This window comes from Python bivittatus, unplaced genomic scaffold (assembly GCF_059951505.1).
Source record: "Python bivittatus isolate LINGU-HERP-01145 unplaced genomic scaffold, Pbiv_v1 ctg000850_np1212, whole genome shotgun sequence".
In the NCBI taxonomy this organism is placed as follows: Eukaryota; Metazoa; Chordata; class Lepidosauria; order Squamata; family Pythonidae; genus Python; species Python bivittatus.
The window spans coordinates 16196611-16268699 of record NW_028277112.1 but is presented as its reverse complement, the minus strand read 5'-3'; the positions used below and the strand labels follow the sequence as shown (position 1 = coordinate 16268699).

The window sequence follows — 72089 nt, the reverse complement described above, 5'->3', positions numbered from 1 at the left end:
CTCTTTCCTATCCTTATCTATTCTTCTTTGAGTCATGTTCCAAAAAAACATTTTGGTGAATTTTTGAGGTGCACAATAATACACTTAATAAACCTCAAGGCACTTAATTCTTAGGGCACACTTTGGTCTTGTAAACTTGGATGGTTTCCTTCTCACTTTGGCTGTTCAACCGTGATACTGAATACTCATCTCTGTTTTTAAATAGTAATGCATTTGTATTAATCTGCATTTCTTATTTAAGTGAAGCCTTAATTTGTCCAGCCAAGCTGGCTTCATAGTTTTCCAGCAATGTAGCTTAATTTCAATTTATCATTCTGTTATTATAATTGGTCTGAGTTCACAAAATCCTATTGTCTCTCTCACTTCATATTTTAAGCTTTATTTTCTGATACCTCTCATGTTTTCATTATTGCTTGTATAATCTTACCTTATATTGCTACTGTATAATTTAATAATCATATTAATCTATATTCCATTTGAAATAAACTCTCCTCCTCCTCCTCCTCCTCCTCCTCCTCCTCCTCCTTCTCCTCCTCCTCATCTTTTTCACTACATACCTTTGATAGAGGATTTGCTTTGGAGGTGTGATATGGAGTTTATCCAGGGACATAATTGGTAGCCCTAAGCAGGTCACTATCTTTCAGCCTAGCCCCAGATCAGAGGTTTATCATTAGCATTAAACAGAACAGAACATGCCAAAATCTGTTCTAGGCCTCAGATTAGGATAGTAAAGAAAATGAGCTAAAATGGCCACCAGTGAATACAAAAAGGTCTAATATGCCATAAAGGAGTGAAAAAAACTGTGCTTAGAAATCTTGGGAAGACTTCTGGGGACATTTTAACATCTATGCTTTTCTCCCACTTTCACTTTGCCAGTTTTATTCAGCAATAATAGAATATCTTCAACTGAGTCAGTAAGATGCTACCGCTAGGCACAGATCAATGGCCCTGTAGTCTGAAAGAACCCCAAACACAGTGCCAGATACAATCTTTAAAAACAACAATAGCAGGGGTTTCCTATTATGTAGAGATTTTCTTGAGAAACAAACATGCTAAAAAGCATTTAAAAGCTTTGCTCTACAGCAGACTCAAACTTTTTAAAAAAGGCATGAAAGCAAGAAAAAGTGATGTTAAAAGGTTGGAAAGAAAGAACAGAGGGAGAAAACACAGAAAGACTAGAAAGGAATTAATAGTGAAAGGAGCAGGAGGGTGGGGTGGAATTCCCAAATGTATGTATAGGTAATCTTGAAAGACAGTAAGAAATGCATAAAATAAAATAAAAATAAAAATAAAAAAGGTTGTGGCACACACGTTAGAATTGGTAGTAGATTTTAAGATTAAGATGGAGCTCCTGAAAATACAGTGCTGCATGTTTCCCCTACAAATATATTTATTTCTATTTAAGAAAATTAAAATAATCATTAAGAAAATTGTATTTATATCTGAATAAATTAAATGTCAGTGCAATTCTACTGCTAAGGACATCAGAGTAAGTGTCTTCTCTTTAAAGATGTGAGCATGCTTCTAGTTTCCTGACTATACCTAAGATTAATCTGTAGAGGTATATAAATATTTTCTATAGGAAGACATCTGTGAAAATACATTTTGGTAAATGTCATAAATCTGTTAAACATTGACATTTGTCAGAGAGATTTGTATAGGCCTAGTGAGAAATGTCAGGAGATTCTGGCATTTGCCAATAAATGTCATTTACAAACAACTGAGTGCCCTCAGTAAATATTCCAAAATTCAGATACATTACTGTTGTTTACTAGAAAATATTTTCAGTGTTAGGCACAGACCTATTCCATTAGGCCTTCAGTACAATAAATGTCTACATTAGTTTTCTGGCATTTAACCATTGTAACAACATATAGTAGGAATGTTAAGAAATCTTTTTACTTTTTACATTCCTTTCAGATAATTCCATCACAAACCTTTGGCTCTTCATTCAATCTTCAGCATCCAGCCCTATTCCTTCTTTCAGTCTTCACTGAAATCTCTTATATGAAGAAGGCTGTAACAACAGTGAAATACCTGGAAAGTACAAACAACACAAGTTACTCTGTTTTAAATTCTCCTGGCCTTCTCCAGCCTGCCAACATTTGCCAATGCTCACCTTTCATGATCCATATCTGCTTTCTCATCTTGCTTTTTCCATACCCTCAAGAGACTATAGTACATGTTTTTGCACACATACAAAGGCCAACCTGGACTACACAATACAGTTTCCTTCTATTCTTCTGCTTGTACAGACATTTTCTATTCTATCTATTACAGGAAAAGCATTGGCCCAACAGAAAGTATTATTAATAAAACTTTTTTGGTATACCATATTGAACAAAGTTCTCTTTCCCTCTTTGTCTGTCCCCCCCCCTTTTTTTTCTCTCTCTCTCTTTCCCTGTTGTATTTCATACATCTTCAAAGCAGCACAGCAGCCCAAATAATCAGTGCGGTCATTTCCATGTGGAAATCATTCTTTTACAGAAGAGATCCCAAAGACCAATAGAGCATAAATAAAAACATTGATGGGAAATATCCACCGGTGTTTCATTTGAATGAATAAGGCAACCTGATTTAGTAAAACCAGAGAATTAAAAAAGAAAAGCAACATAGGTTATGTTGCAGCTCTACTATATACCAATATAGTGGTAAGGAAGTAAATATTGCAAATACATTACACATGGTAATTATTTTACAAATATATAAAGTGGGAGAGAAGCAATGGTACCACAGTGGGCAACAAGTCTAATTAATTGAGGAAAAATTACACAGTCCCAGTATTCCTCTGTTCCCACAGTCAGCTCTTTGATATAACCCAGTTACACTCATGTGATATAAAGATTACTTGGGAATTAGTTGAAACTAATTAGCCATTCCAAGTAAAGTATCCAAAACATGAAATTGATTGTACTTTGCCTAAAACATGCACATTTGAATTACTCACTTTCCAAACTCTGTCACATTTGGGATCTTTATCAGCAAATAAAGGAATGCAATTATAAGACTACACTGGACATAAAGAACTGGGAGGCACATCACAAAGTTGTCTGGAATGGAGTGCTCTCATTCAGTGCTCCAGACAGCCAATGTAGCCTTCATTTAGGATACTCCATTCTATTCCCCATCTCCACTGGTTTTCCAGTGTTGCTACTCTACAGATTCTCAGAACTGAGTCTCTCATTTTCCTTCCTTTAAGATACATAGATTTTCTCCTAGAATGACATTTATCAATTGCCTTCCATAAAGATCCAGGCTGGAACTATTCCAAGATGCATCAAGGTGCATAAGCCAATCCTGGGCACAGTTCCAACCTGGCATATTTTGTTCCCTGAGGAAGGGTCTAAGTCAGTGATGACAAACCTATGACATGCGAGTCAAAGGTGACACGCCACAATGTTTTGGGTGACACACCAGCATTCACCAACACTCAGCAACAACTATTCTCCCTGTTTGAGTTACCAAAGAAACTGAGTTTGTTTTACTTGCATTTCATTTTTATAATTATTAGACATTTCTTTATATAATACATAGCACCACACATGATTGGACTATACTTTTTTTAAAATAAAGAATTGTTTCTTTTTTGTTCAGGGTGGGTGGGGTGACACACCAGCAGAGTCAAGTTAGGCATTTTCCAAACTTTTGACACACCAAGCCCACAAGGTTCACCATCTAAGTGGTAATCATTGATAAGGCCAACACAGTCTTGCTGCATGTTTAAATTGCCAATTTCATTTTGTCCCTGAGACCTGAAGTAGATCATTAGACTTGGCTATATTACAGAGTTGATCCTGACTGTGCAAATAAGAGCTATGGTGTAGGCCTGCCAGCTGTTATCCACAGCTGCCTGTCAGTAAAAACAGTGTCTGTCTCAGAGGTTCACCCTAGTTTTATCTTTCAGAAATGTGTGTTAATAAAGTAGGTCAAGCAAATGTATTAAACATGCTCACCAATGCAGCCTCAAGAGGCAGGCAGCTAAACCCATAGAGCAGACTGGTTTGCACAGGCTAATAAGACATATCTCTGAACTAGAAATAACAGGAATCGAAATAAAATTCTCCAGAATAAATCTTGTGCAGATAAATGAGTACCAAAGTGCTTGGAAAGTAACTAATTTTATGGGACATCCTTCTATTATCACTCAAATTAGGAAAGAAGTAGGAATATTTGTAGTACATTGCAAATGGGGGGGGGGGGAGACACTAAAGAAACTTTAATCTTTCTAGGAAATATTTTGCCCCATCTAAGGGCTCTTCCTCATAACAGCATTTACATGTAATTTCTCCAGTCCTTCAGTTGGCAGAAAAGTATGCTGGCATAATTTGTACTGTGCCAATGGCTGAGCGATATTCTGCCTCTGTGACAAGGCTGGTGAGTACACTGTCCTTACAGTTTTGATATGGAACAATTTAAGGGCCAATATTGGTAGATTTCTCTGGCTGCATTTCCTTCCTATTCAGAATGACCTGCTGCAGGTGAAACAATCACCAAGGTCAGTCTTTAAAGTGTGGTGAGGAAGTGCTGGGCAGCTGTGGGTGGTGCTGGAATGAAATCTTTAGTCATCATTCAAGTTCTTCAAGAGGTGAGTAGCTAACATGTAACTTCTCTGTTCCACTAACTGGTCACTTGGACTATTCATCAACACAGGTCTAGTGCTCTTAGCCTTACTGCATGCATGTTCTATAGTAAGGCTAAGAGCACTAGACTTGTGTTGCCTTTCAACTAATTCCCAAATAATCTTTATATCACATGGGTGTAACTGGGTTATATCAAAGAGCTGACTGTGGGAACAGAGGAATACTGGGACTGTGTGATTTTCTATGTCAACACAGGTCAATATATTAGACCTGTATACTGGGACTGTGATGTTCTATGTATCTTCTAGAGGCATGGACTGAGGTGTGAAGGGGTGATCCTGGGAATGCTACCCCACTTTATCTTGGGCTCTTCTGTTGGGTGTATAACCTGTCCAATGTTGGACAGGGTGAAGTGGGAGAGAGTGATCAATAATTGCTGCAGGAGAATGTGAGTGGGAGGTGAAGGGCTGTAGACAGCAGCACCCCATTCAGCCAATGTCTCACAACTGCACTTGTGACTTGTCACTCAGACTGAAAGGGAAGACCGGGGAGAAGACTTAGCAATTTCTATCCAGAATCATATATCCCAAATAGGTAAGTGCTCCATGGGAATGGCAGTGCTGGAAGTGAGCAGCCCCAGTCAGCAGCACCCAAAAGAAGCCCACAGAATATGCAACATAGCATTGGAGTAGGCAAAACAATGCCACTTCCCCATCCACCCAGCTAATACAATTGATAGAAAATACTCCCATGTACAAGCCTTTGTTGGCAGAAAATCTGAAATGTACTCTTTGGGGACAGAACCAACAAGAAATAGCTGACAGAACCCAACTCTTGTTCCTAATTTAAATCAACTGGAGCATCAACCCATTTCTTTAAAGACAGGTCAGGCCCTATTTCTGCTAGATGTATACTGAAAAACAAGTCTATCGCTTTTTCAGAAGAGCACTGAACAGCTATATGAATAAAGGGAGACTGCTTAATGCCTAGTCAGGGGAGATGGATCTATAGGAGCCAAGTATCTAGTCTCTGGTACAGCTCAAGCACAATTAACATAGAGGGAAGTGCCCAGAGACTGGAGAGGGTGGAGAATATGCCTGCAGCCATCTCAAGTGGTGAATAGGAGCTGGACTTTCCTAATATCATCATCATCATCATCATCATCATGAAAACTCTGCAGATCATTCATATGATTCCATCCTGTGTCAGAAGATGGAAAATTCTGCTTTAAAACTTGAACAGCTAAAATGCAATTTCATCTTGCCTCCAGAGTAGGCTGAGAATTTCTTTGAAGTGCAGGATGACAATTAATGAAAGATAGGACACTTCCACATATGACTTGGCTAGTCTTATAATTAAAGTAAAAGACCCTAGTATCTTGATAACGAAAATTTCAACTTTTTTTTTTTTCCCCTCCTTTGGGTGGGAAGGGGGAAGAAAAATCTCTCAGCCCAATGGAAAACACATTAGTCAAAATTTGGGGTAGAGATTGTAAAACCAACTACTGCCTTTCTTTCTTTTTGGGTTTTCTATCTCAAGCTCAGGCATGGGTTATCTCCCTACAAAAGGCAGAACATTCCTGTCTTGGCATCTGTCCAAATCAGCACTTTTTCAGCATGAAAAGTTGCCCCCGGGCATGTACTAATCTTCAGGTAAGATTTCATTTAGACAGCAGAGGGAATTATTAGAAGGGAAAGGACATCTTGTAATCTTAGGACAATTGTTCTGCCCCTATCTAGTGATTCAGCCAACCCTGTTCAGACTCTTTCTTGTTTTCCTTTACTTACTTGAAATAGAAAAAGCAGCTGGAAGGAGAAAGACGGGGAGAAAAGAAAGCAATGCGTATGTATGGGAAGAGAAGGCAAGAGGGAAAACAATGGGAAAAGAGAGGGGGAGAAGAGGATAGGCAGAGTACCTTGAGAAGACTGATCCCCCCTCTTTCAGAATTCCATTGTTTTATTGGAAAATCCAGTTGACATGAAGAGAGGAATGCTAAAGAAAGGTGATATGACACATACACACACACACAGTGTATGTAGGTGTATACACACACACACACACACACACACATATATATATATACTCATACTATATACATATATATAGTGTACACACAAACATGCACAAACAAAATTTATCCCACACCTTCAACATAAAAATACCTTAAAAATACCTTCTCCAGAAGATCAGCAAAATAACAACAGCAACAAAAGTACTACAAACATAATAAATAATAAAGCTGACTCAGTCCTTTCAAAAAGATGGTAACTGTATATTACTGGGCTCCCCTAAGATCGTTTTCTTTCCGATAGCAACAAAACATCTGTATGAAACCTTGTTGTATCTTAGCTAGTAAAGAATGAAAAGATACAGTTGTTAACTATGCCAAAATCTTTGTAATTCTGAGGGAAAGTTGCCAGTACCTTCTATTTTGTGTATTTGCAAGAAAAATGAGTATTTCAAGTCGTGATTAAGTAACATTAAAGGGGAATATAAATGGCATTATTAAAAGGTAATTTAGATTAGTTCAGTTGAGTATTTCACTGAATGGTACTGCTATAACTCATTCTACAATTTAGATGCAATAATCAGATCAAAGAACATAACTGAGACTATTTGCAAAAACAATACAATTCAAGTGCTTCTCACTGCTAAACCCTGTAGTGATGGGCTAAGAGCTTGATGAAGAAGATGCATCTTTCTTCTCAGAGTTCAAGTAAAGCAGGGACTTGAATTTAAGCCCACCAGGTCAAGTCTCACACCTTAATCTCTACACCACAACGCAGTCGGTGCAGTCCCAATTCTGACTACAGACCACTCAATGGCTTGTGCTAAGTATCATCCTGAGGACCAACTTGAATTAGTTCTGTTTAGGGATGCTTCCAAAGTTACTTCGTTTCCAATATATCCAAACAATAGATGCAGTTGCAACTGAGTGCTGGCAGGAATACTGTGTTATGTTGGCTGATTTCCAAAAAAATCTAAGCAGGAACAGACCTATTCAGGACCAGGATAGGAGGCCACCAGGCAGCTCCAGGGTCAAAAAACATCCCCAGAAAAGGTGATGGCAAACCATTTCCAAATTGTTGTCATTGAAACAACATTGACATGTCTTGCCTAAAAGGCCTTGGCTAATCTGGAAATATTAAACAAAATTAGACATATTTAATAATTAAGTAGAAGACTCATTTGGTCTCCATAGGGAAAGACCAAAAACAAAACAAAACAAACCCTCAAAACACTGGAAGAAAGCAATGGCAAATTACTTTTATGCTGTCACCAAGAAAACTACATGGAGGTATCTGTGTAGTCAAAGGAGCTGAGCTAAAGGGAGTTTTTTTGGAAGTGGCATGTTGAACTTGAAATGCTCAGCTGTTTTCTAATAAAGTAAGACTGGGCAACATTAACTTCAGCATTCACCTTCTGTTCCATCTGATTTTTTTTTCTTTTTAATGAACTTCTTAGGATCTTAGCTAAACAGCTCTTTGTGAATCTATTAATACTGCATTACCCCAGGTGCTTTTGGGGGGTGGGGTGGGGAGAGGGGGAATCATAACATGATCCTATAATGAATGCTGAAATGTTTCCAAGAGCAATAAATTAGTAATCATTAATTTAAAAAATAGATTTGTTTCAAGGAAGTCACAGGGAAGCTCTATTTTTAATTTTATGACTCCAAAATCTGTTTTGAAAGATGAATGTATATGCACAATTTGATAAAATCCTAAATATCCAGATAGAGATCTCTGGTTCTGGGTACATATCATATTTCCTATGTGTCTCTTCTTCTCAAATAATTTTATTAAGAATTATAAATGAAAAGAATAAAAGCCAATACAGAAAATGCAAACAGGAAAACACGAAGAAAAGAAAAATGTGTGGAAAAGAAAAAAATAGAAAAGAAAAAAGAAACAACTTCCCCCTTCATCCCAGCAAGTAAAGACAATCTTAATAGCTTATCATGATCTCTAAATACAATATAATCTCTCTTCACCCCATATCTCATCTATTGAATAAAAAAAAATTGGACTCCAAATGCTTCATCAGCTGTTCTTTGTCAGCAAAAGTCCAGTAAGGGCAACCAGATGCAACTATTTGTCTCCTTTAGCCCTGGTCAAATAAGCCAACCTTGTATTCCTTCCCTGAGTTTTTAAAAATACTTTTTAACCCCTTCAAAAAGAGTCCCAGAGATAGTTTTCTGTTCATCTGTGTTTCAAACCAAAAATCTTTCACAACTTTAACGGATTTGTTTTGTATATCCAATAAGTAAAGTTTGTCCTTTTGTTTGTCACTTCTAATAAAGTCCTTCAAAACCTTACCAGAGCTCTTTTATATATCCAATTAAAAAATATATATATCCAAGTTTCTTGGTTTAATATTTGTACATCTCCTTTTGGGGGTAAGTCATCCATCAGTTCCATTTGTGTGGCCATATCTTTCTCCATATCTTTGTCATTGTTACATTTAAGTCCCCCTTCAAAGTAATTTCAAAATCATCTGTTGCAACTTGTTCATTACACCATGTTCTGTCAATTTTTTCAAGAAGTTTATCGATTCTGTCAAAAAAACTTGGCAGACAGATATTCCCAAGTTTGTATTATGGATTTCTGAACCATTTTCTTTATCCTCTTGCTCCCTCTAGTGTCCAACCTTCAAAGTTCCCTTATCATAAAAGAACTCAAAACACTTGCCATTTTCCCAAGGGAAAATTTCTTCTAGTTAATTCAAAGGTCTTTGTGGGCATTTAAAATTATAATTCCCAGTCCATCTGAGCCCTTAATCTATTGTTAAACTTTCTGAAGTCCATATTCTAAGCACGCTTTTGCTGTTTAATCCAAGAAGTAATATTTTTCAAAAGCTTTTAAAAATCGCATTTAATCGTTCGTTCTCTAAGGAAAAGGTAACTCACCTAGTGAATACAATATAACTTGCCATTCTGAAGGGTCTTAATCCTTTTAAGGGAGCAGAAAAAACAAATCCAAAGTGATTAAGAAGTGAGGCTCGATTGAGCTTATTGTCCTTTAAAATGACTGTGAGCAAAGATGGTTCCTCCCTTGACTCCCAGCTACTCCACTCATAGGCAAACCGCGAAACAAGAATTCCTGCAGTTTACTCATGGGGAGCAGCTGTGCAGAGTCACATGGGCTATCTCAAAGATCTCTTCTTAATCCAGAGAGCATTTCAGTGACCAGGATCCTGCACCAATGTCCATCATATTGCTGTCCCTCTACAAAGGGACATTTAGCTCATCATGACTCTCAACCGGAAGTCTTTCCTATGTGTCTCTTCTCAGTGGTAAGTCCCACTGAATTGGTTAGGATTTATTTCTGGATAAAAAGGTATATGACTGTACTCTACGCCCATGGTTCATAAAGTGTGTGCTGTGGTGCCAACATTGACCCATTTGTAAAAACGAGAAGCTGAGAGACACTGAAATGGGGAAACCTCCATATCCCTAGTGAAGACCAAAACAGAGAGAAGTAGGTCTATACTTTTATGAGTATCTCTGAAATTGCAGGCTCGGGGATAACCCTTGCTATTAAAATGGGAGGACTGGATTGCCTGTAGTTAGATTTATAGATGTAACCCAAATATAACATGATTGCAACTTTTACCTGAAACTCCTAAAATCAGAACATATGAGAAAAAAAAAAAGGTTACAGGGAACCTTATCAGGGTGGTAATAAGAATGACACAAAGTATTCCAGGTATTAGGCTGAATAATGAAGGAAGAGGAGAGACTTCCAAAATACATTGCTTTGTCCTTCAGGGAAGAAAACTCTAAGCTAGTGATCAACACTGCTTTGACAGAAGTCCTCCCCTTAGAGATACAGATTAAGGAAAGATTACTGAAGGATGAAGCAAATGGAGGAATAATATGTATTTTTAAAGTTTGAAAATGCCAAAATGGGCACCAACAGAGAAGAAGGGCCCTCTTAAGTTCAAGAGGTATTGGCATAATCAAAAATCAGAAGGTTCCAGACAAATTAGATGATCCCCGGTAACTCTTCTCAATCAAATTCACATTATGAAAGAATTCTGCAGCAATGATAATCATGGTTAATCATTTTGTACCACTTATAGCACATAAATTGCTTTACAATGCTGCTCATTCATCTTCAGGCAGCGAAGTGGGTCATTAATTTTCCTGATGTTACACATGCAGAGCAGAGAGTGAGATACGTCAAAGAGAGGAAAGGTAGCAAAATAGCAAATATAATTAACCCAACCAAATCTGAAGAAGCAATATTTAGGCCGGGGTGGGGGGGTGGGGAGAAAGGATCAGACTCAAAGTATATTGTCTTTACCTGGGATTAAATTCCTATTAACTAGAGGAAATACACAGAAATACTTGTGATTCTGTGGGAAAATGTGTGCCTTGAATGATGTGTTGGCACCGGTGGCCAGCTGGTAGCCCATTAGTTCTTAGGATTCAAGAAAATAGGTCCAAACCAGGTTGAAATGCCAAAAAGGGCTTTACTGAATAAATATTATAGAGAAAAAGAAAAGAAAGAATGCCCCCAAATGATAGCAACTGAACTCCCTGGAGCTTGTGCTTCTGTAGCACTTTTCCCAGGTCTATGCCAAGATTCAAAGTTCTGGGGGCTTTGGCTTCTTTTATATTTTTCTTAAGGGACATGGAGGATAAACAATAACACCTAAGATGGCTTGGTCACACATCTTGTCAGTGACTTAGTCACAAATGCGGACAGCTGATTCTCTGCCACAGATACTTTAAATAAGGCATCGTCTGTAGCAGACAGTACCTGAAGATGGTCTCATGACATATCTTGTCACTAGCTTGGGAGCCCTTTGCTAGTGAGCCAGCAGGCAGCCTCTCAGCTTCCTCCTTAGCTGGTGTCAGATCAGAGAACTCATGTGGTTCTTTTAGCATAATTGTTACAAGTAGGCTTGCAAAAGGCTGAGAGCTAAGATGAGCCCATCCCAACATTATGCAATCTAGAGCAGTGTTTCTCAACTTTGGTTGCTTTAAGCTGTGTGGACCTCAACTCCCAGAATTCCCCAGCCAGCATGGCTGGCTGGGGAATTCTGGAAGTTGAAGTCCACACAGCTTAAAGTGGCCAAGATTGAGAAACACTGATCTAGAGAGTTTGCTAAGTAACTCTTTCTAAGCCAGTGTGTGCAGGAATTTTAATATAAAGCTTCAGTTGATTGAAGTTTTTCAGTTCAGCAACTTGTTAGAGTACCCCTTTCTACCAATGGGTATAGATTATCCATTTTTATCCAGAAGGAAAAAGCGAACGACAGTACTAACTCCATACCAATCGTCTGCAGCACCACTACAAATGGCAAAGGTTTTAGGTTCAATCCCTGGGATCTTCAGGTGATTTGGAAAAAAAAAAGTGGAGAGCCACTGCCAGTCAGCATAGATGGCACAAAGCTGGACAATCACTTCCTATTTTCCTAAAACGTTGGGACTTTCCTTTGAACAAATTAATATAACCATGTAGCACAGAATATTTTTCTAATCATGGTATGTGATCAATCTGTTCCTTTATATTTTTTGGATGCTTAAAAGCAGAACTTGCTCCTAAAATATATATTTCAAGGACTGCAGGCCTACTCAATAACTTGTAGAAAGCTATTGGAAGATCCTTTTTAATTAATTAAAAATATAAAATACACAACGATAATCACATGTATATAATTATACTTATGCTTATAAATTATGAATTATTTATAATTATATCATAGAGTATAAAGTGATAAACTATAACTATAATTCTGGAACTTGGGTAATTGGGTGAATTTGTCCTGTCATACTCTGTTGTGATAGTTATGTCAATTCCAAAGGGAATCCGCTGAAATACGGTTAAATGGCTTGGTTAATTCTAATGATTTAGTTAAAAGACTTTAGCTTGCAGTGAACTGAGAGCAATGTGTTTCATTCAGAGATGGAACATTTCTTTTAACTGAGAATGATATTTATTGCAACAAATGTTGTGAACTGTCAAAATATAAACTGTAGTAAAATGTTCCTGTAAATATTGGGGAGAGAAGTGCATTATTTTTTTCTGTGCGTATATCGGTATGCAATGATGCAGAAGAATAATCGAGTTGATTAAGCAATATATTTAATTGACAAAAATAACTTGTAGAATGAAAGGTATTAAGGGAGGGTCTCTCTCTGCACTGTTTACATTTCACTGAAGCAAAAGCAAGAATATAAATGGATTAGATGAGAAATGGATACAACCAAATGCAATCATTTTGTTAATGTAGAGCAGAGTTTTTGATCCATTTTGGGTTTTTTTTTTACTTTGCTTAAAATATTTTTAGAGGATTCTATCAAAAAGCTTGATAAAGCTACCTGTCTTTTCCCCAACTAATGAGGTATGAAAAGAATCGTACTCAACAGCACTATAAATCAATATTTGTTGCTTCTTTCTGGAACATCATGAATGTTTTCTTTCTCCATCTGTGCCATACATTTTAGGTTTTTAGAATACATTTTCTGACAGTAGATGATACTGTAATGTAGTCAATCTCTAATAGATACAAGTCAGACTTGTCTATCTTTCTTTTCAATCCACTGGATAGGTTTTTATTGGTTTAAATATTTTTATATCTCCTTTTTACCATAAATAAGGATTATTTAGATGGTTCACAATGATAACACTGAAATACAGTAAGAACAGGAGGTCATTAAAAGGCAGACTAAAACAAATACAATAGCACAGTAACGCTTGGCAACCTGGGAAGACAAAACTTAAATGTCTACATAAAAGACAGGTGGCCGTCTAACCTCTGTGTTCTGCATTTTCCCCACCATTTCAATTCAGTTTGCTGGAGAAAAAAATGCTTTTAAACCTCTTGTCCAAGAAGAACAACATTTTTGAAGAGTGAGATTTTTGTTCTTACTTTAATGAAGACCTGATATATTCATGTCTCCAGTGTCTGTAGCCTCCCTGCCTTCATACTCAGCTAAACTCCAGTAGCCTCATGGGCTTTTTTTCAGTTAAACAGGAGAAACCAGAGAAGCTACAGAATGGTTAGAAGTTTGTAATATGAGAAACAGCAGCATCACTTGCCACTGCACCAGAATAAGCAGTGCTCTAAAAGAATGCACCATCACCCACCAACAGATGAAATTACAAAGAGTTTTTAAAGCCACATGAGATAGAAAAACAGAATCCTCTTTCTCAGGGAAAGCAGTTCAGAAAATTAGAAGGCCAGTGGAATTTACAGAACATTGATTTGCACAAAGCATTTTATGTCTGCTGTAAGTTTCTAAATACTTCTTCAAGGGCAACTCCAAATAGCATGTTGCAGTAATAAAATCTGCATGTCAGTGAGGCATGTGTAACTGTTCCTAGCATCAGCTTTTTCAAGGAAGGATTGCAGAAGGTTTAGGAGACAAAGCTGCAAGAAGACTGTCTTATCATGAGCCATAATTGCTCAGGAGAACTTCTACATTTTTAATCCAGTCTACTAGAAGAGTACAACCTCATCCAGAACAGTTGGACTTTGAATCTCTAATCAGTATTTGCTCTGATGTCATAGCCAATACATATATGCACCACAATAACTGCATTTTGAACCAGGTATCAGTTCAGGTCTCTAGAGCCTCTTTTGCATCAGTTCAAAAGAACAAGTTGTCAGCAAAATCTTAGAGTTTGATGTGACCTTTTCAGATATTTCTTGTAGATTTCTTTTGGCTAATAGAGAGAAATATGCCCTTGAAGAAAGTCTCTCCTCCTCCTTCCATTATTTCCCTGTCCAGGGAAAAACAGGAGATCAAAATGGATTATACAGATCGTATGCAAATATCCAATCATGTTCATTGTTTTGAGGAAAAGCTAAGGAGATAAGAAAGCTGATGGCAGAATACTGATCCCTACTAATATCCTCTATTTAGCATTTGTTTGTCATTAATATTTCTTTTCTTCATAGTTTCCCAAAGCATCCAACTGCCCAACTGATCATTGATAGCCCCATGCAAGTTATCAAAGACATGAGATTGTAAGACAAACACAGTATGGCATTACCTCTTTCTAGATGTTTGTGGTGGGGTTCATTTGTTCTGGTTTGGTTTTAAAGGATGAAATCTCTCAATATTAGAGGAGTTGGCATCGTATCCAGAGCCTGGGCCAGAGAAAGTTCCCTTTGGGGAATAAAGTTTGCAATGTATAGGTCATTCTCTGGAGGCAAGCAGCCTGCTTATACTATTGATTTTTATTGTGTTTTAGTAAGCAGATCAGGGAAAGGAATATTATGTTTACCTTGAGGAATTCAGCTTTTGTTAGATGGAAAAAAGCCACAATCCATTATGCATAAGTTCTTACAGTTCACTTCCAAGCTGCTTTGCTATATGTACTTTTGGGAACATTCTGTTAAACAAAGCAACCTTTTTTATGTTCCACAGTCACACAGATTTTGATAATATTTCAAACCTAAGGGGGAATAGCAGAGTGTTTAATAAAAGAGAGAGGGAAAGGGAGGGAAATCATGTTAGCAATTTTGTATTCCTTTGTACTCCAGTGTTGTTGTCTTGAGTTTCATCAAACTAGATAGTATGTTTATCTTTCAATTCTATAAAACCAGAAATAAAGAAGAAAAAAAAGACAGATTGAAACCCATGTTCCTCTTTGCTGTGGCCACAGTTCAGATCTTTCTATTAAAGATGTTTGGTTTAGCTTTCTTGGTATATGACTAGGGAGAAATGATTTTAAAAACAGCTGAGTCTTCTGTAGAAAGTTTCCATGGTGGAATTCTTGAGCAAAATTCTCACAGACAGGTGAATTTCCAGCAGAGACATTACAACTTTTTCTCAAGTTCAACGTGAAATTGCTTAGGAATTGATAACATGAAATAATGTTGTTTGTTACCCAAGGAATATTTGAATTTATTCTACTAAAATATTTGCTAGGATTATAAAAATTCCAGGAAGATTTTATAACAGACACTGGAGGAATTACATTCCTGAACGTGTTCTTTGAAATAAAGTTACATGAGCAAGAAAGACCCAGTCCAAGTCTCTATTAAGCAGAAGGAACTCAGCTCAGTATCTGACTCAAAGGCTTGCCTCCAAAACAGACACCATTATATTACCTGAGTTTTAGAATCAATGCCATAGGAATTTAGTTTTTTAAATCTCTTATAAAACTCTTAAAGAATATAAAATGCAATACCCATACCCTTGGAGTAGTCTTATTATTCTTGGCCACCTGAGAAAAATCAAAGGTCATTACCTTTTTTGAGCCAAGAGTCACATTTGGCCTTGGAGTGGCAAACCTGGAGTTGTACTCCAAAAAGTAGGGAGAGTCAAGTCTAAAAAGTGGAAAGGGCCAGGATTAATTGGCTTGGTTTAAATTAATAAAAATGAAAATATTATCTTGATGTAATAGAATTAATATATTCTTCCTGATATATTCAATCACTTTCTTCTTTCATCATACTAAAAATAACAATTTAGCAGTAACTTTCAAAGGCGCACAGGGAACTATGCTCAAAGCTTCAGAGTTAAGATTGTGCCCCTGTGGGAGGGTGGAGCTGGCGTCGCGGCGATACGGCGGGCGATCCTGGGCTCCCAGGATGGCAGCCGATATCTCCTCGCCCGGACGGTCCCGATGGACCTAAGCCGTCCCGTAGAGATGGCGAACGCAAAGGGCGCGTCCCGCGGATCTCAGGGACGCCGCAAGTCCCAGATCGATCCGGGGAGAAGCTCTTGAAGCCGGTGGAGGAGAGGCAGCCAAAAATGGCTGCGAAAGCCGGGACAGCTCCAAAGGAAGATGGAAGAGAAGGGTGTCAACTGGGTGAGATGGACTTTTACTATTCAACTATTCTTAGAGAACACCTTAAGTAACTTAAAGAGATTTTTAAAAGTGAAGAAAAGTGGATTAAGCGGCGAGATTGAACCCTATTAAAAAAAAGAAGGGGGAGAAAATTTTTCTTTTCAACTTTCCCTTTTTAGTGGAATTGACAAGATGTTTTTCTTTTAAAAAAATATATTTTTAACTGGACTGGCTTTCTCTTTTTAATACTCAATAACTTTATATTTTAAGCCTTTTTTTTACTAAGATTTTTTTATTGTTATAAGAAATTTATATCTTTTTGACTTTGAAATGGGGAAAGTGGAGTTAAGAGAAAGTAAATGAAAGAAAGTTGCACTGCCATTTAGAGGCGCGAATTAGTGCTTTTTTTTTCATTGTGACGCACGCTCAAAGACCCTGTGCTTTCTAAAAAGATAGTGGGATGTGCATGTTTATACAGGTGCCATCCGTAACTATAAACAAGAAAGTGGAGTTGAAAGCGACTTTGAAAACATTAAGATGGAAAGTTTGAGCCAGTCACAAGAGCCTTGATTAGTGGCAGTAGCTCTTTTTTCTGCTAGAAGCTCTGCTTTGCTTTCTATTCCCCCCCAGATGGATTTTTTTTTTAAAGAGGCTTAGCCTTTTCCTTCTTTTCCTTTTCTTTTTATTTTTCCTTCTTTTTTTTCTCTCCTTTTGCTTCTTTTTTCACTTATTTTTGGCAAGAACAAAGATAAAGAATCCTTTGACTCAATGAAGGTTTATCAAGATAATAGACTATACGAGAAACACAATGCAGAAAAAGATCTTTAAACTATTGAGGATGACTATAAAAAATTGGAAGAAGAGCTGCAGAAACTCTCAAAAAAAAAAAAAAGATATTAAAGCTAAAATGGACTTAATTAAACATAAAACGGGATCATTGGAAAAGGAAGAAATAGTACAAGAAATCAGAAACATTAAACGGAATTATTGTGAGGCCTATAAACTGAGAATTAAAAGGGTTAATCAACTGATAAATGAAGAGAGACAGATTTGTTCTTGGCACTGAGGGTGAGAAAAGATTATACAAGATTATAATGGAAAATCGTACTAAGAGAATGTACAAAAAGAAGAAGTAAAACAATATTGAAAGAAACTATTGCAGATGTTTAAAGAGAAAATCAGGGGAATACAACAATGATGGAACTGACAGAAGCTTCCAAAAGCAGAATGTTCAAAAGGACACTTATTATTGCTTTCTCTTATCCAATAATATAGAAAAAAGGAATGAACAGCCAGATATTTTGGGACATTGAATGAAAAGGGTGAACTCAAAATTATGCAAGCGCTGGAATAAAGTATAAATCTGAGATATATAGTTAAAAATTGTATAACATGTAGTGAAATCTGGTTAGAACTGTAACTTGGTTAGAATTGTAATTGATACTGTAACTGATATTGGTTAGAATTGTAACTCTTAAGAATTGGAAAAATTAAAAAGTACTTATGCAGGAGGAAGTTATTCAAAATTATGGAATGTGCAGAGATGAGTTAAATTGAGATTTGAAATTAGAGTAAGAAGATAAGCAATTTTATATGACACGGGATTTGTTTTTATTAATGATTAGATGAGAAAATATAGTAATGTAATAGATTAGGAAATTTTATAATAGAAATTTGATATTAATTATTATATATATACACATATAATAGATAGATGGAGATGTATTACTAATCCTATTGAAAGTTAAAATTTTTTGTAATATATGATTTTATAGATTAGCTATGAATGATTAATAATTGTTAATTGATAAGTATACAAGTATGTTTTTGAATAGATGACATGAGAATTTAAGATTATGAAAGGGGCACCAACGAGTTTAACTGGTTGACACATGGTATAAAATGGAAGATGCTTTTTTATGCCTTTTTATGTTTTTGTTTGTTCATGTTTGTTTTGTGTTTGTTGTAAAAATAAAAAAAACATTATAAAAAAAAAAAAAAAGATTGTGCCCCTGTGGACAAGGGGCTATTGAAACTACAGCTCATGTCCTGCTATACTGTGCCTTCTATAAGGACTCATGGACCCATTTTATAATCCCCTATTTGATAAAATACCTGGGAAATTCTGATCTTTTTTTTATGTACAGTTGTTGCTATCTGACCAGTATGACTCAGTTTCTTTGAACGTAGCTAAATTTTGTTACCCTGTCTGTAAAATGAAAATATTGATTGAAAGCTTCAGAGCAGGGGCATCCGTGGGAGGGGGTCAAAAAATGAAGAAAGCAGCTACAACTGTGTGATTGAAACTTCATTAAAAAGGGGTGTGGCTTTGAAGACATAGTCATAGCCATCACTCTTAATTTTTTGACAACCAATCCCAACATACCTCCTTCAAAGACTCATGGATTCCTAGGGTCACAGGTGGGACAACACCGATAGGAGTGATTTTTTTTTTTTCTTTAGGAACCTCAAAACACCATTTTTGAGGCTTCAAATGTACCATGATATGTAAATTCAATCACATTATTACTTGATTAAAATTCACTTTTGTTTTTTTAGCACTTAGTTGGCATTCCTCCAAAGATGAAAAAGAGTTTTATAGCCTAATATTATCTGGCATGAATATTTTAAAATGCTTGGGAAAATGATGTTTTCTTCAGGATAACACAATTCAATTAAAGTAAACCAATGTCCACATACGTGTGAGATTTTGGATGAAGTAAGCAGATGAATAGATAATAAAGACCTGACAATCAAGCGAGTGAGTGCTAAATAGAAGGAAAAAATGTAGAAGAGGTACTTCCTGAGAAAAGAGTTTGCAAATGCTGAGAGAATTATGAACATGTTCTTCAAGTACTGCAAACTTTTATTGTACAGATAACTGTGGAGGCACTTTTTAATTCTTCTTTTCTAGAACAAATTAGTATTAGAGTATTCTCTTACGCAAGTTAACCTCAGCAGAGCCAGCTGATGTAGTGCTTAAACCAGTGTTGTCCAAACTTGGCCACTTTAAGATGAGTGGACTTCAACTCCCAGAATTCCCCAGCCAGCATGAAGTCCACTCATCTTAAAGTGGCCAAGTTTGGACAACACTGGCTTAAACCATTGGGCTAGGACAGAGGAGGCTCAGGGATGGAAACCCAGTGGAGAGTTTGGCTTTCCCTTTGAAAGAATTGTACTTTCAGACTTGCAAGATGATGTTAATGTAGCTTTACAATAAAGTAGAATTAGTTTATCTGGTTGTGCTTCCTGTCTGGTCTACCTGGTAAGGCTGACATCAATCTTGCAAGTCTGAAGTACATTTCTCCTGCCTTCACCTTTATAGCCAGAGAACTTAGGGAGGGTCCCTTTTGAGCCTCTTGCTCCTCCCACTAAGCAGCTAATCTGACCATTCCCTAGGCAGCATCTCTTCCTCCCATCTCCCAAGGTCTTTCCCACATACCATTACATGCACTTTAAGAATATCCATAATGGGTGGTGATTGGCCTGCAAAGGGGAAAACATAGTTTGATGTGTATATGGAATTAAGAATCTACTTTTGATCATTGTTCCAAGAGAAGCTAAGAGGATAGAAAACAAATGCAGGCAGGCAGTTGGGCAATGCAATACATCAGGTGCACATTTGGAAGCTAAAACATACTTAACTTCAAAATTATGATGAATGTAGTTTGCTGTGATGTCTGAATTGTGCTATTAGCAACTGTCTTTTTTTCCTATGGACAGATACTGACAAAAAGGTGAGTAGCTATTTGAGTACCCATTAAAACGTTTCTTGTTTAATCCTAATCAGTAGTCAGAAGTGGTTTATGTGCTTGTAATTTTAGAATTATTTGAGAGAGGTAAAATCATTTCCAATGTTTAGAACAGAATATGCAAATATTTGAGCAACTTTGATGTGAACAGGTGTTGTTTTGGTGGAGGAATGCTGTCCACACACAAATATTTGCAGTTGTCTAATTTGAGCATTTGAAGGATGCTTCTATTCTGAAATGGGACAGCCTAAGTGTCTGTCTTTCAATATACTTCCCAAGCAAACATGGTTTGTTTACATATTTTATTTTATTGTCTAAGCAACCCCCAAACAGAAGACTAAATATCAAATCTCCAAGTTTCAGTTGCACATTTAACTCTTTTAAAGCAGCAACGGTGTTAGGTGGCAAGAAGTATCAGCAGTATTTCTGTGGTGAAAAGAATGAAAGAAGAGTTTTAATTATTCCAGAGCCTGAAGTATTTCATCAGTGATTATAAGTGAAGTGATCAGCTATTTCTTCTGACCCTTTGTGCTCCTTCAAATTATCAACTGATTCCTCCCACCATTCTTTGGTAATGTGGTAACCAGAACTGAAAGTATTCCAGCAAAAGACAGAATATATATCCACTGCTAGATTAGACAATTCTGGTTAGATGGACATAATGAATTGCCAATGTCCAATTTAATGAATATCATATCAGGACTGAGGTATGCAGCCTTTTTCAAGCCAAGGGCCACTTTGGGGCTACATGCCCCAAAGCAAAAGGACAAAGAAGTTGGCAGAGCCAAAACAAAAACTAACTTTATTTTAATTCAATTTCCTTTACATTTTATTATACTAAAATTGAAGAAGTTGAGATAACTGTGACTGGAATCTTCCATACAGTATTTAGCAAAGCAAATGTGTGTGAGTAGAACCAAATTCATTAAGGTTACCTAAAGTCTGATGTTTCAGGGCCAGTAAGGACAAATAAGGTTTATGAGAAAGTTACATGATATGATAGAAAGCCTGCATCTCCCTTCTTTTTGTCCTAGTGATGGGAGAAAGAAGGAGAAAAAAGAGGTGGAGGAGAAGGAAAAGGAAGAAGAGAAGAAGTATTCTTCCCATAGGAGTTAGTGTGAAGGGGACAGTGTAAGAGACTTTGAATCCGGGGAAACCTAGGCAAAGACAAAGAGAATTTTCTTGTCCTGAATATCAGTACTCAGTACTCAGATACCTTCTGGATGTTTTCTTTATGAAGACAATACACCGACAATGAATCCTTTAAGCCCCAGACCTTTTCTTCTATTACATACTAAACAGATATATCCAAAATATAACTTGTTCTTATGAAATTGGAGACTTAACACTTACCCTTATGAAATTCCACCTCATTCATTGTGTCCCATTACCCCAAATTGTTGAGATAGTTTCAGATTGCAGTCTTGTCATCCAGGGTGCTTGCAATCCCTTCCAGTTTCATAGCACCAAATTTAGAAGTGTGCTTTCTATTCCATTTGCCACATAATGAATGAATACCTTAAGCTGCACTGGACCTGTTATGGAGACTTATTGTACTGTATTCCACTTGTTATGTTTCTCTGGACAGATGATACATGATTGTTTCATGTATGATTTTTTTGGCCAGTGATAGATTGATAGACATGTAGATCAACAATTAAACTTTAAAGAACCAAGAGTACAGTGAAATCATGATTTAACAGACCCACATTTAGGGGATGTTAGATGAAATGGGCCATTTGCATCCATCTCCCTGAATTGACAAGTTTGTTGCATTTGAAGTAGTACAGAGAAGGCTGCTAAATTTATTTCAACATTACCTCAATTTTATAACAACCATGGTGATTTATGTCATTTCTGTACTGAAATCATGATGCAAATGACACAAATACATAATGATGTCATTAAGCAAATGATTTAATTGCTGCAATAATAAACTTTGATAATTATGGTCCATGAAAAAAAGGTTTAACTGTGTAAGGAGATCTGAATGTTTAAGGGGAGTGACTTTCTTACATGATGCTGACAGCTGGGACTTTCTCCAATGCTACAATAACATGAGCAACATGAATATGGCAACATCACATAGAAATAAATTAAAATCTCTGGCCAAGAATGGCTCTCATTAGCTAGCAATTTTGAAGGAATGGTAGTGCAATATCCTTTATAACACAGCAGTTCCCACACTACAACAAGAAAGGATTAAGACTGATCTTATTTAACTTGATTAATAGCCATTACTGTGCTCTAACAGTGGGAATAACATATGCAAGTAAAAACTGGAACTTCATAATTTCTGCTCTGTCACACCATGGCTCTATTTCTCTCTCTCTCTCTTTTTTTCTTTTAATGTTGCTATGAGATTAAAAGGGCTTTTTACTTGGAGACTAGAGAGAGAAAGGGAGGGAGGGGAAGTAAAGGGGGAAGAAAAAAGAGATAGGATTTAAACAATGTATCGCACAAGTTGTTGTGGGTCCTGGAAGGGTAGATTTAAAGTGAATGAACCATATAAGTCATCCAACAAATCAGAAACATGTAAAAAATTAAAGAGAAACAGTAAAGCTTCTGCTTTCCACACCTGAATGTATAGCTTTAAAATATTATCATTTTGATTTTGTTAGACATTTCTATCTATCTATCTATCTATCTATCTATCTATCTATCTATCTATCTATCTATCTATCCATCCATCCATCCATCCATCCATCCATCCATCTATCTATCTGTCAGCTTAAGCACAGACACTGTTAGTCACTCTAAGCAGACAGAATAATACATGGAATCTGAAATCCAAACAGGAAGGGAAATACAAAGGGGAAACTTCAAAATAATGACTTGTGCCTAGCTCAAGAATGACTGTAGAAAAAATGTTTCTACTGCAATACCTGATATATGCCTAAGCAAGATGGCACCATTTATTCTGGTGTGCTTTTTGCTTCTCCAAGACCTTGGCACAAATGATTTCTGCATGAATTGAGCCACCATCTGTATTCCAGTTTTCTGCCCTTCTACTTCATCTCTGCCAGAACTACTATCAAGTCAACCAAGGACTCTTGTGCTGATGAAGAATTAGGATGTTGGTAATGAGAACCCTGATTATAGCAATCCAAGGTCAAACTGCAATTCCACACTTTGACATGTCTACTGACAGAGCAGCTGCCAAGATCAGTGGATATGTTTCTCACTAAAAGCGTGATTTATCCAGTCTGAAAATTTCTAACTGATGGATTGTCTATTTAGATAGAGTGGACTAGGAACTATATGTTGAATTTATGGGAAGTTCATGTAGTAATCACATTTCACATAAAATAACAGTCTAAGGGAGGCTGAAGTTAGTTTCCTACTTAGGCAAAGCATTAAACAAATTCTCAAAAATGTTTAAAAAGTTGTGATAAGATTAACTATCTTTCATGCAGGTCAAAGACACAGTGAGCATGAAACTGAGCAAACTCAGGGAGGCAGTGAAGGACAGGAAGGCCTGGCACAATATGGTTCATGGGGTCACGAAGAGTCGGACACGACTTAACGACTGAACAACAACAAAGACACAGATGTATATCTTTCCTATAACAGTTTAAGTATAATCATTCTTGCTTGGTGGATTTATTTATATTTAGGTGGCCTTGACTGATCTTGACCTTAACTGATCCTGAAAGAAGCTAGTAGGTTAGACACAGTTATCATTTTAATGGAAGATCACCAGGAAATCCAATTAGGAACTCCAAGAAAGAGATAGTGGCAAATCAATAAAATAAAACATTAAATGATATGGATGAGTCCATATAGTCACCAAGAATTGAACTTGATTTCAATGAATCTTTTACCTTTTTTTCCTACCAGGTATTTCCTTCACACAGAACTGAAGTTTCCTAAGGAAGAAATGTAACAATGAAACCACTTTAAGTATATACTATTGCAAATTCCTTAAAAGGCAGGGCATTTTTAGGAGGATGATTGTCTCAGAAGTCACGAGGTGGATGAGTATTTGAAATGATTGGATGGCTCCATCATTTTCACTCAAGGCAATAGAACCAATCACTTGAAATATAATTCCAAATGTTATTTTAATTCTTGGAGTTTCCCTGCACACTCCAGTTTAGTGGGCAGTGATTTAAAGGATCAAACAAATTATACAAAATATAATAAGTTGCAGTGAAATCTAGTTGTGGGGGAGAGCTCCAATGAATACACTGCTTTGAATCTCTTGAAACTTTAAAACAGCAACATGAAGACAGAAATGAGGTTGCAGTTGAAGGCCCCAGTGTGCTTTTCCCACTGAAGACCTTTTACACATTCAGTATAAAATCTGAAGAAAAAGTTAAGTGTCTTCAGCTGAATCCACTTAGAAATTTCCACAACACTGAGAACCCTCTGAATGCAAGTCTGCTCATCTTGAGCATGGGAAAGCTGTTAAGGGCTGAATGTTGTTAGAATGAATTTTAAGTCCTGAATGCATGTTCAGAAGATGTTGGGGAATGAGTGCTGTGCAGGTCGAGGCTTTATGATTTTCATCCAAATGCCAGAAAAGATGTACTCTTAAGTGCTTATGTGTACCTAAAGGTAGAAAATTTCTACCTTTATAGAAATTGTCTACTTTTAAGTATTTAGGCATTAGAGCTGTACATTTGGAAAATTATTCAGAAGATGTGCTTCAGACTTTTTACAAACATGCACACATTATCTGTCTCCTATTGTGATGGAATGGAATTATGAAGGCCAAACTCAGGGAGACAAACATTTTCTTAGCTCGCCAGAACCACGTGGGAGGAACAAGAGGATGAGACTGGCACCTCCCTGAGGAATTCACACTGTTGTGGCTGGAGGACTTTGGGATCTGGGATTTGAGTCTGGGAAGATTGATGTCAGGCCTAGCCCAAGGAATTCCAAGAGACAATGCCAATTCAGTCCAGCTATGTTTATTAGCTACAACCTCTAGCAAGAATCTTCCCAGACTAAAACCCCAGTTCCCAAAGTCCTCCAGCCACAACACTGTGAATTCCTCAGGGAGGTGCCAGTCTCATCCTCTTGTTCCTCCCACACGGTTCTGGCGAGCTAAGAAACTGTTTGTCTCCCTGAGCTTGGCCTTCATAATTCCATTCCATCACACCTATTCATTTTTCTGCATGAGCACCTGTAAAATGGATACTAGTGTTTTGAAGAGCCACTCATTAACAATAATGGGAGTCTTAAATCAGTGGGATCTTTTATTTCAGGCTGTGCAAAAGCCTGAAAAAGTTAGGCTGCTTTAATGAGTAGCAGAGAGGTACAAGGTCTGAAACACTTCTTCTAAATCACCCAGCCTTGTTACAGGAACCAAACAATCAGAAGAGGTCTATTCATGGATTTAGGCCTCAAGGTAACAGCTTCTAAGTTCTAGTTTTCAAGAAATTAAAATAACTAGCTTTAATAAGTTGGGAAGGACAAATTGCAAGTCTTGGACTAATTTTATCCAGTCTGTATAAGAGATATCAAACCACAATGGGCTAAAAACTTTGGACATAACATATTTATGGAACGGTGGGAAAACGTGTGGTTAAAAGGATTAAAATTTATATTATGTTATAACTTAAAAGATTTTTTTTATAAAATGATGTACTGTTGTATATGACTCCAGAAAAATTGTCTAGAACGTATAAAGGTACTTCAAAATTATGTTGGAAATGTGGACAACATGAAGGGTCATTTTATCATGCCTCGTGGACTTGTAAAACAGCCAGAAATTTTTGGGTTCAAATAAATATAACGATACAAAGAATTCTAAAGATCAACATTCAACTGAAGCCAGAACTTTTCTTGCTGGGATTAATGGACAGTCGATTAGAAAAAAGCCATGGAAGATTATTTTTATTTATGCTTACTACTGTCAGACTATTATATGCACAAAAATGAAAATACCCGCAATGAAGGATTGGTTGGTGAGAATGACAGAACTAGCAGAGATGGCAAAATTAACTTATTTGATTAGAGGATGACCAACAATTATATTTATTAGTGACTGAAAACCGTTTATGGACTTTTTGCTGAAAAAAGAAAAAAATGAACTTGTGTTTGATGGGTCTGAAGATAAGAAATGGTAGCTTATGGAAATAAGGAAATTATGATGTAACTTTAGAGAGAGGGCAAAATATAAATGTATCTATAACCGCTGTCAAGAAGATCAGAAACCACTTCTTTATAATCTTCCTTTTCCTTTTCCTTTTCTTTTCTGTTTCTATTTTCTTTTTTCACTATTTACTATTTTTCTTTATTACAGTGGTACCTTGGGTCATGAACTTAATTTGTTTCGTGACTCTGGTTGCGACCTGAATTGGTCGCAACCCGAATCAAATTTTCCCATAAGGTTCAATGTAAATACAGTTAATCCGTTCTGAACCATATGTATTTTTTTTTTAAACCACAAAAATATGAAACAAAGTACAGTACATTACAGTATGAAGAGAGAGAACGCTAACCTTGCTTGAGGTGACTTCTGGTGTGGAGGACAGGAAGGTGGGTGGGGAGGCGGTTATTGTTTGAATGGAGAGTCCCCCTCCCTACAGGAAGCCATGACCACGTGGCACAGCAGGGAAAATGGCTGCGGGTCGTGCTTGTCACCCGATGCGGAGTTCGCGAATTGAAGCAAAATTTTGCAAATGATGCTGTTCGTGAACCGAATTGTTCGTGAACAGAAGCGTTTGTGACCCAAGGTACCACTGTATCTTTATTTTCTCTTATGGTTTTTACTTTGCTAAAAATTTCTTCAATAAAAAGTATGTGTATGTGTGTGTGTGTGTGTGTGTGTATGTATGTGTATGTGTGTGTGTATGTGTGTGTGTGTGTGTATGTGTGTGTGTGTGTGTGTGTGTGTGTGTGTGTGTGTGTATGTATGTATGTATGTATGTATATATATATATATATATATATATATATATATATAAGGAGTTCTGATGGCAGAGAGCTGTGCATACCTTCCTTGCATTCTGCTGCTTAAAGGAGAGAGATGAGAGAATTCCAGAGACAGAATGGGAGAATGAGAGTTAGTGAGAGTACCCACCCATTTAATTTCTTGCTCTGTCTGTGCTTCCTTCAGCTCCACTCAACATGCAACCCTCTTAACTTGAAGGAAGCAATCTTTGTGGAAAAAAGACAGCATATCTCAGTACTGTGTGTTTGATATTTGCCCTCTAGCTTAGTTTCAAGATTACTAACATCAATATTTATATTTCCCACACCAATATTTCCTCTAGTCTAGAAAAGGAGGAGGAGTGCCTCAGAGTGCCCATGGCCCTAAATCACATTTATTGTGTGTTTAATACTTTATCACAATCTTCTTTAATTCTTCACGTTCAGAGATCAGTCTCATTCATGGGCTTTTATAATACTTAATTTTCATTGTACACTCCGATGATGATGATGATGATGATGATGATGATAATGATAATGATACAGTTAACTAATGCATCTCAATTACACATGTTGGACGACAATCCCCCAGTTTCCAGCTTGACAGTATATGTTCTAAGAATTATGGAAGTCAGTCTGCCATACAACTTGACGGTACCAGCTGTAATCTACTTTCTACTCTACTTTCTGTTTGGCTGACTGTACTTTGAAGTAATAATTTCAGATGTCAGTTTCATCCATCCATCGATTCATTCATTTCATTTCATCTCCTTTATGATATTCAATTTTCATTGTGCACCATGATTATAATAATAAAGAAAGAAAGAACAGTTGAACAATTGCATCTCAATTACACATGTTTATTGAGCATCTTGGGAATCATAACTCGCCACTTCCTCCTCAGTCAGATCAGTTATTAATGGAAACTACTGCAAGAGGAATTCCATCTGCATGTTAAACAAGAGATCTTTTTCCCCCGTGAAAATCAAACCCTAGAGATCCATAATCCCTCTCCCCAAATTGGTGATTTCATCTAGCAAATGTAGTTAAATAACAAATAAAAATAAATTTTCCTTTCAGTCAAGGCAGTTACTTCTTCCTTTTTCTTACAGCTGATCACAAGCCAAAAGAAAAAAGAATTAACATTTTGGCTGGCAATTGCCTTTGGCTGGAAGAGATAAGGTTGCAGTTCTGTAGCTATTTCTTTTTCCTTGGTTGTGACGACAACTGTGTATAACAAAACTTAGCCTTCATGTGTATTTTGCACAGAAAACAGGAAGGCATGAGTAGTGTTTGGTAGATAGTTGATTAAAATTTAAAAGAATCTGAAAAGAACAAAAGGAATAGTTGAAAAGCTTATAGAAATGTTTGGCAGGAGTCCCACATCCCACTATATGTACCATATAGCTAGGTGTGGGTCCTGACACAGCAGGACCAAAGAAACAGAGTCATTTGAGGCCAAGTGGGATGTATATGTGTGTAAATTCACAAATGACCACTTGAAGAATATGGCCACAAATAAGTAACCAGTCCTCCTTCATCATGGTCTCTGTGATTCACATGGATCATTAGCACCCTACTTACCTAAAGTAAGGGTGACTGTCATAAGGTGACCAAAAGAGGACAGTCCCTTCAAAGATTGCCTCCTCCTAGAAAAGAAGGTCTAGATCAGTGTTTCTCAACTTTAGCAACTTTAAGATTCTGGACTTCAGCTCTCATAATTCCCATAATGGTTGGCTGGGGAATTATGGGAGTTGAAGCCCAGATATCTGAAAATTGCCAAGGTTGAGAAAGACTGGTCTAGATTACAGTGAAGGTGGAGGACTGAAGCCATGCAGTCTAAAGATTGAAGGTGGAAGACTGAAGCCATGCAATCTCCCCTCATTGGTCCAGTAAGAGAGTGTCTCAGTGGTAAGTTGTCTATGCTATTGTTGCTCTTGTGAAGACAGTATAAATTAGAAAAGGGGTGGCTGTATGGACAGCTTCTAACACAGTTTGATCATCATGATTACCAATTGGAAAAATGTTCACAGGATGACCACAGACTTTAGATGGACCATGGATAAGCACTGGTCCTGGTGGAATGGAGCCATATAGTCTAGGTAGAAGGCAAGAATGTGATGGACATCCAAAGAATGAACCATTGTTTCCATATAGAATTGACAGGTTAGGAAAAAAGGTAGACCATGTTATGTCCTGATTCAAGTGAAATTCATGAACTGAGTTTGGATGAAGGACTATCTTATTCCTATGGAAAACAAGGAAGGGAAAATTTCTTTGAAGAGGAGTACAGAGTACAGAAATGGCCATGAAGAAGACATTCAATGACTGTAATGTAAGCATCAGCTTACCCTGGATAGACAGGAGGAGATGAGGAAAAAACTCATCTTAATTCTGCTTTGATTGTCTTTGGTATAATATGGTGAGAGAAAAACTCTGTCAGACTTGCAAGATTCTGTTATTATACCCTAACACAATAGTGTGCAAGTAGTTCTTGTGGTACCTGAAGGATTTGGTTGAGGAGAGATCCTCCTGGAGAAAATCTATGTATGTGGTTGCTAGGAGTTGAGATCAAATGGTTGGCACATAATCAATCAGGTCTGAGGGAATGTCGTGGCTAAAAAACTGAATTGGGGAAGTAGCTGTGGGTTGAAAGAATTGTCAGAGAATGAGGGGTCAGCTCCATGCTGAGAGTGGAGAGGAAGCTGGAACATAGAGGTTTTCTAGACCTTTCATAAAATGCTTGGTCAGTGGATTGGAAAAAGGAAAAGTACCTCCCAAGAGGAAAGAAGGAGGAGATGGCAGCAAGGTATACTTTTATTGAAAAAAGAACTGAGTGTTACTGTTCTATGTGAAGAAGAAAGGCCAAAACTGATGGAAATAATATAAAAACTGAACTCATGATTGTCAGAGCCACTATATTGTGAGAAAAAATTAAGGTTATATGGATCTGGATGGAAAGGAACAAGCTGAAGCTGAACCAAAGCAAGTTGGAGTTTCTGTTTGTTCATCAGGCTTCCCTGCTGGTCCCATTGCTATCTCTGGATGGGCAAATACTACCTATGAAGGAGCAGGTTTGCAATTTGGGAGTCCTTTTGGACTCATGGCCCCTGCATGAACAGCAGGTGGAAGCTGTGGCTAGAGGGACCTCTGCCTATCTTTGGCTGGGGCACCAATTGTGCCCTTATCTTATACAAGACCTACAATAAATCATGTCTATGTTGTCACCCATTTGACTACTGCAATATGCTTTATATCGGGCTGCTTTTAAAGACCACTCAGAAACTGCAACTGGACTAGTGGCTGATGTGTTAACTGGCAGCTATGCTAGAAGCTGATTTACTTTGGAAAGCTGCACCAATGATGTTTAATGTAATGTACCATCTTTTATATTTTTAGTTTAACAATAGACAAAGACATATAGACAGGCGTACACATAGACCCTTCAGATCAATGTTGACTTCTGGAGATTGCCTGGACTAGTCGCTGTAGTTTTCTTGGCAAGATTTTCAGAAGTGATTTGCCCTTGCCTGCTTCCCAGGGCTGAGAGAGTGACTGGCCCAGGGTCACCCAGGTGGCTTCATGCCTAGGCAGGACTAGAACTCACAGTATCCTGGTTTCTAGCCTAGTGACTTGACCACTACACTAAATTGACTCTTACATAGTATATGAGTTTTCTGATTTTCTGATGTAGCTATTTAAATTGTAATTGTAAACCTTTTGTGGATATTTTAACATTTTTCTTATATCATGTGAGGGTTACCAGATTGTGCCAGGATATAAATTCATCTATCATCCACCCACCCACCCACTCACCTATGCATCCATGCATCCATCTTAAATTGATCAATTAGTTTAAGTTGAAGCTTCCCAGCTTCAGGCATCTGCAGTTACAAAATCTAATTTGGGGCTTTTAATAATTTAGCAAGCTTCTACAAGGGGATGGTTATAGTACATTTGCTCATACTACAAAATTGTAGCTGTCTAGAGGTGATGTCCTTTGGTTTTAATTGACTTTTGAGGCAACATTTTCATTTTGTTTCAGCTGGAGAGAGATTTTTGATCTACAAAATTACTTGGAGCTATCCATGGTCCTGATTTCAGCTGCCCTTCACATAAGATTGCTTTTATTTTAACTTAGTTTATTGTATTTCCTGGAATGGATTCTATCTGCACAGTCTTGCCAGTTTGCATATTCTACCTGGACTGGATGCTTATTAGAATTGGTCTTATTAAATGTCATTGATTTTCCTCATAAACTTGAGTAACTTTAAAATATGATACATATTGGGCAGGTATTTATTTCCATTAATTATTGGGATAGTCTCAACTTTTTGGGACTACACTTTTCCAGAACCAATACAAACAGGTTACATTCTGGCATAACTGAAATAAAATTTCAGTTCCAAAATTAAAAAGACCTTAAGAGAGACCCAAACTTCAGATGCGGCTGTGTGCAGAATTATAGTACATAAATAATTTCCAAATAAAATGAAAATCTGATAGCACCTTTCTGTCATACTTAAGAATTGCTTTGAGCTCTGCTTTTCTTTTACTTTTATTCCTTCATGTTATTGAAGAACATGAAAGGAACTTAAGGTCTTCTTCTCCACACATACAAAGTCAAGTTATCCAGATTAGTGAACCCCAGGCAAAGAGTAAGAGTGATCATGTTGCAAAGAGTGAAAAACACATGTAAAGGTAATGCAAATTTTACTTTTATTCCATTTAAATTTCCCTAATAGATAATAAGCTGAAAACTGCACTTTCCAGAATGTTGTGATGTAGCTGCAGTTGCGGTGTGTGTGTGTGTGTGTGATGGTATTCAAAAAGGAGTATATTATGGAAAGTGCACATAAAACTGCATAGATTAAAGGAAAGTGCTCAGAAAAACACATTATATTCAGAAAAAAATCACTTGCAAAATGCATATATTAAGGGGAAAAACAGAAAAAGCATACTAACATGTGTATATTAAAAGAAATATACATAAAAGCATATACATTTTTGGACTAATAATGGTGAAAGAAAGTGCAAACTTATTATGAAATGAGTTGGAATGAATTTAGTCTTGTAAAAATAAGGAGTCTGACAAACTGAAATGTGATGGAGTCATTCATTCCTTTACCTGAAATTATAACTTTAGGGTTAGTGTTGCTCTTTCCATTGAGTAACTTCAGTTATTAAGTAAGCACAGCTTTTAATTCAACATTTGCTATTCTTAACATTAGAGAAACCTAGAAAACTAGAGCAACACATTTCACACATTTGAGGTACACAGTCTAAGCAAAACAGGAACAAATACAAAGAAGGAAGTAACTGCTTGAAGTTTTTCTTGATAAAGAATATCAATTTGCTTGAACAGGAATGTTTTGAAGGACAGCACAACACAGCACAGACAAAGGTCTCAGTGGAACACCTGATGGTATTTGTTTGAATTTACCATTTGTAGGAGAAGAGTTGGCTTCACTGAACAGCTTTATGACTCTAAAATAGATAAATAGCTTTGCTTATCTCTGCTAAAAGCTATTATCTCATTTTACCATTGCTAGATGTATGTTAAGCATTAAAGATAAAAGCTTTTGCAATTTGTTATCTTTAAAGTAAATAAAATCAAGTCTCCTTCCAGTGGAATTTTGTTCCTAGTGATTTCACGGATGCATCTGTGCTGTCTCCTTGATAACAATATGGAAATGTTTTGTTTTCAGGATGTCGTTTCAACTTCCCAGGCTACCCTACAGCTCTGAAATTCCTGGTCATTTCCATTCCACTACTAAGAAGGGAAGCACTGCTAAACTTCTGCTCCCAGAAAAAGTCAGCCAGGTGTGGGTATCTTTTCCTCCTCTATTTCAGAAGCATTGTGCTGAAATTGTCCTCCATCTTTCCCCAACACCATTCTTATTCAGCTTGATGGAAATGAAATATTTTTTTTTCCCAAAAGAAAAACATTTGGTGAATTTCTGATGGGCAGGATATAGGATTTATATTCTTAACTTAGTCACAATGCAGCGAAGGGTTGTGCCCACTGTTGGACAACCATGTTTTCAGCAGCCTGCAGCCTCTCCATCATCTCACATTAAATCTCCCCCTCCTACCTGAAAAAAGTTGTCATACAGAAGTTCTTCTTATGAAGCTTTACCAGATCAAGAAACAGAAACAGAGATGTTCAGAAAAAGAAAAACAAGAGCAGCTGTGCCATCATATAAAAATAAAGTACCCTCAAAGGCACCACCAAAATAAATTCTAAAGAAACTCTAAAACACTCTGAGAATGAGACTGAAATATATATATATATATATATATATATATATATATATATATACACATACATACACACACACACACACATACAGTAGTATATATATATTTGTGGAAGAAATAATATTTTGGGAAACTGGAAGGCGGATTACAGCATAATATTAATGTCAAGCTCCTTCTACATGATCAGCTGAATCCTTTCTTGTTTTATCTCTACCCTGACATGACAAAGTTCCTCTCTGTATATTTGACATTATGGAAAAATGATATTAAATTCATACTTCCATTCTTCCACCCCCCAAATGCCAATATCTGGATTATTTTTAAATGTACACCTTTTCACTACGTTACGCAAGCCCCTTCGCCACGACAAGGACAGGTCATGACAGAGAGTTCTGACAAAATGTGGTCCACTGGAGAAGGAAATGGCAACCCACTCCAGTATCCTTGCCAAGAAAACCCCATGGACAATGTTAAAAGGCTAAAAGATATGACGCCGGAAGATGAGCCCCTCAGGTCGGAAGGTGTCCAATATGCTACTGGGGAAGAGCGGAGGGCAATTCCAAGTAGCTCCAGAAAGAGTGAAGCGGCTGGGCCAAAGCCGAAAGGACGTTCAGCTGTGGATGTATCTGGAAGCGAAAAGAAGGTCCGATGCTGTAAAGAACAATATTGTATAGGTACCTGGAATGTAAGATCTATGAACCAAGGCAAGCTGGATGTGGTCAAACATGAGATGACAAGATTGAACATCGACATCTTGGGAATCAGCGAACTGAAATGGATGGGAATGGGTGAATTTAATTCGGGTGACTATTATATCTACTACTGTGGGCAAGAAACCCTTAGAAGAAATGGAGTTGCACTCATAGTCAATAAGAGAGTGGGAAAGGCAGTAATGGGGTACAACCTCAAAAACGACAGAATGATCTCAGTGCGTATCCAAGGCAAACCATTCAATATCACAGTCATCCAAGTCTATGCCCCAACCACTGATGCTGAAGAAGCTGAAGTTGACCGCTTCTATGAAGACCTACAACACCTTCTAGAACTAGCACCAAAAAAAGATGTCCTTTTCATCATAGGGGATTGGAATGCTAAAGTAGGAACTCAAGGAGTAATCGGAATAACAGGCAAGTTTGGCCTTGGAGTACAAAATGAAGCAGGGCAAAGGCTAATAGAGTTCTGTCAAGAGAACAAGCTAGTCATAGCAAACACTCTTTTCCAACAACACAAGAGACGACTCTACACATGGACATCACCAGATGGTCAATACCGAAACCAGATTGATTATATACTTTGCAGCCAAAGATGGAGAAGCTCTATACAGACAGCAAAAACAAGACCAGGAGCTGACTGTGGCTCAGATCATGAGCTTCTTACTGCAAAATTTAGGCTTAAATTGAAGAATGTAGGGAAAACCACTAGACCACTCAGGTATGACTTAGATCATATTCCTTGTGAGTACACAGTGAAGGTGATGAATAGATTTAGAGGATTAGATTTGGTAGACAGAGTGCCTGAAGAACTATGGACGGAGGTCTGTAACATTGTACAGGAGGCAGCAACTAAAACCATCCCAAAGAAAAAGAAATGCAAGAAAGCAAAATGGCTGTCTGATGAGGCTTTACAAATAGCTGTGGAAAGAAGGAATGCGAAAAGCAAGGGTGAAAGGGAAAGATATAAGCAACTGAATGCAGATTTCCAGAGAATAGCCAGGAGAGATAAGAAGGCCTTCTTAAACGAACAATGCAAAGAAATTGAGGAAAACAATAGAATGGGGAAGACTAGAGATCTCTACAAGAAAATTGGAGATATGAAAGGAACGTTTAGTGCAAAGATGGGCATGATAAAGGACAAAAAAGGCAGGGACCTAACAGAAGCAGAAGAGATTAAGAAGCGGTGGCAAGAATACACAGAAGAACTATACAAGAAAGATCTTAATGTCCCTGATGTCCACGCTGGTGTGATCACTGACCTTGAGCCAGACATCCTAGAGAGTGAAGTCAAGTGGGCCTTAGGAAGCATTGCTAACAACAAAGCTAGTGGAGATGACAGTATTCCAGCTGAGTTATTTAAAACACTAAAAGATGATGGTGTTAAAGTGCTGTGCTCAATATGCCAGCAAGTTTGGAAAATGCAACAGTGGCCACGGGATTGGAAAAGGTCAGTTTATGTTCCAGTTCCAAAGAAGGGCAACACCAAAGAATGCTCAAACTATCGCACAATTGCACTCATTTCACATGCTAGCAAGGTTATGCTCAAAATCCTACAAGTTAGGCTTCAGCAATACATGAACCGAGAACTACCGGATGTACAAGCTGGGTTTCGAAGAGGCAGAGGAACTAGAGATCAAATCGCCAACATTCGCTGGATCATGGAGAAAGCACGAGAGTTCCAGAAAAATATCTACTTCTGCTTCATTGACTATGCAAAAGCCTTTGATTGTGTGGATCACAACAAACTGTGGCAAATTCTTAAAGAGATGGGAGTACCAGACCACCTTACCTGTCTCCTGGGAAATCTGTATGCGGGCCAAGAAGCAACAGTTAGAACCGGTCATGGAACAACCGATTGGTTCAAAATAGGGAAAGGTGTACGACAAGGCTGTATACTGTCACCCTGCTTATTTAACCTATATGCAGAGTACATCATGAGAAATGCCAGGCTGGAAGAATCACAAGCCGGAATCAAGATTGCAGGGAGAATCATCAACAACCTCAGATATGCGGACGATACCACCCTAATGGCAGAAAGTGAAGAAGAACTAAAGAGCCTCTTGATGAGGGTGAAAGAGGAGAGTGCAAAAGCTGGCTTGAAACTCAACATTAAAAAAACTAAGATCATGGCATCTGGACCCATCAATTCCTGCCAAATAGAAGGGGTAGAAATGGAAGCAGTAACAGACTTCATTTATTTGGGCTCCAAGATCACCGCAGATGGAGACTGCAGCCATGAAATTAAAAGACGCTTGCTTCTTGGGAGGAAAGCTATAGCAAGCCTAGATAGCATATTAAAAAGCAGAGACGTCACCTTGCCGACAAAGATCCGCATAGTCAAAGCTATGGTTTTTCCAGTAGTAATGTATGGCTGTGAGAGCTGGACCATAAAAAAGGCCGAGCGCCGAAGAATTGATGCCTTTGAACTGTGGTGCTGGAGAAGACTCTTGAGAGTCCCCTGGACTGCTAGGAGGTCAAACCAGTCAATCTTAAAGGAAATCAACCCTGATTGCTCATTGGAAGGATCGATAATGAAGCTCAAGCTCAGATATTTTGGTCACCTAATGCGAAGAGAGATCTCTTTGGAGAAGACCCTGATGCTGGGAAAGATTGAAGGCAAAAGGAGAAGAGGACGGCAGAGGATGAGATGGTTAGATAGCATCACTGAAGCAATGAGCATGAAACTGAGCAAACTGAGGGAGGCAGTGAAGGACAGGAAGGCCTGGCGCAATATGGTTCATGGGGTCACGAAGAGTCGGACACGACTTAACGACTAAACATCAAAAATTTCACTACGTTGTTCACTTTTATGTTATCCTCTCTTCCTTATGATTAAATATATTAAAGTGTTAAGGATGTCAATCTCCTGAGAGTCCTGGCAAGCTAGACAGAAATCCCATTGCTTCTAGAAGAATGAGGTAACTTAATGTGATTGTACGCTTTCCCATCTTCAATGTACTAAAACCCTATCTTTGGAAGGAAAGGCTTTCATTTCTTCAAAAGACAACTCACACAATAAGGCTGATTTGGCATTAAATTAAACTCTCATACTCTCATGTCATGATTTCAGAGGTTTCACAGTGTCAAGGCTCAATAAAAATGAGAATCAACTTCAATTGTTTCCAGATATAATTATTCATTTTAAAACACCATTGTAGAAGTGTGCAATTAAGGAAATGGGCCCAAGCTTTCATATTTATTTTAATTTGTTGGTAAAAGACTTGACCACAGCTGCACATTGGGGACTATGTTTTATACTCTTACACAATTCCATGAATGTGAGTTCAATGTTACATATATGTCTGCAGTGTTTTATCATCTGAGTGCTGCTAATTGTAAGAGGATATCTAAAGGAAAAAAAATGTGAAAAAAAGAATATCAGAATCACTGGGAATTATGCCTTACCTTTCTTTTAAAACTAGCTTATTTTACTGTGCCAAATAATTACTCACCTACCTCTCTGTGCTGCAGCTTCAAGAAAAAGATGAGTTCCTTTGTTAAACTTTATCTGCAGCCCAGCTGCATTTTCCCCATTGTTCAGCTGCTTCCCCTGATCATTTCCAGAGCATGAGGGTGGGATGGAATGGGATGGGACGGTAGGCTCTGAATCCTCAGAGCATTCTTTTCTTCATGCGAAGTAGGGAAGACTTGCATTAAACTTGCTGGAAGCACAGTAATGCGATTATGGCTTCTGAAATGTTTACTTCTTATATGTGACATAAGCCTTTGAACACATCACCAGCATTCAGACTTTCCTTGTGTAAATGATACTTCAGGCACAAAGAGCAAGACTAGATTTAAAAAACAAAACAAAGCAAAACAAAAAAAAAGCTTTTGGAGAGTCTTCACAAGCATGCAAGCACGCACACTCCCACACTGTTTAGAAACAAGTGTTTTAAAATGCTACCATGACGTGGATGTGCACGGATTCCATATGAAAAATGCTTGGATTATATAAAAAGTACCACTTATACATCTAAAACTGTAACTACTAAAGAGGTCAGCCAACATAACAAAATAATTATAATAATAATACTGATATTATTCTCTAAGTAATATTGGTTTGCATTGTCAGAGGAACTATTTTTCCTGTTCCTATGCTACGTTATGAATAAATGGGAAATATTTTCTTTCAAGCAGAGCTTTTAATGCTCATTTGATCTCTTGCTGGAGCATCACTGCAAATAGGGCCAGCCTAGCCATTGTGTTGCCTTAGGCAAAGGATGAGAGTCCCTCCTACCATTCTATGTACAGAAGGCAATTTCATTTCAATAGTAGCAACCAGACTGTTCAAAGCTTCAAAAGGGTACTTCATTCTGATGAAGCTTAACGCAAATCACACTTTCAAAGCTGCCTTGCAAAACAACATGGTCTTCTGTTTGTAAAGGATGAAGCAAAGATGCCAGATTACTTTATGCATGCTCATATCCTCTTCAACTACTGGATGTGCTGGAGGAGGCCCCAGAAGAGACATGAAGCACCTTGATGAGGCAGAGGACATTATTCCTGGGCCTTCACTAGGCAAATAACATCACATTCATGGCAGGAAGCACTTTATTAAGCCAACACGTAACCCTCACACACAGACATGTTAGGATAAGGTCTTCTGCCACCCTTGAGGGCAGCAGACTAGTTTAGTAGGCATGGGGCAGTCTATGCACTACACAAAACTCTGTTCCCTAAGAGAGGGAACTAGTCTAGGAAATGAAAAGGAACAATTGAAGAGCTGTCGCTGCCATCCCTCAGCTCTGACACCTAAGACATTTGTTTCACCCTGCCTAAAGGTAGGATCAGCCCTGATTAAGACGATGCTGTTAAAGTGCTGCACTCAATATGCCAGCAAGTTTGGAAAACGCAACAGTGGCCACGGGATTGGAAAGGTCAGTTTACGTTCCAATTCCAAAGAAGGGCAATGCCAAAGAATGCTCAAACTATTGCACAATTGCACTCATTTCACATGCTAGCAAGGTTATGCTCAAAATCCTACAAGCTAGGCTTCAGCAGTACGTGAACCGAGAACTACCGGATGTACAAGCTGGGTTTCGAAGAGGCAGAGGAACTAGAGATCAAATTGCCAACATTTGCTGGATCATGGAGAAAGCACGAGAGTTCCAGAAAAACATCTACTTCTGCTTCATTGACTATGCAAAAGCCTTTGATTGTGTGGATCACAACAAACTGTGGCAAATTCTTAAAGAGATGGGAGTACCAGACCATCTTACCTGTCTCCTGAGAAATCTGTATGTGGGCCAAGAAGCAACAGTTAGAACCGGTCACGGAACAACCGATTGGTTCAAAGTAGGGAAAGGAGTACGACAAGGCTGTATACTGTCACCCTGCTTATTTAACCTATATGCAGAGTACATCATGAGAAATGCCAGGCTGGAAGAATCACAAGCCGGAATTAAGATTGCAGGGAGAATCATCAACAACCTCAGATATGCGGATGATACCACCCTAATGGCAGAAAGTGAAGAAGAACTAAAGAGCCTCTTGATGAGGGTGAAAGAGGAGAGTGCAAAAGCTGGCTTGAAACTCAACATTAAAAAAACTAAGATCATGGCATCTGGACCCATCAATTCCTGCCAAATAGAAGGGGTAGAAATGGAAGCGGTAACAGACTTCATTTATTTGGGCTCCAAGATCACCACAGACAGAGACTGCAGCCATGAAATTAAAAGGCGCTTGCTCCTTGGGAGGAAAGCTATGGCAAACCTAGATAGCATATTAAAAAGCAGAGACGTCACTTTGCCGACAAAGATCCGCATAGTCAAAGCTATGGTTTTCCCAGTAATAATGTATGGCTGTGAGAGCTGGACCATAAAGAAGGCTGAGCACCGAAGAATTGATGCCTTTGAACTGTGGTGCTGGAGAAGACTCTTAAGAGTCCCCTGGACTGCTAGGAGGTCAAACCAGTCAATCTTAAAGGAAATCAACCCTGATTGCTCATTGGAAGAATTGATAATTAAGCTCAAGCTCAGATACTTTGGTCACCTAATGCGAAGAGAGGACTCTTTGGAAAAGACCCTGATGCTGGGAAAGATTGAAGGCAAAAGGAGAAGAGGACGGCAGAGGATGAGATGGTTACATAGCATCACTGAAGCAATGAGCATGAAACTGAGCAAAATGAGGGAGGCAGTGAAGGACAGGAAGGCCTGGCGCAATATGGTTCATGGGGTCACGAAGAGTCGGACACGACTTAATGACTGAACAACAACAACAAGATAGCATACAATGGGCTAAAGTAATTCTAGATATCTGCTTTTCCCTTTTAGTGGATATTTGCATTTTGTTAGTGTTAATTGCAGATACGTATCTTTGAATGTGTGTGTTCATATTCACCTGTCTTTCTATCCATTTATCTATCTATCCATTCACCCACCTATCTTCAGAAACAGAAAGTCAAAAGCCTGAAGCTTTCATATTTAAAAGAATCATGAAGCAAACTGATTTGATCTGGCCATTAAAATCAAAATGGCACTGTTAAATCTACTTGAAAATAAAACAGAGAGACTTTAAGTTACAATGATTACACTGAGGAAATTTAGAAGGCAAACAAATGCACTGGGGGACAAATTTCTGAAGGGCGGGGGGAAATCTTTCAGAAATATGTGAATTCTTCTGTGGTAACTTCAGCACTCAACATTTTAATACAGGCTTTGAGAAGAAATGTTTATTGCATACCATTACGAAATTGAAATTTGGGTCTTGTTTGCTTTTACAGATATTTCCCCATTACTCTGAGTCATGAAACCATGGATCTAGCAACCAGAGAGTTGATATAAACTTCTAAGTTGACACAAGTTTTCCGAATTCCATAGCCCATGCAATTTTGTTCCCAAATTATTCAGGTGGCCTTTGCTATCAAAGTCTTAGGTGTTAATTTTGCTTCCACTATAGTAAACCTTAATAAATCAAAGCAAATCCTCACATTGCTGTGCCAGTATAAACAACAGACATGCAGATGGGCTGTATTTGCTTGAATTGCAGTAATTTGAGGTAACGTAATTAAAAGTCTGACAAACACTTCAGTCAGAAGCACATGTGTTTGGGTAGAAGCAGGTTCGCTTTAAAGCAAGTGGTCCCCCCCTCCCCCAAAATGTATTGTGCTTGAGATCAAATTGTGTTTCATGCTCTTCTATGAACAGAAGGCAAAACACACTTTAAAAATGATCTGGAAAATCATTTGGATCTCACACTAATACGATTATCTCTCTGGTATTTGTTAAAACAGCCCTTCTTTTTCTGGCTTCTGCATGAGCTCGAATAAAAGATGGCAGTATTTTCAGAGCCACATTAACTTTCAAGAATCAGTTCCTAAAAACAAGCACACCTTTTTTCAAGCTCACTTAGAAGTCTGAAAAAAGAGGAGCTACCTCAGTGACCATGCTGGATGTCAAGTACTTCTGGATCATTCCCAAAGGGTGTACCCCCAAAATGTATTGGCTTACTGTGGTTCTAAAAGTAATCATATATGTGAATTAGGACTTATTCATTTTATTCAGAATAAAATGAAATAAGATAGTGATTTGAAGCAAAGGCAAAGATAGACTTTAACAGCCATGCCAATCAGATCAGGCTGTATTTGTTTAGGTCATGAATTATCAAGTTGAGAGCCAGACTTTACTTTTCATGACTGCTGTTTTGGAGCCTTCCTAAACAATTTAGGGCATGTGTGTGCAGGACTAGTGTGTGCACTTCCATTTCCACTTCAAGCTGGATAGATGGCAATATTCCACTGGTGACAGCTGGGATGGAATGATTGCTTCCAAGGAACAGATCTGAGGGCACTTTGCAAATGAATGAAGCACCTCACTGAATGATTTGTACAGCCTTTGTCTAAAAACAGCATTATTTTTTGTTAAGGAAAGGGAGTCCCTCATTTAATGTATGTGGAATGCAGCATAAAGAGCACACTAATGGGGAAGATAGATAGACTACCAGGATCTAGGTATCAAACAGGAAATCATTAGTAACTAGTGCATGGCTCTTAATTACTGAAATCAGGAAATATAATCTATACTTTAGGTGCCTAAGGCATAAGACAGCTGGAGGCCAAGTCTATCTTTATACGTTGTCTTCTTTGCTAATTAAGTTCCCTATTCCTATATTGTACCAGGTTTTCATTTCTGATCCAGATTTAGATGATCAAATTTAGCTTCCTTATTCAAACTGATTATCTTTGGGCCACTTACTGTTTCTCAGTTTAACATGTTACACAGGTAGTTATGAAGATAAAATGTAGGTGGGAGAGAATATTCATATTCATCTACTTAAATTTCTTAATGGAAAGGCAGAGATAAATATAATTTGTTCTCAAGTGAACTGATTGCCAGTTTATCTTACAATACTCTATCAACATTTGATTAAACAAGCATCTTGTTATCCCAGTAATACAATTTGGATTTCTTTCCATATTTACTATTATATTATGCCATGAAAAAATATTTTTGCTAAGTCTTAAGTTCAGGCACAGTTTGTCCTTAAATTAAATGTAAATTAAATTAAATTTAAGTTAAATTCTTCTGATCATTCAGGTGTTCAAAGCAGTAGATCATCTCAGTACACTTTAAAGTAAATGGCTCCTTTGAAATTCCATGATTTTATGATTCCATAACCTGCAAGCTAGTTTGGTGTATTGGTGAAGGTGCTGACCTAGAAAGCAGAATACTGCGTTTTAGGCCTTCCTAAGGAATGAAAGCTGGCTGGGTGACTTTGGGCCAGTCGCTCTCTCTCAGCCCAACCCACCTCACAGGGTTGTTGCTGTGGGGAAAATAGGAGGCAGGAGACTTAGGTATGTTCCTTGAATTATATATAAAAAAGGTGGAATAACACCACCACCACCTATTTAACAGTTGTCCTATCCTACTCAGTTCTAATGCCATGTTTCATATAGACCTGGAAAAGAGATTCAAGGAGGACTAGTCTCTAGCAGCTATGCAATCCACCAACAGGTTATGAATCTAAAAAGTTGAAGGACTCTCTAAAGCCTACACCTGTGTCATTCTGTGATCAACTGTTGATAGAGAGGATATATGCTTATGCTTTTCTCCTATGTCAGAAATGTAAGGGAGTTCATTAGGAGCACTTGTTTTGAAAGACCAGGCATGCCAAGCTGGCGGATTCCTAGATATTCAATTCATTACTGGAAAAGACAATTCATTCTCAAGGGAAGTCTATTCATGGTACCATAATACAGACATTTAGACATTGGAGACAGTTATTTGTACTAATTTAAGATTCATTATAACCTGTTGTGTAGTACAGCTCAGTATTGTTAATGGTTTTCAGCCTTTAGATTTGTGAGGAAAGAGATCAGTGTAAATGAAAGGACTGAAGGATCCAAAATCAAGAGGCTCTTGGTTGATCAGAGCTCTTGGTTTCTGACCTTTATCTAATTTAAAGTGAAAACACATTGTTACCAATTAGGCTAGAACATTAAGGTATTAGTATCGTGTGGAGAACTACTAACAAGGTTTATTTGATATGTTGAAGAAACATTGATATTTCTATATAAAAAGGTGCTTCTCTGAGACTCTGTAGGTGTGATTGCTCCAAAACCCCTTCCAGGCTAACAAAATAAGGTTTAAATCACAAAATAAGTATCAAACAAACTGTAAAGCACTTCCAATCGCCAGGTTACTAAACCTAAAAGCAGCTGAAAACTAAACAGAATAAAAAATAAATAAATAAAACAAAGCAGAGGCTAACAGGTATGTTGAGATGTGCAAAATGGTTCATGAACAAATTGATCCATGCATAGAACAGGTATTTCAGGTGGTTCATACATATTTAAACATGCATAGTTTGCTCTGGATTTTTGCTGCAACAGAGTTGTTTTATTCAAGATATGGAGAGTTATTCCAGGTAGTTTTGAATGTTCTGTTCTATTTTAGCTGGTGTGATTGAAAGTTGTTCTATCTCTTGCAATTGGAATATTACCTTTGGAATTCTCCTGTTTCCTGTGTGGGCTAAAACAGCAAAAAGGATTGGTCATGTCCCTCCCTGCTTTTGGTTTAGGCTGAATGGAAGATGATATAGGTGAAGTTTTAAATGGAAGCTGCAGGCATTTAAGGATCAAATAGCACAGAGGGACCCATTCTGATGTAACTGCTGTTGGTTTAGGTTCATCTCAGGTGCCTGAGATTGCCACTAGTTATGGACAAGTATTATGGACAAATGCCATAAGATGGTTAATCATTTCCATGAGAGTTGGGGCTTCACAACATGTTCAATTCTACATCTCAGCTATCCAAACATTTAACACTGTATTCAGGAATTAGCTTGCTTGGCAGAAGGCTTCAGATGCAATTTGACTTGATTACTTTTTATTGCAGGAAAGAATGAAGACATATAACAGAGATTTACTTCTTTTCTTTGAAAAGACATTGTGTAAATTCCAGGAGAAGCTAGGTTCTGACAATTGCATGATCATAGTTGCTATTTTGATTTTTTTTTTTTTTTACTTCTCCCTCAGCCTCAAACTGGGGTAAGACGAGTTAGTCCATATTCCTGACTTTCTGCAACTTGATTAGGTCAGTGTAGACAGCAGATCTGGAAGAGGAGGTTTATTTTATTTTATTTTATTTAAGAAGCCCCTTAATGGTAGGACTGGAATTAATTTAATATTTTTGGTCAGGATGTCTTCCTGCCTTTATGTAGGTAATTGATTGAAAGGTTTGTGTCTTGTGCCAGAGATCAAAGACAAAGAGCCTGTCAGACTCTATTTACATTCCTTTCAATTAGAATATCTATATATCCCCAAGGTAAATGGCTGTACTTTAATGTTCAAGAAAGACTAGATCTAAAGGTACCAGAGTTGAGCTGCAAAAATCTGGATAATCTCTATATTCCTATTTATTTCATTTTTTATTTTTATTTATTTTATTAAATTGTATGCCACCTGATTCCCAAGGATTAGGTGGCAGCAAAGAGTTTGTTTTCTAAATCTGTTTACTGCCATGTGGTGGCCATCCAGATTTTTGCAGCCCAAGAGGTTTGTCTGGAATCACACTGTTTCTCATAGTCAAAATACCCAATACTGTTTCAAGTTTCATTACATAAAATATACCAAATCATTTTGGTGTTGGTCTCTGCTGGACCATGGTTAGTCCAAAACAGTTCACAGAACTTCTGCAATGAAATGTTTTATGTCAAGTCTAAAACAACATGCATTTCCATTTAATACACACCCAGAATAAATAGCATAAAAGAATGTTCAAAACAACTTATACACTAACAGTCTAGAATGAAACCCACCAACCATGTCCATGTTATTATGATCATGTGTTGGCCTTCCTTACCTCTACATCTGTTTGAAGTTTCAGCTCAGAATTAAATAAAAACCTTGATATAAATGTTGCTTTAAAGAAACTAAGTGCATTTCCTGGTTCCCAAAAGCACATTGACCAATTAGCTGTTTTAGCAACATATAAGACTGAAATGTTAAGCATCTCTTCTTGTTGAATATTTAGCAGTATAGAGAGAATTAAACCTTCTCTGAAAAAGTACTAGTAGTAATTAGCCTGACCTAAAAGGATGTCCTCAACTGATGGTTGAAATATTGTAAAGAATGAATATTATAATACTTGGCAGATCTAATAATATTCATGTTAATGATAAAATATGTTACATAAGGTTCCTGTTTCAAAACTCTGCTAACATAATAGATAGCTCCTATTCCCTTTGTTTCCCTAGTAATCCTAGACTGACAATCTACTAACAAGGTAGTCAATCTTTTACACTTCGTTGTGTTCAGGTTTGACTGCAATCATAGCAGGCAGATGCTTTGTTAAGTTTGAGATTGTCCTAGATTTTTGCAGGAATCGGTGGCAGGTTTTTCTCACTCCTACCCTTGCTATCAAATGATATCATAATGAAAAATAAAAAGGAAGTAATAACCAATTGGAAATTTTTAACATTATATTAGTATGCCAGCCATTCTATTATTAAAGGTGTATTTTGAACCTCAACATTATTATGACATTCGTATGGATTATTGTACAAGATTTTTATTTTTTTTTTCTTTTACTGTAACAGCTGCCTTTCAAAAATGCCTATTAATCCAACTAAAGATAACTTTTACTTAAACTACAGTGGAACCTCGGGTTACGAACTTAATCCGTTCCGTGACTCTGGTCGCACCCCGAATTGGTCGCAACCCGAAGGAAATTTCCCCATAAGGTTCAATGTAATTACCGTTAATCCATTCTGGTGTGGAGGACAGGGAGGCGGGTATTGCTTGGAGGGAGAGTCCCCCTCCCTACGACCATGTGTCAGGAACGGAAAATGGCCGCGGACCACGTGTCAGGGGCGGAAAATGGCCGCAGACCACGTGTCAGGGGCGTAAAATGGCCATGGACCACGTGTCAGGGGCGTAAAATGGCCGCGGACCACGTGTCAGGGGCCAGAAGATGGCCGCGGACCATGTGTCAGGGGCAGAAAAATGGCCGCGGACCATGTGTCAGGGGCAGAAAAATGGCCACGGACCATGTGTTGGGCAGAAAATGGCCACGGACCACATGTCAGGGGCGGAAAATGGCCACGGACCACGTGTCAGGGGCAGAAAATGGCCGCGGACCATGTGTCAGGGGCGGAAAAATGGCTGCGGACCATGTCACGGGAGGGAAAATGGCCGCATATCCTGTTCGTACCCCGAGGCGGAGTTCGCAAACCGAGGTAATTTTTGCAGCTGAAGCTGGTCGTAACCCGAAAAATTCGTTAACAGAGGCGTTCGTAACCCGAGGTACCACTGTATTTGTCTAATAGTGTACTATTTCTTTATGGTTATTTTTATCATTTTGTAAGGTTATGCCACCAAACCAGCGTGGGGGGTAAGACCTGCTTAGACGATCTGATAGCAAGTAAACTTTTGGATGCTGAGATGGGAAAATATATTAAAATAATCTGATGTATGGATTCCCAAACTGGTGCCTAGCCTCACTGTCCCTCTATACAATTTAAATTAAAAATATATAATTAAACAAAAAGCTGCCACTATGCAGAGCATCATCTTTATGTACAAAAGATTTTTAAGCCTGATAGAAGCATTCTTAGGGCAGTGAAAAGGATTGAAAAGGGGTGCTTTCTAAAGCACTTCAGCATGAATGACAGACTTGTTCTCAAAGTATTAAAGAAGCCACATCTGGAAATCATGGCACAGCTCCCCAGATGTCTCTGCACATATTGAAGTACACTTGCTTCACTGATGGTCCCAACATGCTTTGCAAATCATTATTTAATACTTTGAAGGGAACTTCACTTGCACAATGTATCTTGTGAAATGCTCCCTTTAAATACAAGTTCCTTTCGTTGCCCAATGAAGTAGCTCAGTGCTTTTAGATGTTTGCCCATCTGCCCAGAAAAAGATAACACTCAAAACTCACTGAGTGAACAATCAAGGACAGCAAACAGGAGTTTGGTCAGTGAAGTCAAGAAGATATGCTCTCCCACCCCCCATCTCTTCTATTTAGCTGTGAAACATGCAGATGGAGGAACTGCTATCTTGACCTGCAGAAGATGTGCCATGTTTGTGTTCTTTCCTGAAGACAAAAGAATACAGGAAACAAATGTTGGAAGTGCAGGCTGCTTACCCTCTTGGGGTAAGGGGTTAAGTGTGGGGGACTATGGTGTCCACATTCCAGGTAAACAGAGATGAGGATTTCTTGGATCTTTCGGAAGAAGCACTTGTGGAAGGACAACATACCAAGAAGCCATTCTGAAGATAAAAGAAAGCCAGGTGGAAGAGAACAGAGAGATGGATGAATGTGACACAAAGGACCATACTTGTTAAGAACACTTTTTCTTTGGATCTTCAGAATATGTTCCAGAGCCACCCCATATATGATGTTTCCTAGGCAGACAGCAGCTACCCAAGCCTCAAGGATTGAAGAAGAGGATTCTACAGGCTCTGCAAGAGAAGGATGCCTCGCCTCTGCCTTGGAGAGTGTAAGCAAACAGGCAGTTGTGATGAGAGACAGGTTATTGAAAAGGACCAAAGCAGCATTTTGTGGACATGATAGTCTATTAAGAGAAATATGCTACCTTCCAAGGATTCACATTTGGGATGTGACAGAACAGCTCCCAAGACTCTTTAACCCCATTGATAAACATCCCTTTCTACTGGTCCACATGGAAATAAACGACATAGACATTGTGCTGAAAACATTACAAGTGACAATGAAGCATTGAGCAAAAGGGGGGAGGAGCTGAGAGCACAAGTGACATTTTCTTTACTCCCTGTAGCTCATGAACAGAGAGGAATACTGGAAGCAAACAATGGATACCCAGATGGTGCCAATGGGAAGAATTTGGATCCTTTGTTCAAAGGACATATTTGTGATGAGAAATTCCTGGCAAAAAATGAGCTGCACTTCTTGAGAGCTGGGAATAATACATTTGGAAGAGACCTTGCAAACCTAATGCAGAGGCCTTTAAACAGAATTCTAAGGGGAAAAGAGACTCCAGAAAATAGGGTGAACCAAGTACTACAAACATGACTGCGAGTGATACACAGGATATGGAGATATCCAATAATGAGCATGTCAGTAACAGAAAGGAATACATCAAATTATATGACCTGAGGTTTTCAGCATCTGTATACATACATATACATCTGCACATCATGCATAGATGATGGGGGAACAAATAGGAAGAACTAGATTTCTTAATGCAGGAAGCTGGAAATGATTTAGTAGGCATTACTGAAACCTGGCAAGATGAGTGGTATACAAGAACCGAAAGGTACAACTTGAAAGAAATAGACCAGACAAAAAGTGGATGTGGAGTGGTACTGTATGGGAAGGAAGTGCACGCATGACAAGATCCAAGAATTTGAGCACAAGGATCCAGTTAAAAACATTTAGATAAGAATACAAAGAGGAGGAAACAACAAAGATAAGACCAAGACAGGCAGATCTGAATAATGCCCTACTGGACAAAATTGCAGAAACTTTAGGATCAGTATGGTAATAATGTGAGACTTTATTGAGGTAGGCTATTGTAACAGAATTTTGCAAGCCTGTGTTTTCCTTTCCCTCCCTTTTATACCCCAGTGAATCAGGGAAGAGCCAGTCTGAATATCTTCCTAATACTTTCCCTGTTTCCCAGGTTCAACTCATGTTTTTGTACCTGTTGTTGTAAAGGCTTCTGAATAGTTTCTCCAAGGTCATCTCCAGTGCTCCTTATTTAATACTGAATGTCAAAGCCCCTTATCCCAAACTTCAAAGTAGCAAAGATGACTGAGGCTGCATTCCCTTTACTTGTTGATATATGCCAGTCAGCAATCTTACTCCATGTGAAAAGAGATTAAAAATGGGCTTTTATCTACTCACTTTAAAGAATCATCCAAATGTTTTAAACATGTAAAAAGTTTGCTTTGATATCAGCCTGTATGCTTTCTGCTGGTTTAATACTCATTTCCAAGAACAGGGAAACTTTGATTTAGTAGATCTCAGTGAAACGTGTGAAATTATTCTTGTGCGTGTCATTTTACATAATTGCCATATTTACACAAATATAATTTCTGTCATTTGTGTAATGAAGTTGCTATGGATGATGCATTCTCTAATTTAATAGGCATTTGGGAATAACAGACACCACCTTTCCCTAACTGAATTGAGATTTCACTTGCATTTACTTCTAAATTATTACAGACTTTGATGGATCTGTATTAATCATGTACATACATGTTTTGGATAAATTGAATTTTAGTTATAGACACTATCTGGATCCTTTTCTGAATGAGAACAAAAATCCCTATATTCTAGATGTCATTGATAATGTGATGAAATACAAACTAAAAGACCTCAAACATTATATTTAGTTTATTATAAAAGTTTGGTGTTGTGCTCTCCTGCAGTTGAAGAAAGCCAAAAACATTAATGAACATCTGAGTAACTGGTGTTAACATGCAGGTAGTCCTCGCTTAACAACCGCTTGTTTAATGACAGTTCAAAGTTACAACTGCTTTGGAAAAAGTGCTTTATGATCTGTACTGGCACTTACAACCATTGCAAACCATCACACTACCTGCGGTCACGTGATCACGACTGCAACCTTTTTTATGATGGTTGTTAAGCAAATCACCATGGTTAAGCAAATCACGTGGTCATTAAGTGAATTCTGGCAAAAAAAAGTCCATTGAGGAAGCCTGGATTTGCTTAACGATGTATTTTGCTTAATGACTGCATGATTCGTTTAACAACCATTGTAATTTGCTTAACAACCATAGTAAAAATGGATGTAAAATCAGGTACAGTCACATGGTTACTTGCTTAATGCCATCCTCCGTAATGACCAATTTTCTGGCCCCTATTGTGGTCATTAAGCGAGGACTACCTGTACTGCAAATTTTCCATCTTTTAAAAACAGTATTACAATCCAACAGAATTATATGAATTACTGCAGTATAGAATAATAGTTTCATTGTAGACAATGTTAATAAACTAGCAAATCTGGATATTTCATAAAGTTTTTGACTCAAAGAATATCTAGCAAATCTGGATATTTCATAAAGTTTTTGACTCAAGAACTGTTTAAGGTTACAGAACTGTTCAATGTTACAGAATAACATTGAAACTCCCATACTTTGAACAGAGTAATTTAGGAGAGTTTTGTCCAGATAGTGAATCTTTTCAGATTCACTATCTGGACAAAACTCTCCTAAATTACTCTGTTCAAAGTATGGGAGTTTCAATGTTATTATGAATCATGGACAAAATAAATTTAAATCTTTTTTCTAAATCAAAAGTAGTGTAATATTATTTACAAATTCTCCCAAGCACCAAGAACCCCCAATTTATCAATCCTATTTTCAAAGCAGTTTAATTTTACTGTTAATCAAAGTGGGAAAGGAGGAGTATGTTGTACCACACTTTTAAGAATGAATTAAAAATGATAAAAATTATATATACATCCTCTCCTCATTTAGCAATCGCTATTCATTTCCTGAATCAGAAGCAAAATGGTTGCCAGGCAAACCATGTGACTGAGAGATGCTGTGAAAATCATTGGTAGCTTCCATTTCATTTAGATAAAGTTCTCTTGTGAAGCAATGCCAGCTTTACTCTCACTCTGGTGCATATTGTTGTCAGGCACAGAAATTTGGTCAAAAGTCTGCACATTGATCGGAAAATGATTTTTTACAGATTTATTACTGTTGTATTTGTGAATGGTCACTAAATGAGGTAGTTGTTAAATGAGAAATGACTGTGTGTGTGTGTGTGTGTGCATGTGAAAAATCTTGAATATTCTATTCCATTTCTGAATAATTAGATTCCCATACATTTTTATGCAACAAGCTGAGCCATTAGTACATGAGAAATTCAGAAGTACCGTATGGACCTATTATATAAAATTGTTTGATACACCTCAAAAATTATTATAATGGAAGGATTTTCTTTAACAGTTTCCATGAAAGCTTGCACACAAAAAATTGTTGATAGATGCCTTAGCAATTACACGTATCTTACATTAAAAGAATATCAAGAACTCCTTCTCTAACTAGCTTATGGCATTTGAAACTAGGCATTGTATAAACACTGCCTATTATAGTATTATACAACACTAATTTATAGTTGCTGAAAAAGTGGTTCCAAATTCAACTAATGGAAGAAGACCAAGTCAATTATTGCAAGCATTTTTTTTTTCCCTATTTGAATCATAACAACTAACATCAACATCGACAGATACAGAAAACAAGTGATGAATGTTAGGAATACTGTGAACATTTATTTGCATCATTCACACAGTTCTTCAGTATACATCTAATTTACTAAGAACATACATTCCTCAGACACATGGTTAAATTTGGCTAGCTGCAGGGAGTTCACACAAATAAATTACCACAGTTTACATAAAAAAAGTTGGCCCACAAATGAATTTCAAAAAGAAGACCACAAATTAATACAAGCAGAAAATACCCTGTTGAAAATAGATTAGAAATTTAGTGCACTATTTCCATAGGCTTTGAACTTACAATATTTCTGTATATACAAAAGGTACAGTAAAATGTTAGTATTTATTGCAACAAATTAAGGATGTCATAATACATTTCATATCCCCAACCCTGATATTGGCTTCTTATTCCTTCCAAACAGCCTTCTTTTGTTGCTCCACAATTGAAATATTTTCCCACAAGGCACATACTTATCTATAAAGAAAAGGAAAAAAAAAATTAAGTAGAACCTGCTCACCCAAAATGTATTACCACCATTACATATTTTCAAATTAAATATTCACAAAAATAGGATTTTGTATTATCCCTTGTATCATAATATATTGTCATAGCACCTACCCTTTGGAACATTGTACCCCCTGAGATTTGTTTGGCTCTGACCCTGCTTGGTGTTTCATAAATCCTTGAAGACCTGGATTCACCCAGACATGGGGCCTGTAGGTTGGATGAGGCCATCATTGCAGTTTCCTTTGACATGACTATGGTTATATGGTTTGAGTATGATTGCTTTCAGGTACCATTGTTGTTTATTGTTGTTATGATTCATTCTTTGTGTACTATTGGTTTTAATCCTGTGTATACCACACAGAGTTATGACTGTGAGATGGGTGGCTATATAAGTTTATCAAACAATAAATATGTAAATAATATACCTGGCATTTATATACTTGATTCATGTGCTATCCCACATTGTCTCTCTTTAAATAATGTATTTAATTTTAAGCATTATTTCCATATCTCAGAAGTAAGAGCTTCAACAGAGTGAAGTATAGCAAAGGGAAGGGTTTCAAATTTCAACACTGCAATTCTTTTCTCTAATGCAGATTCTGATCAGAAATAGTGCCTCTGTCATTAACAGGTTTAGGGACAGATTCCATGTGATATACATGGCACCAACCACCAAATGTAAAGCTTTTACTTCAAAATACAAATGTTCTGCCTTAACTGATTTGAGTCATCTGACCACATTTTACTAAGATGCAAAACTCAAAATCCTTTGTTTTGGTCATTATTAGCCTTAAGCAACAAGATTAGTAAATTAGGACATAATTTGTTTTCTTCTGATAGACTGAATTACAAAAATTACAAAAAGTCCTTAGACTGCATTCTAAAACTTTCTCTCTTGCAGGTAGTCCTTGTTTGGCAACCACAACTGGAACTGGCAACTCCGTTGCTAAGTGAAGCAGCTAAGTGGGAAATCACGTTTTCCTTTTCCCCACTCCTCCACCCTTTGGAATGCTTGCCCTGGCTCTGGGATAGCCTGCTTGAAACTGACAAGATAAATCAGTTTCACATCTTCAGCTTTTGTTTGCCTCCTAACCACTCCTCTGCCCTTTGGAATGCTCACCCAGTACTGGGATAATTAACAAGGGAATTAATATTTGTAGTTACATCACTGGAGAGGAAGAAAATACAAGAGAGTAAGCAGGCACACAATGAGCTGTTTGTGCGGAATGCTTACGACTGCTGGAGCCACCACATTGTTTTTGATGTGCATTCCCCATTGTGTGCCTGCTTACTCTTTTGTAATCCCTTCATCTCCAATCTCTCCGCTCTGCAAGGGGGGTGGGAGAAGAAAGGTCAGGGACAGGACAATGCATACTGACTATAATAGTGATCACGTGATTGAGGGATACTGTGAAGGTCATAAATGCAGGCATTGGTCATAAAGTTATTTTTTCAGCACCTTCATAACTTTGAACCATCACTAAATGAGGCAGTTGGTAAGCGAGGACTGCCTGTATTTTCCTCTCTTGCCACCAAACCAAACCAGGATTTTTCAAATTGTTCTGTAGAATCCTAGACTTCCATGAGAACTTGATATGGTTTTATGAGAGACTAAAGATTTAAAAAATCTTCATCACTAGTTTTGCCTTTTGATTTTTTTAACAGGTTCTGCAGCCTGAAAAAAAAATTGGAAACCCATTTTAAATCAATTTCTTTTCTACTCCTTACAGCAAGAATCCAAGGACTATGATCTATTCTTTTTGAAAATCAAAACTACCAGAACAATATTCAGACTAGACAGTGGTTTACTTTGGGTACAGTATAGTTTTGAGCTTACTTTATTCATGTTACTCAGAGCTAAATGAAGGGATACAAACTGTCCAATAAAAATAGCTTATTAGAAATTGCTTTAATTGCTTTTATAGGTACTTGACAACAGCATTCAAGAGGACAAGTATATTCCTACATATTTTAACATTTATTTCATTTGTGACCTTCCAAAGTTATTTTTGTAGGTATTCTTTTTCTTGTTTACACCAAATATCTATGCTGCTTTATAAAGGTCTGCTTCTAGCACATCTCAAAGTAGTCCCAACCATTTTATATTACATCTCCTTACATAAAGGAAGGGTGCAATTTGAGATGTGCTAGAAGCAGACCTTTATTCTAGATTATTTTATTAGGATTACCTTGAGAAAAATTTTTCAGTACAATGCAGGCCTTGTTCTTAAAGTTGGTCTCTAAGGACAAGATGGGACTGCTAATGTTATACTATTCCCTCTCCTACACAGCAGCATCCCCACCCAAGCTTTTGGACTTCATCTCTGGATAGGCAGGAGAATTCTCCAGCATTATGGTGCTAGGGATTTTAACTTCCCTGGGGGAGGAGATCAGAGGAAGCATGGGAACTCATGGCCATCATGACAAGCATAGGCTTGTTCCTGGTCATCAGGGTCTTGACTACATGGGAGGTTACATAGTAAGACTTGCTTTTTATCTCAGAGCAGATACAAAGTGATCTGAGAATCAGGGATATTAACATATATCTTTGTCATGGTCAAGCTGCCCCCCACCAAAAAAAAAAAAAAAAGCAAAAACAAAGAAAGGTAAATCTGCAGTGAACCTTTAAATACTGGGATGCAAGGAGACAATCCACATCCCTGATTTATCAGATTATGTTTAGGTATATATACATTACATTAAAAAGAGTTACTTTTAAACATTTTTGAAAGAGTCCTCCATCTGTATTAATGGACTGACTCAAATTCAGGATGCCAGGATGTTCTTATGTCCTGGAGGAAGTCATTTGAAAAATGAGAGATTAAGGTTCCTTTATGAAACAAATGCTTCCAGAATAGAACTTTTCAAACTTTTTTCCACTGCCATTTATTTATTTTTTTAGAAACCTGACTCAGTGGTTGTTTTGTCATAATTTTCATGACACACTAATACTGGTTTGAATTTTCTTCTGCTGAAAATGTAGCCAACATATATGCTGTGGACAGGATATTTTCTTTCAAGTTTGGGGGAAAAACTAACAATTTTGTTCACATCCTTACCACATATTTATACCAATTTTTACTCTGCAGGATTTCAAAACCATGTCTACAAAGTAAAGCAGTTGACAGATGGGAAGTTCAGGGGAAAAGTGACCATACTATCACACAAGGATCCTTTGCAAACAGATTCAGTTATCAGAAAAATTCTACTCATGGCTGTGATATTATCTGTCCAGATATGAAGATTAGAAAACAATATGAGTAAAATATAGTAATAATGCAATTTTGAATCCATATAAAAGTGTTACACAAATTAAACACTCAAAACTTAACAGTAAATATTAGATTTAAAAAGATAATAACTCTGCTAATATTGGGACCATTTCTAAACTTGAAACAGTAAAATATTATCAATGTTTACACAAGGAGAGGGACCCATAAATGGTAATTAAGATTATACAATTCTGAGCAAAATTAGGAAATGAAATAGCACATGCTAGAGATAATGGGGAAAGCGAGTATTCAAGCACATTAGCTATATTCTGGAGAGATATGGAAAAGATTGTCCAATTTTGTTGAAAAAACAAAAGCCAAAATGGAGTCATAAGACTTAGCTCTCACATGAAAAATGAGCATTCTTAACAATACATTAATAAGTCTTCATTTTTACAGAATTGCATCGCCAGTAATTATTTATCAGAAATGCATTCCTCCCCAATGCAAAACCTTCTTTGAAAGGTTTTTTTTTTTTCCTTACCAGACTCACACATGTGGAAAGCATTAGACTGGAGAAAAAGCATTAGACTAGAGAAAAATTCTCTATAATTTTTCCCATACTGTACAATTATGGTAGAAATTGGTTAAAAGGATCTGCAGGCTAAGAGCCCAGTTGGCTAAAAAGATTTGTAGGTGAAAAAACCATTCCATCATAAATAAAATCATAAAGCAGTCTAATTTGATATATCCCTTACATCTCTTTAATAAGAAAACTCAATCACAGGATAAATTTGCCATGAAATTTTTTAGAGTAACATCTACTGAACATCACTTGCAACTCCTACCCTGCTTCAGATATTTCATGTCAGCTTTGACTAAAAAATACTGTATCTGCAAAGCACATATTGGCTTTTAAGAAACATAGATTTTTGTTCTACTGATCAAAAATGCCTTGCCTTTTATAAAAAGCATTAATATTTTATAGTATTGACTTTTATGTACAAGACACAAGAAAGCCACTGAAACATGAATAAAAAAGCCAGAGTACCATGACAGATATTATCTATATTTCAAAACCAGACTGTTGCAAGTGAAAACCCAAGCTACAATAAACAAAATTTATCTACAGTACAAAGACAGCCTATGCTACCTGGGAGACTGCTACACTTAATATTTTGGAAATAAATTACTACCAAGAATAGAACATAAGACAGAAGGCTTATTTAATTAGACATCATTATCATTTCTGGAACACAACAGTATTAAGAAAACACAATGTGCAATATAGCACTGATAGCAAAAAGAAAAACAGCAAATACAAATATTAAAAAATAATGAAATGCCTACAATATTAAAGTGTAATAAAGTGCAATGATCAATTTGGAGTTTTTTTTATAAAGAGTGAACATTGTTATCTAATTAAAAAGCTATGGATTTTGTATTCTCATTCACATGATAGCATACATTCATTTGCTTCATTTACAATGAAGATTATGCCACACATCTTCCTTGAGAAGCTACAAAGCATGACACTGGCTCCAATCACCACAATCTTCAAAGAGGAATATTTGAAACTACGTATCAATGTACGCTTGTATAAAATATCTACTTTATCAATACAGATTTAAGATACATTCTGCTTGGTTTCTAAATGTAGCTCTACACTCTACCTTTAAAATCCCTTCTGTCCTATTATTCTACCTCCTAGAATATGAATACTAACCTTCGAGGATGATTGGCATCAAACAATGTGTTATCATCATCATCATCATCTTGTTCTAAAGGTGTCAACTCTGTATTTTCTATGTTTGTATCCAGAACACCATATTTACGCGTCTTCCTGTTTCTTCGTCTAAGTCTAAAAATACAAGTGTTACAATGTGTTAATCAGAGATTGAGGAAGACTAATAAGAGTGGAATTAGATTTGAACTTTCAGAGTCCAAAATAAAAATGAAGCATTTGAACCACACAAATCTGTCTCCATATAAATTTAAAATGCAACTAACAAAGTATGTGAGCAACAATTCTAATTTAGCTAACAATGAAATACATTAACCCCCCCTTTTAGCATTTATCCCATACAAATAAAAAAATATTAATTAAACTAATTAAAAGTTAAAGGTATTTCTATAGTGTAGAACACATAAAAATTGTATAGAGATCAAAGATATACAGATAAGTCTGAAGTTTCAAGTGCTCTACAAAGTGAGTTTTAATAGTCCTCTCTTACCATCTCCAATTATATTCCCTTAAATGTTAATCTTTTAACTTTTTTCCTCTTATCTTTATTTCAAAAGTATTAAATATGGAGGGGAAAAAGCCTACAAGCAAATTAATACCTATACAACCCATTTATATGTATTGCTCTTTGTAGTTTATACAGGCAACCAGAATGTCAAACTCAACAGTCAAGCCCTGAAGTTGAAGGGTATATAAAGATGAGAAATACTTTTTTGTGGAATGCTCAATTCTGAACTTTATCTTTGGACTGATTTGGTCACTGCAGCTGTGAATTTTGTTCTGAAGCAATTAAGCAAACAGTACTAATAATCCTGCCTTCTAAAATACCAGATATTTATCCCTTTCCCATGAAACCTACGATATACAAAGGAAACAAGGATATCTTACTTAAGGCCTGCTTCTTTTCTTTCATCCACCAGCTCTAGAAACTTTATTCTCATTGTCTACAAATGGATTTTTGCAGGTAATGCAGTATTGTATAAAAATAATATTTTACATTTAGCTGTAACCAGTGCAAAAATGATAATTCAACTGTATGTGTTCTGTGGAGGCCATGCTATTACTTTATATCACTGTTTTTCAGTGATCACAGTAGGCAATGAGTTAGTTCCGATTGTTCTTTCATTAAGAGGCCATTTCCTGCTATGTCAAATAATTCTTTTTAAAAACTCTAGTAGTAATGTGTAAAATGAAAGCAATATGTAAAATGGGAATTATACATGGAACTATCCATGAAGTTGCTTGGAGACTATACGCAACAAGCCCTAAGTATAGTGCAATAAGATCATAGTATACTCTGGTTTTGAGCATGATCCTATTTGTTTTCATGTAAAAATAAGCATGTATACTTATTGCAACCCTAACTTTAATATCTTAAAATGTTTAATCTCTTGTGTTTCTTGCATTGACTATAATGTACTTGTGACATGATTTTCACAACTGGTATGTGTTGCAGTTATTCATATAAGTATTAAAGTATTATTTATGTCTCTCATGACAATTGTATTCCTCAAGAAAGTAAGGTGTATTTGAATAACTTATAAATATTGTAGAGTCACAAAACACTTCAGCAGCTAAGGTAATATTACCAGGTAAACAGTGAGCCAATAGCAGTTCTACAGCATGAACTTTGGGTTAAAGCAATAGCTGTACCCCCTGAATGTTTCATTGGTGCTGCACTTTATTTGTCCAAAATCAGTCGCAGTAGATGTGGTTTATACTGGATTGTCAGCCCCTAATTAGAGTGTTGTCAGTGATTCTGAGAAGGGGCTGCAATGATGTTGAACAAGAAAATGAAATCCCACTGCACAAGCTGGCATCTGCCTGTGTAATGATAGATTCAACTCTTAATGCTTAAAAGGATATGGATATATCTTGGGTATTTCTGATACTGTTCAACACTTCAGAAAATAGTTATTCATATGTGCTTTTATAAATAGAATGAATTGTGAAAAATATCTGCAATTCAAGTGTACCATTTAGAAGTTTGAAAGAACCAGAACAGTAGCTTAAGCACTTATGAAACTTATGAGTTGCATCTGATGAAGTGAACTGTAGCTTACAAAAGCTTATGCTTCTGTTAGTTGGAAAAGGTGCTATCAGACTTCTTCTGATTTTCTGATAAATCTGTGCTTCATATAAACAAATACCGCAGGAGCATATTTGCCACAGTTATATGAAGAAAATTTAAACTAAGGATTTTTTTCCCTTGTGCTGCATAGCTCATTATACAGAAAATACCAAAATATAGTATAACAATTTAAAACAAATATTCACAAATTTCCCTTAAAAGCATGCCTCAATAATTTTACAGAAATGTAACTTAAATTCTACTAAGGATAGAGACTTTCTTTAACAAAATACATTCCGCTTATTTGGTATAAGATTCAATTAAACATCTATGGGTATATCTCTAGTGAAAGTTGATCTTCCCACCTCCTAATCTCTAGGGCACACCATGAAAAGGTTCCTTTGAGGATCAAGGAATTCAAAAGAATCTCCAAAATCTGAGTTAGCATCTACACTTCACTGACCCCTGAAAAAGTCTACTGGGGGTCTATGCAGAAGGAATAAGGAAACATGCTCCATGTGGATTTTATCAGGATCCATCCTTCCATTTATTTACCTACGTTTTTAGCTTCCAGTTAACACCAGGTGAGATTCACATGACTTACTGAACTTTCTACTGTTTCCCCTTTGAGAATTTTTAAGCTTTCAAAAGTCTTGCTCTATGCAGCTGGCAACCACTTGAAACTAGGCCTTTTAGTAGCCAACCAGACTTACCCAAAAGTATTATACCAACCATTTTGTTTGTATTCTTCCTTTAAAATCTCCAAGGTAAGAGCTATATTTTATTATTTTTCATTATGTTCCTAGAACTATTAATTCCACAAACTTTTTCCAAGATTGCAATAAGCATTTCAGACTTCATCTGTCAGTCAGGATTCCCTAACACCCTGAATCTCTTTTGGCATTTTATGACCCTTTCAACTAGTTTGTAGCCTCAGGTCTCAGCTGCTAAGGAATGGACAAGATATGATGCCCTTTACACCCATAAGTACATGTTTGTATCACTATTTTTCTGCCTGTGTTTATCATGTGTGTGAAGAATTCCCAGTCCATGCAGATTTCTAGCTCAATGTATCACAAGATATATAAGGTAGAAAGAGCCTGTCTTTTTTTATATCTTGTCAGGAATTCTAACCATGACTTTGGTCACTCTACACATTTATGACCTGCCAGTTTGAAGCCTTTTGGTTGCCTGAACTTTGTTTAAATGCAATCAATCTTTAGCAGGGTGAGAATAGGAGGCATTAGACATCCACTGGTCTATTAACTATATTCAGCTGGCCTTTTTTAGGTGGTGGAGGAATGTAAAACCCATACGAGGTCTTCAAATTAATCGAATGTGAGCCACAAAAATAATCTTCCACACGCACATACGGTACTCCCAGAGTACCGACCCAACTAAAAACAGGTTAAGAGAGTGAAAAAAAACAGAGGATTCTAAAATGATTCTCGAAGGTTACCGGAGCGAAAGAAAGGCCAGCCGTGGGACAAGTCACAGGGCCGAAGCAAACTACTCTGCCCTCCCCCCGCGCCCCGAAAGATTCAGGCTTAGTTACGTTCAGGTCCACCGCACACGCCGCGGTCAGAGGACAAAACGCGGGGAAGGGAGGCGTCTGCAGCCCTTCCCGGGACGGAGGAGGAAAGGCTGCGGCGCCGCTCACCGCACGGTCCGGATGACGAAGTAAACGATGAGGGCCGCGCTAGCCAGGACCAGCACCGAAAGGGCGCGCTGGGTCACGAGCTGGTTGGCCTCCGAGAGGGGGGGCGCGGCAGCCATGCTGCTGCTCCCGTTCACGCCGCCGCCGCCCCCCCGCGCTCCCTCGCCGACAGAAGAGCCGCTGCCGCCCGGCATGTCCGAGGGCGCATCGTCGGGGCCCGCTCGCACGACGGGCAGAGGAAGCGCCGGCGTGGAGCGGGGCTTCGCGGTGGGACGCGAAGGAGACGCCGCTCCTCCTCCTCCGCACAGCGCGGCCGCCGAAAGCAGCGCCAGCAAAAGCGACAGGGGTAGCGGCGGCCAAGGCCGCCGCATGGCACCCAGTCTAAGCCTGGCTCGGCGGAGCGCGGCCTAAGCCCAGCGGTATCCTTGAGGGAAGGGAGAAGGGAAGGCGGAAGTGCTCATCTTTCCGGCGACTGAAAACGCTGCTATGGAGGCCGAGCAACGCTACGAAGTTCAGTCCCGCCCCTCCAGCCCGGTTCCTGCCACGTGATCCGAGGGGTGTCGGGCGCCTGCGCAGTAGTTGGTGCCGCGCGTCCGCTTCGCTTGGACTTGGTGGGAAGGGGAAGAGCGGCCAGAACGAAGAAGCGTCTTGGAGCGCCAGATGGAGAAGACCAGGATTGTATTTTCTTCCCTGTTAATAACTGTTGTCTCAACGTTTCTGTTCCTTCCTTCCTTGTAATTGGAGAGGTTTGGGTGGTTTGTTTTTTGCATCATTACGAAGCACATAGACCCGCCCTTTCGGATTGAATGGAGCTCTTCAGCATTTCCTGTGCCTCCAAAAATAAGGGGTAGCAAGCGAAGAACCTTATTGGTAGCAGTTACATAATGAACCACCCAGAAGGGACTTTTTCTTACCAGTCATGGCATCTGTTTTACCTATCCTCTAGTTGAGGAAGAGACTTCTATAACAGATAGGAACATCAGAAGTTGCCTCAGACCAGATCAGTGAAAGCATGAAGCTATAATGTAGATTGCTTGGTTTGGCTTGATGTTTTCCCTGAATTCAGACATTCTGCTTTGTAAATCAAGGTTAATGGCTTAGTGTGTGCTGTGTGAATTAACTGTATTAATTAAACCATACTGAAACTGTAATAACTTCACTTACCTCAGTTACTTGTTTGAGATGGGCAGCTATACAAATTGAATGAATGAATGAACAAACAAACAAACCTGCATGCCACCAGACTTTCAGCATTTCTGGGTGGCTCACAATAATCAAATTAAAATAAAATCAATAAAACAAAAAATAAGATAAAAGATGACAAGTGTGATGAAGTGAGGGGTCTCACCCTCACCAATGGCAATAATAGCACAGTGGGTGACTCCAGCAAATTTGTCTGTCTAGCCCAATATCAGTTGTCCCTAGTCTGTTGCATTGTGGTATAAATTTCATTGCATTATAGTAAACACATATTGGAGGACATTAAGATATGGAAATTGGTTATTACAATGCTTTCCAAGGTCTCGGATGGATGATATCAGTCTAATTAGGCTAAGTCTGAACTTTCTGTGAATGTATAAATTGTTGTGTTCTGGCTAAGATGGTTAGTAATTATCTGGAGATCAGTTTCACTAGCTGGACTTCATAAAACCTCTTTTACAGCATAGTATTTGGTTCTGGGTGCAAGGACTGATCCAGAATAAGCCCAGGCATTCTTGATTTATCAGTCCTCAACTTTATCCAGTTGTACTTCATGATGCTGATGCTGGCCATCAATGTACAATAGAAGTTATACCAGCCAGAAGTGTCTTATTGCCGATGAAAGTATACTAGTTATTGCCACATTTTTGCCATTTTGCTGCTGATCATCAGCCCTGTCAAAATATATTGAAGTTTGAATTCTGTCATTTTATTGTTTTTAATTTATATTGCTCTCCAACTTATCTTTCAGTACAAATATCCCAAAGTGGGGCAATCAGGATTCTCCAAAGTTTTTATGCCATTGGTTTAGTTTGAAAGTTCTGATTGAGCTAGAATGAATCTGCAGCAGTCCTCTAACTTCTAACAGTCTTTTTTACTATAATAACATGATAAGATGTAGAATTTTTAGTGCTCTACAGATATGCAGAATTGGATTGTAAATAACTGACAACTCTACCAAGTTGCTTCCAATATTTGTATTACATTACCTGTCATCAATAATAATGTTTTATTATTGCAGTCTAGTGCACTATAAATTTGATTGTAAAAATATGCTTTTTCATTTTTTACATTACTGCTTGAAGTTAACATTATATAATGCCAACTTGCCAGATTTTAATTTTATTAGGAATAATTTAAAAAGTGATTATGCTATATTTTACTGAGTAAACTGCAAATTATTAATTAAATTGGTGTCCAATCTAATGTTAGATTCAGTTGATCAATTTTTATCATACCAGTGTCAGATGCAACTTAGTTTTTATAGAAATTATAATGTTGTATTTAAGTTCCTATAATTTTCTGCTATTAGTGGAATGTTTAAGGTGAAGGTTCTTGAGATTTAAATCAAGGTATTGTTCCTTTTTCTCATTAGAAACTGATTTAAAATTAAATTTTAAAACAAGCCAAATGGAACATGTCATTAGTCATGAATTTACTATGTATTAAGGGATTGTTTTCTTTATTAAAGGAAAAGTTGTACTTTGCTAATTTTTCATTTAAAATATTTTACATGACAAAATAGGGGCAGACCTTGGGATTCAGTAAAAAGCACAGGTGCTACTCAATTATGTGTTAAAATTAATCAAATAGGATTGGCTGATGTTAGGTAAAAAAAGGAAAATTCTTCTTCTTTTCTTCCTTCCAAAATAGTTTTTGCAGATGAGTGATGAAAGTTTATACATTATGGCTCAGTATATCAAATTTGCTCAGGCACAAGCTTTTTTTTAATCAGTTAATCAAGTGATACCTTGGAGAAGGGCTCTTAGGAACTTTAAAGAGATGTCAATTTCCTTTCTCCCAATTTAATGAGAACTGCATTTTTACTGTGGTCTCTATTTTATTGGACTTAGATTTTATACTTTTAGGCTAAGCTGCTTTGAGAGGCTATGCCCCCAAAAGGTGGTCAAGAATTTAATAGAACAAAATACTACTACTACTACTACTACTACTACTACTACTACTACTAATAATAATAATAATAATAATAATAATATAATTCTGTTTCTGTCAACATAGTAATACATCTTAGTGGGTTCAGTGGGACTGGCTCAGATAAATAATAGCTGCAATTTATCCCCCAAATTGTATAACATTTAAAAGAGTCACGAGACAACACAGAGACTTAGAAAACTATTCTTCATTCCTTCTTAAATGAATTTAAAGGGATTGGTTCATCTGATTTTGGGCTGGATAGAAGGAGAAGTGAAGTCTCAGCCTGTTGGGGTAAAGAAGGTCTGTCTACTCTTATCCATCCTGGCAGTGAGAGCCCCAGAAAACCAGGATCATGCTAGTTGTTGTTAAAGATTTAAAAGAAATCTACTCTGGATTTCTGTGAGAGTGGAGAAGTGAGAAGTGCCAGAACTCACTCTGGATTGTAACGCTAAACAGAGTCTGCAAAAAATATATTCCTCTAATCAAAAAATCTGCCTCCCCCCTGCAATTCTTTCAAAATGTTTCTTAAAGTTTCATACAAAAGGAGTATGTCAGAGAATCAGATAATTTGATGGATACTTACTATGGTAAGTGAATAGGATGATAATGTGGTTTTTGGATTTTACTATAGTTTCTGATTAATCAGCAGAGAGGAAGTCAAAGAATAAAGAAAACGATCCAACAACGATTAATACCTATTTTCTTTCAAGGGTCTCCTGTATGGCTTTTAGGAATTAAAATGATCTGCCCAGAATTCTGACAGAAATGCACTTAGATACCTTGCTCCAATTAGATTCTCAATAAGAAAGATGTTAGAACAAATTCTAGATAATATCCCTCTTTCAGCACAAAAAAGTTTGATTGGATGGAAGAGGTTTGATTGAGGCTTTTCAAGTTGCCCGAGAAGTATCTTCTCCTCTTAAAAATTTTCCTAGTATACTTAGAGCCCCATGAAGTTCATACAGCAGTCACATTATGATTCCGGTAGTTGCTCTGTGGATGCTAAGAGTTGACACTGACTTGATGGCACATAATCCATTTAAAAAAAGCTAGAAAAGAAGACTCAAAGAAGATGCTATTCAAAGAACCTGATGCTATTATAAATATGGCAGGCTTTTTAAAAGTTAAAGCAGAGTAATCTTGGTAATCTTGCAATGTAAGTCAACCCTACTGCTAGGTTCAACCCAACATATCTCTGATATAATTATAATCTTTTGTTTTTAGAATAATCAAGCCAGAAATTTGCTGAATTGGAAAACAATCACTAAAAGTATAAATAAAAATAGAACAGATTTAACTCTGGTTGGCTAATCCTTAGTGCCATGCTAGCAGCTTCAATGGGAACACTTATTTTCAAGATAAAAATGCATTGCATGTCTAATTAAAAGTTAAAGGTTATGTTTCAGCTGGTGAAAGATCTATTATAAAAGTTCAGTGCATTTTAAACGCTGACTGTATGTAATAAGAAGTAAACATTATTAAGTTCAATGGAGTTTACTCCTAGAGGATTACAGTCATGCCCCATAAACTTAATTGGGAGATTTTATTAGTACTTTGTTTGATTGCTTTGAATATCTGTGTTTTATGATGGAGTATTAAAGCATACGATCTATTTATCAATCTCTTCTCCTTTGGGATGTGACTATTGTCAAGCTGAGCTCTGTAGAATTTAATACAAAACTGCTAAAATGAGGTAGAAAGATGAGAGGATAAAATCATTTAGTCAATTCAAGAACATTTCCTAGAGTCCTTCTGTTTTCCTAGAGAAGTATTTCTCAACTTTAGCAACTTCAAGATCTATGGACTTCAACTCCCAGAATTCCCAGCCCAACACATCTTAAAAGTTGCCAAGATTGAGAAACTCTGTCCTAGAGAACCAAGAGAGGAAGGGTATCTTGGCAAACTTTTCCTGTACAGGTAGTCCTTGTTTAGCAACTGCCTTGGATAACAACCATTCACAAATATGACAGTAACAAATGGTAATAAAAAATTCATTTTCTGACTAATGCTCAATTTAGGACAACAAAAGCCTTAAGTGTGAAAATTAAGGTCTGCTCAGTTTCAGGCAGCAGCTGTGCTTGGTCAGGGTTCTAATCAACTAATTATGGTCACAGTGCTGAGCTTCCCCTTAGCACTTTGTAAGGACACATTGTGCTGTGGAGAAAAGCAGCTCAGGAAGCCATAGCTTGTTTAAGTAATCTCTCTTCCCTGCAAGGGGGCAAATGGAGGAAAACAAAATGAGTCAGGCACAGGACACTGAATGAGAGAACTTTATCTGAATGAGAAGGCAGCAACCAGCAATCTTTGCAGTCTCTCTCTCCCTCATTCTCCTCTCTGTCATGTGGTTTGCTTAGCGACCATTTTGCCAGAATCAAGTGCAGTCACTAAACAAGGACTATCTGTATATGCTTTTTTGTGTCCTTTTTATTTTGCTTGTTTCTACCCCCGCCCCCCTTCTCTCTCTTCCTCATATGAACAAACCACAGATTTTGGTTAAAATTAATGTTTCTTAGCTGGTGTCAGTTAGAGCCTAAAGAGCATTTTGGAAGCAAAAGTATTTTGCAAATATTTTTGGAAGGAATAATTATTTTCTACATACATATAAAAAGCAAGTGTTTTTCATTTGAATTATTTATATGTTTTTGTTAGCATAAGTTTTTGTTACAATTAAACAATAAATGTTGCAAAATTATTATAATCCTTTTATAAAATTAGTTTGTTAAAGGCTATCTAGTTTTACATGATGGGTTTTGAAAAGAGATGAACTATCCAGCCAGCCAAAAGCATGATATACAGATGTGAAAATACTGCCTGAGTTATATGAGCAATCGTTTTATTCCTAATGTGATGACCAGTAACTTCATCAACTTCATACTTGTTAATGCATGACTTTAGTTAGATTCAAAAGTTATCTATTTTCTAAAGTACTTGTGAGAGTAGAGATGATAGGAGCCAAAATAGAGGGGAGAAATCAAGAGAAATCTATTCTAGCAGAAAAGTATTTGAGAAGCAAAAATTACCTAGGCCTCCCCCACATATTTTTCAAAAAGCATAATATAAGGCTGTACAATCATGCTTCCATGTCCTCAGGCATTTGGGCCAGGATGTGAATCAAGCTGTGCTGGTTGGGTGGTCAATTCGTTTTATTGCTATTTTTTGTGGTAAATTGGGATTTTTTTTTCTCAACCAACCCTGGACCTTGGTTATGTGGTTCAGTGGTTCAGGCTTACTGTTGCCTGTGTTAATCTCTTATATGCCACCCGAAGTCACTGCTGTGAGATGTGTGGCCATTTAAATTGTTTTACTAACTAAACTAATGAACTAGGAACAGAAAACAAGGTTCACATTTAAGCCCCAAATTAAGGTAAATTGTTGAATCTTCATAAACACACAGCTTCCAAAAGTAAGGATATATAAGTGAGTTTTTGCATCCCTTTATAGATTGACTCAGGAGAAGACAGAATTGTCTTCAGAGGACCGATTCCAAGGGGACACTACCTTCTTTCTAACTATATTTTGTTCTAAAATGTATCCTTTTTTAAAAAAAAATGGAATTCACATTACACAATTCCCACAATATTTTCTCCATTCAGAAAATGCCCATAACCATGACACTGCAGCATAGCTCTATCCTTGGTACATTTAGACTAACAGCAAACCATCACCTGAAAGGATAGTTATCCAACTACTGTGACAGTAGGGTGGGTAGGAGAAAGGAAGAAGGAAAACCACATGGTTCTTTCTTCCCCACCACTGTTACAGCAGTGACCCTGGACCCCATGAAGGGCTCAGGAGGAGGGAAAGAGTGGTCAGCAGTGAATGCCATGGAAACAACAAAGGAGTATGAATGCTCCACTTCCACTGCATGATCCAGCCTCCCTTGTCCCACTTGTAGGTGACCCATTGCACTAGCAATGACAACAATGTCTCCTGTCTCACCACTGTCTAGGTATCCAGAGCTTGGGTACACTTGCTGTTCTTGGGAGTCAGGGAAGAATGGCTCATGTTGAACACCAGCCAGTTTCTCAGGGATGGATTAGTGCCAATAGTTTGGGTACATCAGTACAGTTTCTGCCTGCTGGTTTGCCCCCGTTCCCCCACCCATTTAGTACCCCCTGTGGCTTCATGCACATGTACTGACCCTGCAGCTGACTGCAAATGGTTATTTTTAAGATTGAAGAGTAGGCTTTAGGTGTTTATAGATTCCAAGGCAGCTGCATCGTCTGCCCTCACTATATGCAATTATCAAGATGTTTCTATTGAAGGCATTTAGTATGGAATTGATGTGTTTCATTTACTCAGCTCATCTAAATGTTGTCAACATCATCTAATAATTTTCATTCCATGTTTCCCCTGTAGTGGTTCTGTCTTTTCCCATATTACCAGGAGACTAATCTGCAATCTCCATAAACACCGATAACCTTAGTGCTATTTAAAAAAAAAAAAAAAAAGGGCTGATATTGTCAATACAGATTTGGGGGGAAAAGTGCTTTGGAACATGCATACAGCATCTTTGGGCAGCATCTTAAACTGAACAATCTTTTCTTGGGTGGAGCTGCAGTTGCAAAGAGCAGCTACATGATCCTAGGAAAAATACAGTTGCTTTTAAGGAGTTGCCAACAGGTGTTATTGTATATGAGTGTCTCTGCATGTTCCAAGTATCTTTTCTCCTTTGCATTCAAAGTGCTGCACTGGACAGTGATGGATTAGGAGAATAAATATATCAAAGCTCAACAAACATATATCACACACAAAAAAGTAAACATGGCCATAAATTGGCTTTGGTTAGAAACACTGTTGTGAATCTGGGCTGTGCTTCAAATGATAGCTATCTCATGGCCTACATAAAATGCAAAGTATGTGCTTCAACATCATATTGAGAAATTGCTTTCATTTTCCCAATAGTGTGAATAATTAAGTGCAAATCTGCTTGTGGGTTATAATGGAAGATCAATGATTGGATGAGAGACCATCCACTAGAAAGCAGTCCTGAAGTGAATCTTAACAACCTGATTTGCACTTCTACATGTTTCAGTATAATGTAATGTTCCAATTCTGAGTGTTAAAGGCAATCTGTTTCCTGACCTGGCCTTGGGGAGAGCAATTGCCCTTCGATCAAGAAATCCTTGGACTAGCAGATATAGGAGAATCTCTCTGAATTAAATGTAACAAGCTACCTTTCTGGCAAAGAGCTTTGGTTTAGGAGGATTTCAGATTTTGTTAAAAATAAAATTTAAGATTTGTAAGACTCAGGCTACAGCCCTTACTATTGCTTGATCCAAGTTCACTTAATTCAGTGGAACATGTTCTGTATCGTATGTACAGTGTGAAATTGCACTGTGTGTAAGATTATTACTTGCTCGTCACTTTGAAAAAAATAAGTATCAGCAAAAAGGATTCAAATATGAATAGATTTAAAAAATCAGAAATAATTCTTACAATTTAAAAAGTAATAGAATAAATGTTACCCTAGCGGGAAAGAAAGTGATCAGGTAGTCTGTGTTGTCAGTCTGCTGCTTAAGTGCTAACCATTGATGAATACAAACTATTGATGGGCTTTTCATCAATAGAAACAAATGTTTCTATTATGGGTCTCTCTTAACTGGTCTTGGATTGAACAGTCTTCAACTACAGAAGGATAAGGCATTTTTAATCTCCTCTGCAAGAAATCAGTTTAAGCTTGTAGTAAGAATTATCTTCCTTGTCTTCACTGCTTACTAATTAGGAGAGAGAGAAGAGAGGAAGTCAAAAAGAGAATGGAAAAAGGGTGCTCTTCTTTTTGCTTGCTTCAGCTTCATTATGCAGTTTCAACAGATTACCTCTAAAGGAATGTGATACCTGGCAGATTAAAATATAGTCCAAAGTTCAGATGTGTTCACTTTTTTTTTTTTTTTTGGTGCTCTTTAATCAGTGTTGACTCCTGGCGACTGCCTGGACAAGTCCTTGCAATTTCTTGGCAAGATTTCAAACTTGGTTTACCATTGCCTGCTTCCTAGAGCTGAGAGAGAGTGACTGGCCCAAGGTCACCCAGCTAGCTTCGTGCATAAGGGAGGACTAGAACTCAGAGTCTCCTGGTTTGTAGCCGGATTCCAGGGCTTCTGGGTGAGATCTAATGGCAAGCTAGATGTTCCTGAAGGAGCAGGTATGGCATTGCAGTGGAGATCGGCAAATTCTGGTTGGCAGAATTTTTCTGGACAAGTAGAGCTTGTGAGATCACCCACCTGCACTCCAGACAGCTGTTTTTCATGAGGAGGCTGCAGGAATCATGTTTTTTTGTGATCGACTTGTGAATCGAGCGACTGGGAATCAAGGAATTTCAATCATGATCACAACCGCAATGGACATAAGGTTCGCAAAAACCTCACTTTCTTAATCACTATCAGATATAATCAATTTAAAGTTAAAGAGAGATCTTCCAACTGGCAGGATAAGGGAAAACCACTTGGTGAGTCAGCCATCTTTGTGGATCAAAGAAAGTGAAAGAAATAAGGTTTTAAAGGATTTTAAGCTACTAGCAAACAGCTTAACAAGGATTTGTGGTAAGAAAGTATAAACTGATAATGGGGACAGTAATTTTGAAAGTGCGAAGAGAGATCTCTTTGGAGAAGACCCTGATGCTGGGAAAGATTGAAGGCAAAAGAAGAAGAGGATGGCAGAGGATGAGATGGTTAGACAGCATCACTGAAGCAATGAGCATGAAACTGAGCAAACTCAGGGAGGCAGTGAAGGACAGGAAGGCCTGGCGCGATATGGTTCATGGGATCACGAAGAGTCGGACACGACTTAACGACTAAACAACAATAACAATTTTGAAAGATTAATTTTTGGCGAAAGTGCTTTTGAAAATATTAGAAACAAATAGATAAACGGACCAGACTTTTGTGGGAACGTTGTTTGTTTAATATTAAAGAATGCAGACAATTGGTGGATTTTATAAAATAAGAAGATAAAGATAATATGAGACAGACTGTATGACTGTAACTATGGAGTGACAAATGAGACTAAAATATTAAGGACATAGGCAAAACAGAAAAAAAGGGATTACCTTTCATTTTTTCCCTTGTAACTGAAACACTTTCACTTTTGGATTGCAATATTAGAATGACAATCACCAGAAAAGCAGCAAAAGTGGGAGAAGTGGGGAAAGGATAACTAGAACGACTTACAGAAAGGGGGATTACCCCAGAGATATTGCAGAAAATGTTTGAGGAATTGGGCAAAAAGATAAATGAATCAGTTAATGCTAATTTGGCAGCTTTTGAAAAGAGAATGGAAGAAAGGCCTGTAAAGATGAAAGAGAAAATGAAAGAAGTTAAGAACAATGAAGAATCTGTAGGACAATTGACTGGAGATGTAAAATTAATGATAAAGTGGAAATTTTGGAAAGCAAGACACAAGTTATAAAAAGATGTAAAAAGTTTTAGATAATTTGGCATTGTTATAATTGAGAGAGAAAGAATTCTGCTTAAGATTCAGAGCGATTCCATGAATTTTGGTGAAGATATCAGAACAAAGGTTGTTAAAGCCTTATCAATTTTCTTTAGAATGGGATGAAGATGATACACAGGCAAAAACTGACAGTTTATAGGATAAATATGAGATTTCTGAAACTTAAGAAATGTTGCAAGGGATATCCTTGTGCACTTTGTGAGGAAGAAGACTAGAGACCAAATTCTGCAGCAAGACTGATAATACAGATGTAATTGTGCTTAAAGGTATTCTGATTAGAAAACTGCACAAGAGAAAAGAATACTTATTTCTGACTGATAAACAGAAAAAAGATTCCATTTCGATGGGACAGATTGGAAGGAGAAATTTTTACTTTTAAACAGCAGAAGTTTTGACTGAATTCTATGCAGAAAGCGAGATAATTCTTGGAAAAATTAAAAAAAAAAATGGAGGAAATCCAAATGGATGTGACAGTGACAGACGAGACTACACAAGAGTCTCAGCAGGTGCAACAGGGAATTGAAAAGGATGATATTGCATTGGGTACTACAAGTATTGACTTTTCTTAATTTTTGACCTAATTATGGATTACAAATGCTTAACATGGAATATAAATGGAGCAAATGCTCCTCAAAAGAGAAAAAAAAAAGTTGTTATCTGGTTTCTAGCCTGATGCCTTAACCATTACATCAA

General features: G+C 37.4%; 1 protein-coding gene across 1 annotated transcript; it reads right to left on the bottom strand.

Moving 5' to 3' along the window:
* Positions 1-51648: 51648 nt before the first annotated feature.
* Positions 51649-61342, bottom strand: FAM174A (family with sequence similarity 174 member A). Its single transcript, XM_088129947.1, has 3 exons — positions 60816-61342; positions 57067-57201; positions 51649-52095 (listed from the first exon to the last, which is right to left on the bottom strand). The coding sequence occupies exons 1-3, from the start codon at positions 61181-61183 to the stop codon at positions 52092-52094; spliced, it is 507 nt and encodes a 168-aa protein (XP_087986073.1). The 5' UTR covers positions 61184-61342; the 3' UTR covers positions 51649-52091.
* Between the last annotated feature and the right edge of the window lie 10747 nt (positions 61343-72089).

Excerpts from the sequence above, each read along its gene's own strand:
- FAM174A (XM_088129947.1), bottom strand. The coding sequence starts at position 61,183 with ATGCGGCGGCCTTGGCCGCCGCTACCCCTGTCGCTTTTGCTGGCGCTG. Across the intron at positions 57,202-60,815 it reads TTCGTCATCCGGACCGTGCG|ACTTAGACGAAGAAACAGGA; the intron begins GTGAGCGGCGCC and ends TTGTATTTTTAG.